General features: G+C 43.0%; 2 protein-coding genes across 6 annotated transcripts in view; both read right to left on the bottom strand.

Moving 5' to 3' along the window:
* dpysl3 (dihydropyrimidinase like 3) overlaps nucleotides 1-15,960 on the bottom strand; it is a 35,295-nt gene extending 19,335 nt beyond the window's left edge. Inside the window, exons 1-3 of one of the 2 annotated variants that reach the window (XM_031826921.1) lie at nucleotides 15,592-15,960; nucleotides 2,170-2,258; nucleotides 871-1,055 (exon numbers count right to left, since the gene is read on the bottom strand). In XM_031826921.1, the coding sequence (XP_031682781.1) occupies nucleotides 871-1,055; nucleotides 2,170-2,258; nucleotides 15,592-15,945 (628 nt within the window). In that variant the 5' untranslated portion in view covers nucleotides 15,946-15,960. Of the gene's footprint in view, nucleotides 1-870; nucleotides 1,056-2,169; nucleotides 2,259-10,245; nucleotides 10,428-15,591 lie in introns of those variants that run through there. The other variant, XM_031826922.1, reaches the window with a different exon arrangement.
* An 11,180-nt stretch (nucleotides 15,961-27,140) lies between these two features.
* jakmip2 (janus kinase and microtubule interacting protein 2) lies at nucleotides 27,141-64,424 on the bottom strand. Of its 4 annotated transcripts, none has more exons than XM_031826919.1 (22): nucleotides 63,818-64,424; nucleotides 48,742-48,964; nucleotides 47,744-48,241; nucleotides 44,492-44,737; nucleotides 42,834-42,932; nucleotides 42,408-42,554; nucleotides 41,866-42,012; nucleotides 41,422-41,478; nucleotides 41,160-41,282; nucleotides 40,611-40,739; nucleotides 40,275-40,358; nucleotides 38,327-38,389; nucleotides 37,981-38,079; nucleotides 35,665-35,766; nucleotides 35,495-35,548; nucleotides 35,307-35,372; nucleotides 35,120-35,188; nucleotides 34,722-34,799; nucleotides 34,220-34,423; nucleotides 31,132-31,197; nucleotides 29,682-29,758; nucleotides 27,141-29,205 (listed from the first exon to the last, which is right to left on the bottom strand). In XM_031826919.1, exons 2-21 carry the CDS (start codon nucleotides 48,868-48,870, stop codon nucleotides 29,708-29,710), a joined length of 2,511 nt encoding a protein of 836 aa, XP_031682779.1. In that variant the 5' UTR covers nucleotides 48,871-48,964; nucleotides 63,818-64,424; the 3' UTR covers nucleotides 27,141-29,205; nucleotides 29,682-29,707. The 4 variants fall into 4 exon arrangements, with proteins under 4 accessions (XP_031682779.1, XP_031682780.1, XP_020340193.2 ...); XM_031826920.1 differs by having other exon boundaries at nucleotides 44,528-44,737; XM_020484604.2 differs by lacking the exon at nucleotides 29,682-29,758.
* Nucleotides 64,425-72,089: the final 7,665 nt, after the last annotated feature.

Raw genomic sequence — 72,089 nt, 5'->3', positions numbered from 1 at the left:
CCAGATCCCTCTGAGTGTGATAATGCGATCTCGAGTCAACAGCAACCAAGAAAAGATATGTTGTTTACTATGTTGACTCTCTGACCGAGGCTTTATGGCTTGTAACTCTGTGTCACAGACGTGAATAGAGGGGTGAATAGGCTAATGGACTACATGAGTGAGCTGGAGGCAGTTCTTCCTTCACAGGGCCACAGACAACAGACAGTTCAGTACCAGTTGATCATAGTGAGTCATTCCTATCTACCAGCTGTTCCATCTGTGTGTTCGGCCCATTTTTGGGGGCTTGGGCTGGGATGCCTCACACACAGCTCGCCTATTTCCACGGGACTAGTGTTTCACTACGTACGCACACCCCCCCTAGCCCCTCCTCGTTCCCCCCCTCTCCCCACGGCCTTTGTGTGGTCCCCTGGACTGCTGCCCACACTAGCTGATGTAGGAGAGCTCAGAGACCCTCTACTCCCCCTTTATCTCGTGCTCTGGCTTTCTCTCTCTCTCTTTCTCTCTCTCTCTCTCTCTTCCTCCTCCTCCTCAATGGATAAAGCTGCCACATGGCTGCCCCCTCACAATCTACACTGTGTTTGTCTACAATCTCACACTGCCACAGGCGAGTAGCGTGGATTATAATCTTGCCTCAATTCTCAACTAAAATCAGATAATAACCACAGACATACAGTAAACAGTACGATTCAGGCTTTCTGTATGTAATTGGATGTAATTGATACAGGAGTCTTTCCATGTCATGAGGGTCGTTAACTACAACAATCCCTCCTATGGGGCCCCTGCAGTCTGTTACTGTGATACCCTCAGACCTCCCACCCACCTCCCCCAGTGAGAAACACATGATCCATGGCTCCCTTCCCTCCCGCTCACCGATCATGGTGGTTCCCCCAGCCAGGGCCGCCTTGGATCCCTGGGAGAAGTCATCTACGGTGGTGGTGCCCCGGTAGGGCATCTGGAAGTGTGTGTGGATGTCAATGCCACCGGGGATCACCATCTTTCCGTTGGCCTCGACGGTCTTGATCCCTCCTGGGACGATCAGGTTGTCTCCAATCTGCCTGGACGTTTAGAAGGGGAGAAAAGCCATGTCAGGGCAGGGGTATCATCGAGTTGACACAATGCTGTGCATTCATGATATGAACAGCTAAATAGCTAATGAATGAACTGAAATGAATATATTATCATGTCATAAGAAATGTAGTTTTGCTCACGGCTGACTGGTGTACAGTAAAGGTCATCCAATGGAAAGCTAACGGTGACCCAGCAACATTAGTAAACTATCAATCCTTACAGATTGGATGAAAGTCATTAGAGCGTGTCAAACAGCAGCTTGGAGGGCTGCCGTGCAGACAGACAGACAGACAGACAGACAGACGTGCAGACAGACAGACAGACAGACAGACAGACAGACAGACAGACAGACAGACAGACAGACAGACAGACAGACAGACAGACAGACAGACAGACAGACAGACAGACAGACAGACAGACAGACAGACAGACAGAGGGCAGTGCCGGTCTGTCTGTCCGTCTGCGCCAGTAGTAGCAGCCAGGTCAACGCTAGCCTGGTCAACGCTAGCCTGGTCAACGCTAGCCTGGTCAATGCTAGCCTGGTCAACGCTAGCCTGGTCAACGCTAGCCTGGTCAATGCTAGCCTGGTCAACGCTAGCCTGGTCAACGCTAGCCTGGTCAACGCTAGCCTGGTCAACGCTAGCCTGGTCAATGCTAGCCTGGTCAACGCTAGCCCGGTCAACGCTAGCCCGGTCAACGCTAGCCTGGTCAACGCTAGCCCGGTCAACGCTAGCCTGGCCTGCTTAATTGGTATGTAGCTCTAACCTTCCTGCGGGTGATTTAACTATCAGAGCTCCTCTTTGGGAGCACACAGGACAAAGGGTCTAATAGGCTGATCGAGTGGGAACAGGAAAGGGGGGGGAAAGAGTGCCCTTCCAAGAGCAGGGAGGAATGTACTCCCTTTGCCTTTCTTCTGGCCCAGCGCGCTGTGCACCACTATGCACTGTCTGGATCTGTATGGCACTTGAAATGACTGTCATTTGTGGTTGTGTTACCTACCTTAGTTAAATGCACTGACTGTAATTCACTCTGGATAAGAGCATCTGTAAAATGTAGATGTAAATGCATGGGAGGACGTGACAGTCAAGCATTGTGTCTTACTTAATGACGCCATCCTCCATGTAGATGTCAGCATAAAAGGACTGGTCATCATTGACAATCCTCCCGCCTTTGACCAGAAGCCTGTCGCTCTGGAGAGAGAGAAAGAAAGAAAGAAAGAAAGAGAGAGAGCGGGAGAAAGAAAGAGAGGAGAGAGAGAAAGAAAGGGGTGGGGTTGGAAGGGAGGGAGGGAGGGAGGGAGGGAGGGAGGGAGGGAGGGAGGGAGGAGGGAGGGAGGGAGGGAGGGAGGGAGGGAGGGAGGGAGGGAGGGAGGGAGGGAGGGAGGGAGGGAGGGAGGGAGGGAGGGAGGGAGGGAGGGAATGTTAGAAAGCCCAAAGCAATGGCATCAGTATTCTGTCAATTCCAGCAGACACTTCTTTTTTTGTGTTTTTGGGGGGGGGTTCTTGTTGTTGCGCAATCTCCCATCAGCAGCTGGGGTGAAACAAGAGCCATTTGTTTGGAATGTCTGACTCCCCTATCCACACAAGACAGGGCTACTGAGAATTGCCTGCCACTCACACAGATTACATAGTAACTACACAGTAACCTACATTTTACACATTGCTGGATGGGTGGATGGCCCAGTAGTCACATAGATGAGGTTGGACTAGATAGACAAGACTAGATAACATAGGCTGTGAGAAAGGGCGTTGTCGTCTAGCCCCTCAGCTGCTGCGACAGAGACAGCCACTAGACCACTGGCGAACCATCTCCATGGTAACCCTTTGCTACAGTAGGGTCACTCAGACAGGCTTGAGCGGCGGGCTGGCATGTCTGTTAGAGACACGCCTCACAGGGAACAGGGCATAATGCTGAGCGACAGCGAATGGCCCACGACTGCTCCCTGGCAGAGAGAGAGACAGAGAGACGCAGAGAGAGAGAGACAGAGAGAGACAGAGAGAGACGCAGAGAGAGAGAGACAGAGAAAGACAGAGAGACAGAGAGAGAGAGAGAGAGACGCAGAGAGAGAGACAGAGAGAGAGAGAGAGACAGAGACAGAGACAGAGAGAGAGACAGAGAGAGAGAGAGAGAGAGAGAGACAGAGAGAGAGAGAGAGAGAGAGAGAGAGAGAGAGAGAGAGAGATGCTGTAATGTTGACATTAGCGTTGAGGCCTCTCCTCTGGTCAGTCCATTAGATTCTAGAACTAGACCAGGACATAGATTGACCTCAACCAAAGTCAAATGGCTTTTTTTAACAGTATGAATAATGTATGTACGGTACCCATTATCCTTTCACACTGTGTAAAATACCTAGGTTCAGTTCACTGCCCCGTAAGGAAACAGAATCAGAGTGTTCCAATTGGAACGTGGTGTGATTTGTGATTCACCATCTTGGCCGTGGAGCCAAGATAGTAAACACACCCCTCCCTACGGCTTTAATTGAAGCCATACTGTACTGTATACACGTAGCCTTAGTGATATATCCCCGACACCTGCACAGTCTTCCAGACAGTGTGGTAGGGACGGGATGGAGGGTCTTCTGAGCCACACAGGTCGCCCCAGTCTGCCTGGAACCGGCAACACACTGTGTACAGCACAGAGGCAGACAGAAAGAGAGCACGTATACTGTATACAGGGTCACTTACAGAATGGCCCCCCCCACCACCTACACAATGCACAGCCCCTCCTAATCTATACCATACCACTACCTTCAGGGGTTTTGGAACTGAGTGTGCTTCAGATTGCTAGTATATAAGCAGATGGTACTGCGTAATAATATTCCACATTTCTCACACAATGCAGCTGGCTAGCCGCTACGAGGGGGAAGGCTGGATATCGTGGCTAGCTAAGGGGTGATGGTTTAGTGACCTTAGGGAAGTGAATGTATCTAACACCAGCCCTAAGATCATGAGGACGTCATCTCCCTTCAATGATCCCTATATGGTGTTTGATGCATGGTCCAGACCAGGCCTGGGCAACTCCTGATTGGTGTCACACTTTCCCCCCCTGCCCTAACCAACACAGCTGATTTCAACTAATTGCATTCTAAACTGAAGATCGTGATTAGTTGATTATTGGAGTCAGGTGTGTTAGCTGGGGCTGGGGCAAAAGTTGATCTAGATGGTCTACTGTGCTGCATAGGTCCCTGGGCTATACTGTGTTGCAGTAAAGACATACCCACATGCCCCGGGCCTGACTGCATGTTGTGTGCCTGAACACCCGCCCCCGTCTGTCACTGTCCTACCTCGGGCCTCAGTCCTGATATCACCAATCGGATCCAGGATCAAAACTGAATGCTCACTTTCATCATATCTGACTAACCGTCATCATACTCTACTGCTGTAATTATACCACCATCTACCACCATCTATGACCACACTGCCAAAATATTATACAGATATATTACTTCATTTATTGCTTCTTCAATCATACATCATAATTTGAGATCCTGTGGCAAAACCTCTTAACGGTCTAACTTAGCTACGTCTAAGCTCAGCCCTTCCACTCACAGGCCCAGAAACAGGCCCCAATAGGGCTTCATGTCAGATACCACAAGCAACAGATGTAGGATCTTAATTTGATCACCCTGTTGTAGGAGAAGTTGCAGGAAATGTAAAATATGTAGTGTATTTGAGGTTGCAAAAAGGCTTCTGAAGATTGTAACTTCCACTTAGAAATTTTAGACTTGATTTCCCCTTACAAAAAAATGTAAACCTGAAAACGCAGTCTCAAATAGCTGCCTGTCCCTTTTAATAGCCAGGCAACAACACACATTTCAGCAAATAAATGCCTGTTTCAAATAAATGCCGGGTGTAAATTAATTGTTTACGAGGTTACCATGAATTACCATGGATTGTTTAAGGTTTAATGTTTGATTTGTTAGTTTAAATAATTCAGTAATGACTCTAAAAAACTATAGCAATCATCTGTTTTTTTTATTGCCAGTAAGAAACTGCTAGCCATTGGCTGCCTACATCTGAGAACTACTAGCTAACTGGCAAGCACCAAAATAGTCAATAACTTCGGGAGTACTGACCCAGGAAATCTGCAGACACCCCTCTAGTGGCAAAAGTAAGAACTGCCGAAAATGCACAGTCAAAGAGGAGAATAATTATTGTCAAGGAAAAGTACAAAAAAAAAATTGAAATAGAGGCATACTAAGAAAAAAAGAAACATAACACAGTGTGTAAATGATAACACACTACAGGAAATTATTAACTGATTACAATTCTGGAAGTGAATGCTGGAATAAAACAATTAACTACGCAAATGAGCAAAAGCTGTGCATTAAGGAAATAGACACCCGACTCAAACAGAAGCCTGTCTCAAATAAGCGCCCGTTGTGTTAAGTGATTTAAGAAAATAGGCTATTAATTGAAGTTTTATGGTAAACCCTTACAAAAATGTCCATCATACTTCACATAATAATTCACATTTTCCGTTGCTGCAGGATTATTTTCCTGCTGTAGCAAACTGGGTCAAATTAAGATCCTACATATATAGGCCTTTGTCCACCATCTCAATGCTTCATTGAGATTGGATTAATGGAGCAGAATAAGTTCCTATATAAAAGAATAATAGAAATAAATGAGAGAAAGTTCAATGTTTTTGGAGGTCCTTTTCATCAAGGTTTGCCATTTTGTGAACATTGGTGTTTTTATGTGGTGGAACCTTGCTGTGGCTGGAAATGACTGAATGCACTGAAATGTTCATAGGCCAGTGGTCTCCGCTGTGTAAACAAGGGTATCTCCCAAGTGATTATAATGATCAGAGAATCCAGTGATTTCCCTGGGCTCAGTATGAAACCCCAAACCCTCAAATGCATAACTCTGTAGAAATCCCACTGAAAAGAACGACGGAAAAGAAAGATAGTCTTTGTTTTTGCAAGACATTCCTCACCCTTTGTTTACAACATAAATATATCAATTAAAAGAGCAAAACGATACAGACAATCTGCAGTTGGTTAAAACCCTTTGACAGAATCCCGTAGTTGCAGTAGTGTTCATATGAGACCAGCCAAAATCCTTGAGGTGTGACTGTACACCATTGGTCTACAGTGGTGGATTTGCAGATGGGTCATGACAGGAGCTGTAAAATGTTGTTCACTGTTAAACTTACCATGCAGAGCTTGAGGAAAGGGATGGAACCAACTGATATGAAAATCACACACACCTGTGTGGTCGCCGTATCATTACAGTACTACTAAAATCACACACACCTGTGTGGTCGCCGTATCATTACAGTACTACTAAAATCACACACACCTGTGTGGTCGCCGTATCATTACAGTACTACTAAAATCACACACACCTGTGTGGTCGCCGTATCATTACAGTACTACTAAAATCACACACACCTGTGTGGTCGCCGTATCATTACAGTACTACTAAAATCACACACACCTGTGTGGTCGCCGTATCATTACAGTACTACTAAAATCACACACACCTGTGTGGTCGCCGTATCGTTACAGTACTACTAAAATCACACACACCTGTGTGGTCGCCGTATCGTTACAGTACTACTAAAATCACACACACCTGTGTGGTCGCCGTATCGTTACAGTACTACTAAAATCACACACACCTGTGTGGTCGCCGTATCGTTACAGTACTACTAAAATCACACACACCTGTGTGGTCGCCGTATCGTTACAGTACTACTAAAATCACACACACCTGTGTGGTCGCCGTATCGTTACAGTACTACTAAAATCCCATTCCATGAAAAAAAGGTTCCAAGGAAATCAGAGGGGAAACTATATCCATACTATGTCTAAGGACATTTCTGGCATAACAGTATCTTCCTCACTGACTCTTTGTGCATTCACGTTTCTCCCCCCGTTACCTTTAACGTAGGCTACACATCATCTCAAACGTATCACTTTGCCCTCGACGGGTAACTGGGAGGAGTGTGTGTCGTGTACTTGGTCTGGTGCTGTCCACTTTGGTCGACGTCAAAGCCCCGCCTAATCACTTAGGCTGACCTTGACTAATGGTCATGTGCCATTGGGCCTACCCCCCCCCGCCTGTCAATCAACCAGGCTGCAGCCAGTCACAGTAAAGGAGAACCAAAAAGACCTTAATGGGTAGCGTGTCTATGTTTGCTGCCCAAATGGCACTGGATAAAAGGCCTCGGTCAGTGCTTATAAGGAATAGGGGGAGGGGTTTATGAACACATACAGCCTTAATGTAGAGCCTATCCACAGCACTGGCCTGGCGTGGCACACAGACAGATACTGTGTGTGTGTGTGTGTGTGTGTGTGTGTGTGTGTGTGTGTGTGTGTGTGTGTGTGTGTGTGTGTGTGTGTGTGTGTGTGTGTGTGTGTGTGTGTGTGTGTGTGTGTGTGTGTGTGTGTGTGTGTGTGTGTGCGTGCGTGCGTGCGTGTGTGTGTAGGGGGGGGGGTCACAGGATTTCATTAATAGTCTAAGCTTACACAATGTGGAACAATCGGAGGATTAGGGTCGTGAGACATGCTCGTGATAAAATCTCCTCATGAGGTCAAAAAGGCCCAAGTGGACAGTGGTTTGCTGCAATTTGACATTGGGAACAGCCAATAATAAGTCCTTGTACACGAGGTTGATACGCAAGCCAGAACATACTAAAGATAGTCTAAAGGAAGTATGCTGCATTGTGAAGGTTTGTGAAGGTTTTTCCACACTGACCAAATTGAGACGAGAACACATTACCGTCAGAGAAGCATTTGCAACAGGCCAGTTCTTGTGGACATCTGCAGAGTTCGACTGGGAACAATGCTGCCATGTGTTGTTGCTAACATGGAAAACACAGCAGCCAAAACACACAGAGCCAAGAGGATATTACAGAGGCATCCATTAACTGTGAGACCCTTATCTGTGAGGCGGGCAGGCAGGCAGGCGGGCGGGCAGGCGGGCGGGCAGGCCGAGACCAATGGAAGGGGAAAGCCTTCCTGCTGCATGCGAGCCAGTGCCTCTGCTTCCCTCAGCCGTGTTGCTTAGTGACAAAAATATTGACTTTTCGCTCAAAAGCACATGATTAATTTCTTTCTGCAGAAAAGTCAAAACAATAGGACATTTCAATCGAAATAAATTGCCTAGCCACCACATCACAGAGGCAGGTCTCCAGCAGTGTGATCTTGTGATAGGCCAAAGTACACTCAAATCTGGTTCCGATTGGGCCTGCCCACCATCTCCTTCCAAAATGGGAAAATGGCCTCATGTCAAGAGGCTAGAGCTAGGGAAACAAGGTTAACCGAGGTGCTATGTCTCTATGCAGGTTACCATGGAGAGTGGATGGCAATAGCTGGGTGGTTACTGCAGGATGTTTTGATTGCAGTCAGGCCCACTTTGCAGACAGTGTGGGGATGGAGGCGCCCTGTTTTGAGGTGCCGGTTCGGGGGAATCGTGTTTTTTTCTGGGTAAGGCCTGTCAGTCCTGCCCACATATACAGGTTCCAGCTGGAGGGGATTATTGATGACATGCACGGCACTACAGTGGGCTACTGTGAGGACATGGAAAAACCATAACCACACCTAGAAATCTGACATGGCCTCCGTTGTTCCCAGACATAGGGAAACAGCTGGAATGTAGGGGGTAGAAATAAACGAGGAAAATCATTCCCAATACAATATCTTTCTCAGATTGTCAGGCTATAGCCTACATGTAATTACACTGTAAAGAACTGTCTATTAATAATTGTTTAAAGGATATTAGATTCTCCATTATGTCAAGTTGGTGCTATCACACATTATTTTGGAGTCAGGTAAATATTGTACATATTGTACAATAGGGTAAAGGCATAGGTCTACAAGAAGGTAGATATGTAGAATTGATGATGAAGCATAAAATAATGCCCCCAGGGGCCTGTACAGCCTGAGGTCCTAGATTTAGCAGCAGGTGTATTACCTTTACAGGCCACACAAAGATGTTCAAAGCCCCCACAAAATAAAATATGTAAATATATACACATAGAAAACATGCACAAACGGTTCCTAAAACATTATCGTGAGTGCTGATGCTCTACATATGAGAGGACCGCTGCAAGCCAGGCGGCATCCACCCCCAATCAGTCAGTGATATCAGACGAGACAAAGGGCGTCTCTCCTGGAATAAAACATCACCCTTAGCCGCAACAATGAACACGCAGCCATTTCAGACATACCCAGAGCTGTGCAGCAGCATCAATCCCGTCAATCAGGTTGCTTGCACCGATTTAAACTCCCAACCCCTTTGAGCACCGCACCGCACCGGCGAATTCTGTTACATTATGTTCTAGTGATGCAGAATTCGAAATGACCCATTTTACAGGCGGGTTATCGCATCTGATCACACATGGGCGTGGGAGATTCTTTTTTCTCTCTCCCTGCACCAGTCCAGACGCTCAGATTGCCTACAGCTGGACAAAAAAATATGTATTTGACAGAATTTGTGTGTACAACGTGGTTTATTATGATACATAATTAAAGTTGTTCAATAATGAAAACGAATAGGCCATATATTTCCTCGATTCACACAGTAATAACTTATTTATTCCTTTGTATTCGTTTTTTCTTATCATGGGAGGCCGAGTTTTCAACATATTTGGCCCTGTAGGCTACAAAAAAAAGAATCCAAAACGCGATGTTATGTATTATTTATTTGGAAAAGAATATGATTTCCTACAGCATTTTCTCTCTTTCCTCAATCGTTCCAGTTGCCACAATTTAGTTTAAAAAAAACGAAAGTTCTAACAATTAGAGTCCAGTGTGAAGATGTGGGTTATTTGATTTATTTCATTATATATCTTGCACATGAGCCACATGCACTGCGCACGGGTACCATGCCATCCTCAACAAAGAAGATGCAAGTTACCTTTAAGAAAACGCCTTGTTCTGTCTCTCCGGCTGTCACTATTGTGGCCAATCATGCCACCTCATTCCGCACTACTTAGCACTCTATTTCATTTTCCAGCGGCTATGTTCAATAGACTATCATAATGGTTAGGAAAATATTCCAAGCGGATGAGAAAAGCCTGTATGCATCTGCCCATTAATTGCTATTGCCACAGCTCTGAATAGCGGTTACATTTTAAAAAAGGAAATACAAAACCAATGCACTGATTTGCATCAATCAAGCATGCAAGTTTCAAGAATAATTGAGGCAGATATTACTTTCTACTTACTGTGATCTTTGGAATATTCTTTTTGCCTTGATAAGAATGCCCAGACATGATTGCGACTGAAAACTGATTCCACCTCTGAACAAAGCCTTGAAATATTCCCCTCTGGATGCTTCTGCGGCTACAGCCTGGATGGGAAAACTAGGGAATGGTCGCCTCTCTCTGCAATGTAAAGTGCGCTTCGTAGTGAGCTAGAAAGTCTACTCTGATCATCCGGTGGACTCCTCCCTCAATACAGTCTAATTTGTAAAGCTGCAATGCTCAAATCATTCCACAAGAGGACGCTCAACAGCAGGTGTTGGCGACCACTATGAGCCCGCTACTTTATAGCTTTGTTGTGTAAACTCAATGGTGTGTTCAACGTGCTATGCATGCAGCGCTGATAGATCCCAGCAGGCCAACAATGCACTAGTTAATTCACGGCTGAATTGATCATAAGAACCGGTGCGGCCGTGGATAGCCAATGGGCAGAGCATGTAGGTACCACGCAGTAGACTAAGCCTATATACTGTATTCTCTGTGGAGCTGAGACAAGAGGGGCGTGGGCCTGACAGGTTAGACTACTGTACCAAATGAGCTAGAGGAGGGTGCAACTGAAGCTAAGAATGGGGCAGGCTGTCCTATCTGCTTCAGCTGTGTAGTCCTATTTCTAAGCTCAGCAAGTGACAAATCCACTTTTTTTTTATTTATTGGAAGTCGGTGTTTTCACTGTAAAGCAACTTATGTCAAGTTATCTTTTTCTCCAGACAAAATAAAGTAGAACGGCTCTCAAATAGGCCTACCATTTATGTTATTTTACTGGGAGTGGTCTAGCCTTCAGACACCATACAAACGGTTACCCATACACAATAGAATAGACGACTTCCGGAGTATCCACAATCCACCAATCATGTATGATTTAATGTAAAGGCAATGCATGAGTTTCTTCAGTGTCATGTGATAACTAGGAAACATGACAGGGTTGTACAGTGAGATGCAGTATTTCAGGGAGAGCTGATATCTGTGTCCATGATCTCGGTAATTATTGGGCTAGACTGGTCGACCTGTTATTATGAACAAAGAGGGTGGAGCTTGCTGGCGAGTAACAGCTGTCGGACCCACAGAGCCTGTCACTGTCCCCACCCTGCCATGTGTCTCTATTGTCTGGGCCTCAGTAGAGCAGACCCCCTTCCCTAATGCACTGATAATGAGGTTCTGTGAATCAAAAACAACACTGTGTGTGTGTGTGTGTGCGTGCGTGCATCTGTATGGTGTATGTATCTCAAAGTACCAATTGATTATCATGAATTTAAAAGGGGCTATGAGAGATGCTGTGTACATTAATCCAGTAAATATCCGTACAATATAAACAAGAAAACCGAGGAGGAAGTCATTTAGTGAGGAATGATAAGGTGCTTCCTAATAGCACACTGTTGACATGTCCTTTCATGGATGTGGACAGACCAGTTATTACTTCAGCATTTACTATCCCTGGAGAATGCATCAACAAAGCACTTCAAGTTGGCTGGATATTTCCTCTGCAAGCGCAGAAGGCCCACTGAATGAGACAGATGGAAATGTATGATATTCACATTAAAATCCAAATACAGTAATAGACAGTAATTCTTGTCTTTGATGTTCTAAAAGTAATGCACTAGAGCATACTCATAGGTACAGACAGGAAGCTGGGTATCATGTACAGGCCAGCCACAGAGGGGTGTGACAGACAGGAAGCTAGGTATCATGTATAGGCCAGCCACAGAGGGGCGTGACAGACAGGAAGCTGGGTATCATGTACAGGACAGTCACAGAGGGGTGTGGCAGACAGGAAGCTGTGTATCATGTACAGGACAGTCACAGAGGGGCATGACAGACAGGAAGCTGGGTATCATGTACAGGACAGTCACAGAGGGGTGTGGCAGACAGGAAGCTGGGTATCATGTACAGGCCAGCCACAGAGGGGTGTGACACACACCTTCCACCCTGTGGGCCAAAGGTGATTAAACCCCCTAACCCCTATCCCCCTATAGCCCCAACCCCCTGGGCCGAGCCCCTAACCCATTACCACCATGACAGGAATTTCATGGATGCTGGAAGAGTGTGGAGAGAAAGGCCATCCCTGGAGCATTACCCTGACGGGCAGAGGACAAAGAGAGGGCCCTCCCATGGTTTGGCCACCTCCCTGAATCGAAGACAAGGCAGGGCACGGAGACTCTCCATCCCTGGTTTGTTTGTATGAAGAGGTACCTACCGTTCCACTGAGACACAAGCCTTAGTGGTGTTGCTGCACAAATCAAGACTTTCAATGGAGTAGAGAAAGAGGATTAATTCCCAGTGTGCTCATGTAATGTTCAGGCGTGTCACAGGAGACTTAAGAGCTGCCCAAAAAAAATACAATTTTATGAAGATGGTTATAAATTCTTAAATATGCATTCTTAATAAATATTGTATTGTGAGGCTTCGTACTCTGGCCTCATGTGGTAGGGCATGATTATAACTTCATAATGAAACATTGATTATATATGGTACTGATAGGAGTGCACATTTGTGTGAAACAGAACCTGCATTCGCTAGACGTTTCAGCTGAAGTTCCGTTTGACATTCGCTTGCATGAGAGGGCAGAACAGAAAGAAGCTCCCAGGTTTGATTAGGCTGACATTAGTTGTCAGACTGATATGTCACCACCACAAGATGGGAGCAATACAGGACACAGTAGACTCAGATCAGACGGTCAGATCAGGGCTGCTGCATTGCAGTTCCACATCGGTCCACATGGGGACCCTAAGCAGCCACAAAAGGTATGTCAGAGTCATGGCTAGATGCAGCTGATTTATTTTTTATTTTTTACATTTTAGCTAACCCCGACTCTTTTCCTAACCTTAAACTAATTATCCTAACCTGCTACCTTTAATCTCCTGATTTGCTACGAAAAGTCCATTCTGACCGTAGCTGTATACCATCTAGTCAAAACCGCATATCAGTCTATGATGACACACACTAGTCCTCCCTGTGATGCCTGGATAGAAATGTCGCCTTGATTTATTATGCAACAGGAGACAATCTGCCATCACAGCACAAACTGGCAGAGAGTGAGAAGACACTTCACTGCGCTGAATCAGCGCCTCACGGAGTGCAGTTAGTGACCTTGGTTTTGCTTGGTCTGTCTCTTTACTTGTTCCGTGCTAAGTTTGGGTATGTGTCTAGGACTGACGGGCACAGCTATGACTATATAGTAATCATCCTCACTCAACCTAATGGATGTTCTCATCTCTGAGCCAAAGGGATTACGGTATAGCAGGGCAGGATACAGTGTCTAACCCCAAATGGCATCCTATTCCATAGTGCACTATAAAGGGAACAGGGTGCCATTTGGGAAACACACCGTGAATCATCACTTTGTGTGGCCCACAAGCTCACCTGAAGTCATTTCCAAATTGAAATATTCATTAAACCAACTTTATGATGGTTTAAAGGACAAGTGATGTTTATACTGTAATTTCCCACCAATTGCATTATAATAGGAATAAAAATGACTTCAGACACAGGATGGATTCATAACTCACATCACCTAGTCTATATTAACCACCTGAACTTCCTCGCGCAGCACGATACAAAAGAGAGACTGTTGTTGCTTGCTAGTATACCAGAAAGTGTCCATCCAGGTACACCTCCAACATCCATTCTAAGAATTAGTGCACAGATTCCAAAAATAACAGTGAGAAATATTCGAAACGCTTCAATGCTTTAATACGTTGTGTTCATTGCTCAAACCTCAAATAAACTCCACACCGATAAGTTCTGGAAGAAATGTAAGTGGAACATATGACATACATTTTTTTTTTAACTCACAGAATAATTCCTCAAAAATATCCTACTGGATTCCTTTTATATGCTCCTTATAACCTGCGAGGTCGATGTATGATCATTCAAATGCATTTGTTTTTATTTGAGACTAACAATCATAACATATGTGGCTGATATACGATTGATCGGACTTGGCAAAATGTGTTCATTTCTGTTTTGATTGGAGTGGCGTGAGTTGGCCACAAATCATAAGGCTGAGAAGTAAAGGGAGAAAGTACAAGTTGTTTGTTTAGTCCATGAGACTAAAGACTAACGCCAGGCTCAACGTGCGTTGGCAGCATGTAAGTGATCAATTGAGTAAAGCATTTCACATGACCAACTGCTCTGTGTCCCTTTGTGTGTGGCCAGAGTGAAGCAACCAAAGGATGAAAGGGTTCCTATGTCTCCCGCAGGTGATCCAGAACCACAGACCAATCTAATCAAATGCAACCAGATTTATACTGCAGCCTTCATCAAATTCCAGTATTTATAGCATTTCATTATCTTTCAGATACCTCTGCATCCCAAACATGTCCCATTGATACTGGTTGTTCCAAGTTCCCTTTTACAACTTTGTTAACTTTCCACAAGCCTGTTGAGAGGCAGAATCACACACGCACGTACACACACACACACACACACACACTTGTTCTTCCCACACACATATAAAATACTTTATTTGAATCCACAAATCACATTACAGTCGAGAAGGATTAAAACATTTCCTAGGTCATAGATATATGGGCACTTATGGATCCAGAAAGCACCTTTCTCCATACAGCAAGGCTGCCCATGACCGCTGACACAGAGCAGTAAGCTACCTCACTAGCTGCGTTGCGTATGTCCTACGCAGGCCTGCAATCTGAAGGCCACTTACTGTCAGCCTACAGTATGTACCTGGCCGAGACTCCCAAATATCAGCACAAGTTTGCGCTCATAACCAAGGCTGTTCAGGCATGACACACATGCAAATATTGTAACAGTACAACATTACCATCATGCAATTTATGTAAATGGATGACACGTGGAAGTTTGTCTACACCGTGTGATGTACAGTTTAAGCAGTTTAAACTGGATAACAAAAAACTATTTTGAAGAAAGCTAAGTAGATAGGCAATTAATAGTCAATCGCAAAAAAGAGGGAAGGAAACGTGATTGAATATTTCGCATAAACCTGTAATTGGTTGGATTGCGTATTGTGCTGTATTGATACCTTTAGTGTCAAACTGACTCTTTCTTACATCATTCAATATCCGGATGCACTTACAATGTAGTTGGCATAAACCCAACCAACCATTTTAGGAAGACAAGTTTCTCAAGGAGCCCTTTGATATGAGGAAGAACAATTTGTCAAATGTCTGTTGCCATGACACAACATGAATTGATCTGTATGCTCCTCTGAATTTAGAGTTGAGTGTCAGCTGCTGTGCGTCTCTTGTGTTGTACTGTATTTAGATCACAATTTTTTTTAACTGACGGGTACATTGATTACTGCAGACATCTGTGGCACGCAAGAGTAGAACTTACCTTTTCATCACCCAGGTTCTGTAGGACTTCCTTGCCTCTGGTACATTTTCTCTCTGTGCCAGAGTCTCTCATATCGTGCCAAATGACACTTTCTTTACATGGAGACCTCTCACTTGTAGGGCTCCTCGCCTCCTGCGCGGTCTCCGGTTTAGCAGTCCTAGGGGTTCTGTTCCCACGCTGACCGACGCTCAGAGCATCAAAATCAATGGTTTTGCTCTCGTATGCTCCCTCAACGTTGCAAAACATACCTCCGTATTTTTGTCGGGGTACCTGGTCGGCCGTTCCGGGACGGGCGAGATACACCGGTAAGTCATCATTCTCCTCCCTGTTCCAATTCTGCTTACGCTCGGCCATAATGCGCTGTAGTGAAAGGAAAGAAGGCGAAAGTAGTTCTGAAACTGTTCTAGTGTGTAGCTGCACAGAGCAGGAGGAGGCAGGGGGAGTAGGCGCGAGTCTCCAAACCAGAGGTGGCAGTGCTGCCCTGGGTCTCATGAAAACAAAGTGATACCTGCAGCAGGAGCTTTTTTTTCACCCCCTCGTGCTGTTCAGTCACACATTTGAGATGTTAGCTTACCACAGACGCACCAAACATCTTCAATGACTGCACCTGATATGGTTTTTGTCTAGGCAACTGTCATCTCCTCTAAATAGGCCTATATTGAATATCTTAAAACAAAATATCTTGCTTGTTATATAAAAACCGTAACTGGTTACTGGGTATTATTTTGTACGGGAGTAGCCTAAGATAAGCAATTTATTCAGGGACACTTGTTCAGGCAAGGGTTGTTTCTAATATTCACGTGTTTTGGCCACACCCATCTTTGGCGCTGTCCTTTCAGCACCACGCATGCTACCAGGCCAATAGCGCCTGTGGTTGTCGGAGCCTCATTGCTTTTATCTAGGTCTACACCACATGGCGGTTCAACTTTCAAACACACACTTTACCTCCATCACCCAGAAGAAAGGCACTATATCTTTAAGCTTCTCCTGAGCCTGCAGATGACAGCGTCACTGTTCTCAGACACTGGCCTGATTACTTAGCAGAAATTAGACAGACAGGGGCCTGCAGGAAGACAGATTCTAGCACGTCTCAAAGTGACAAAGTGCTGAGTGCTGAGACAAGCGCAGGCAACAACTGAAGGATCAGCTTCAAACCTCATTCAACTGGCTAAGTAGAAACACACAACCGTTGGTAATAGTCCCTGACACTCTCCCCAGCCGGGAGCCACACAGCAGTTTCTCACAAGGTCTGTTTGGGTGCTTTCAATTGGATTTGACCTACTTAGAAATACATTTACTGAGCCAACACAAAAAAAATACTTTCTGCTGGATACAGTGATGCCAAGCCGAGCTGTATAGCTGCATCCTCAAGTCCAACCTGGTCAGTCATTCCGTCTGTAAATCGAAAGCACTTCATATGTTACGTTTAGTATGTCATGTATTCGTTTTGTGGAAGTCCACCAACCATTTCGCACGATATGTTATGAGTTACAATCTATATTACGTGTATACGTTCCGATTTTGCAAAATGTACAATAGGTTCATCATTTGTACAAATTCTAGCTAACATCTCAGTCATTTAGCAGACGCTCTTATCCAGATTGATTTACAGGAGCAATTAGGATTAACGCCTTGCTCAGACAGATTTTTCACCTAGTCTGCTGAGGGATTTGAACAAGTGACCTTTAAGTTGCTGGCCCAGCAATCTGAACCACTAGGCTACCAGCAGCCTTAACTGTAGCTAGGCTAGGGGTTAGGTTAGGATACCAAGCAAGTTGTCCAACTGAATGGATTCACCAGAAAAGTGTCTTCTGAATTTAACCCAAACCCCCCTGAATGAGAGAGGTGCAGGGGGCTGCCTTAATCAACAACTACATCTTCGACACCCAGGGAACAGTGGGTTAACTGCCTTGCTCAGGGGAAGAATGACAGATTTTTGAATTGTCAGCTCAGGGATTTGATCCAGCAACCTTTACAGTTACTGGCCCAATGCTCTAACCACTAGTCAACCAGCTGCCCCAGCAGAGATGGTTGTCCTTCTGGAAGATTCTCCCATCTCCACAGAGGAACTCGAGAGCTCTATTAGAGTGACCATCGGATTCTTGGTCACCTCTCTGACGAAGGCCCTTCTCTGCCGATTGCTCAGTTTAGCCGGGTCGGACAGCTCTAGGAAGAGTCTTGGTGGTTCCAAACATCTTCCATTTAAGAATGATGGAGGCCACTGTGTTCTTGGGGACCTTCAATGCTGCAGACATTTTTTGGTACGCTTCCCCAGATGTGCGCCTCGACACAATCCTGTCTCGGAGCTCTACGGACAAGTCCTTCGACCTCATGGCTTGGTTCTTGCTCTGACATGCGCTGTCAACTGTGGGACCTTATATATTAAATAGACAGGTATGTGCCTTTCCAAATCATGTCCTATCAATTGAATTTAACCCAGGTGGACTCTAGTCAAGTTGTAGAAACATCTCAAGGATGGTCAATGGAAACAAAGATGCACCTAAGCCCAATTTCCAGTCTCATAGCAAAGGGTCTGAAAACTTACAGTAGCAGTCAAAAGTTTGGACACACCTACTCTTTCAAGGTTTTTTAAATGTATTTGTTTATATACAGTATATTTTCTACATTGTAGAATAACAGTGAAGACATCCAAACCATGAAATAACATATGTAGTCAGCTGCATACCACCCTGCATCCCACTGCTGGCTTGTTACTGAAGCTGGGTTGGTCCTGGTCAGTCTCTGGATGGGAGAACTGGTGGTGTTGGAGGGCTAGTAAGAGGCACCCTTTCTTTTGATCTAAAATATCCCAATGCCCCAGGGCAGTGATTGGAGACATTGTTATATGTACTGTAGGGTGCCGTCTTTCGGATGGGATGTTAAACAGGTGTCCTGACTCTCTGTGGTCACTAAAGATCCCATGGCACTAATCGTAAGATTAACACTGGTGTCCTGGCTAAATTCCCAATCTGGCCACCTAATCATCACCAGCTTTCAATTGGCTCATTCATCTGCTCTCATCTGTGACTATTCCCCCAGGTCGTTGCTGTAAATGAGAATGTGTTCTCAGTCAACTTACCTGGTAAAATAAGGATTCAATAAATGTAGTAACCATAAAAGTGTTAAACAAATCCAAATATATTTTATATTTGAGATTCTTCAAAGTAGCCACTCTTTGCCTTGATGACAGCTTTGCACACTCTTGACATTCTCTCAACCAGTTTCACGAGGTAGCCACCTGGAATGCATTTCAATTAACAGGTGTGCCTTGTTAAAAGTACATTTGTGGAATTTCTTTCCTTTTTAATGCGTTTGAGCCAATCAGCTGCCATGTCTTTGTGAGACGCATTCTGCAGCAATACACCATCCCATCTGGTTTGCACTTAGTGGGACTATCATTTGTTTTTCAACAGGACAATGACCCAACACACCTCGAGGCTGTGTAAAGGTCATTTGACCAAGAAGGGGCGTGATGGAGTGCTGCATCAGATGACCTGGTCCCCACAATCATCCGACCTCAACCCAATTGAGATGGTTTTGGATGAGTTGGACTGCAGAGGGAAGAAAAAGCAGCCAACAAGTGCTCAGCATATGTGGGAACTCCTTCAACACTGTTGGAAAAGCATTCCAGGTGAAGCTGGTTGAGAGAAGAGTGTGTAAAGCTGTCAAGGCAAAGTGGCTACTTTGAAGAATCTAAAATATATTTTTGATTTGTTTAACTTTTTTGGTAATGATTCCATATGTGTTTTTTCATAGTTGTGATGTCTTCACTATTATTCTACAATGTAGAAAATAGTAAAAATAAAGAAAAAGCCTTGAATGAGTAGGTGTGTCCACACTTTTGCCTGGGACTGTACGTAAATAAGGTATTAATTTGCAAACATTTCTTAATAACCTGCTTTCACTTTGCCATTATCGGTTATTCTGTGTAAATTGCTGAGGATTTTTATTTATTTAATCCATTTTAGAATAAGGCTGCAACATAACAAAATGTGGAAAAAGTCAAGGGGTCTGAATACTTTCTGGAGGTACTGTACATCAGAGTGTTGCTAAACCTACACCTGGCAACCAACTATAGGGTATAGTTGATTAGTTGATTAACTTTGCTTTGGTTACAACTCAATGCACATGATACTGTACCTAAATGTAATAGTCAGTAGAGGTTTTTCTCAGTCCCATTAGAAATGACACATGTGGCTGTGCGGCGGGAGTCACAATACAGTGACAAAACAAGGATGTGTGAGTGGAGAGACAACTCTGGGTCACCCTGGTTCTAGCCAAGTGAGATCAAACAGACTGTGAAATGATACCCTATTCCCTATGTAAGTGCACTACTTTTGACCAGAGCCCTTTGGGGCACGATATAGGAAATATGGTGCCATTTTGTGTTGCTTAGACATACTGTGTACAGTCACCAATCTCATGACATGAGAATGCTGAACAGGGAGCACATGACAACAGAGATAAGATGCTTCAAAGCCTTAGACAATTTCCACCGTTTAAACTCAATCCGACGTGTTTTTTCTCATTCAACTTCCAAATGCACAACAGTTTTCCTCGGCTCAGTTGCAAATTTGCCCACAATTCTTGGCAGTCTATTGTCAAACATTCTTAAAAATACAATTATCCACTGTACCAGTAAGTTTAGCGAAAAGATGACATTTAGCCCACCGACATGTACGAGTAACAGTGTTTTTCTGTCATATGCATGTAATTAAGGAATGAAGATTATAGAAAAAAAAGAAAAAAAACGATTTAAAAAAACGTATCCTCCTGTTCTGACCGCTAACTGTTTCCTCTCTCACTTAGCGTTATGTCATTCTGTTTCTGGGAGTTATAGTATAGTTGCTGTGATGTCATGGCTGCAGAGCTAATCGATCGAAATATTGGATATGCTGGATATTACGGGAACGTCAGAATGAATGACAAGAATGGTTCTGTCGGGATTATGTACAGTAGGTTGCTGAAGTCCCATTACAATGTGTAAGTCGAATAATAAATATTCCCGTCTGATGATTTATTCAGATGATTTATCAGACTTTTCCACATGAATCCTGAGATCACTTTTTGTCATTTCCACTTCTATGGATGAAGTATTTGAACGTCATACCTTTAAGCCAACACAGCCCTAAAACATGCAGAATTCCATTTGGCACGTATTCAAGGACACAGTGATGGCTACAAGATGCTATTGTATACTCAGTGAGGCTTTTAAGCATGAACACGTGCCCACATGGTAGCATATGGAATGTTATCAGCCATCATACTATTTAAAATGGATGAGGGGGCTTTGACATGAATGCCCCTAAAAAGGTAACAGGTCACATGTCTCCAGGGCCCTATGTGCATATTCGGTTAGGCATGGTACATCGATCCCTGATAATGCTTAGACGCAATGCACAGTCAATCCTCTTCATGCCTCTTGGCACCTAGATTTACATATGTCATTCAGCAGACGCTCTTTTCCGGAGTGACTTACAGTAGTAGGTGCGTTCAAGTTAATGCTAGTAGTAAAAGCCATTTCAAAAACAAAATATGCTCTTTGAAGAGGTAGGGTTTCTGACGTTTCCGGGAAGATGGGCTGGGACTCTGCTGTCATATCTTCAGGGAGAAGCTGGTTCTATCATTGGGTGCCAGGACAGTAGAGCTTTGACTGGGCTGAGGGGGAGCTGACCCCCCGTAGGGGTGGGATGTCCAAGAGACCAGAGGTGGCAGAACAGAGTGCTCAGGTTAGGATGTAGGGTTTGAGCAGAGCCTGAAGGTAGGGAGGGGCAGTTCCCCTTGTTGCTCCGTAGGCAACCACCATGGTCTTGTCGTGGATGCGAGCTTCGACTGGAAGCCAATGGAGTTTGCGGAGGAAAAATCTAATCCAATGAAATTGTATTGGTCACGTACACATATTTAGCAATGTTATTGCAGGTGTAGCGAAATGCTTGTGTTCCTAGCGCTAACAGTATCTAACAATTCACAAAAATACACAAAAATATAAAGTAAAATAATGGAGTTAAGAAATATAAATAATAGGATGAGCAATGTTGGAGTGGCATTGACACAAATATAGTAGAATTGAATACAGTATATACTGTACATATGAAATGAGTAAAGTAGTAGGTTAACATTATTAAAAGTGACTAGTGTCCAATTATTAAAGTGACCAGTGATTCCATGTGTCACGCCCTGACCTGAGAGAGCCTTTTTATGTCTCTAGTTTGGTTTGGACAGGGTGTGATTTGGGTGGGCATTCTATGTTTTGTTTTCTAGGTTTCTTTGTTTCTAAGTTCTGGCCTGGTATGGTTCTCAATCAGGGACAGCTGTCTATCGTTATCTCTGATTGGGAATCATACTTAGGTAGCCCTTTTTCCCTCCTTTGATTGTGGGTAGCTAACTTTGTTTGTGGCACTAATGCCCTGTAAGCTTCGCGGTTGTTGCGTTTGGTTGTTGTTGGCAACATTTTAAATGAAAAGGGAAATGTACGCTCACAACGTGGCACCTTGGTATTCTTCCAGCATCGACCGTGAAACCATGTCTATGTACAAAAATCTAATCTAATCAAATCAAAAGTTATTTGTCACATACACATGGTTAGCAGATGTTAATGCGAGTGTAGCGAAATGCTTGTGCTTCTAGTTCCGACAGTGCAGTAATATCTAACAAGCAATCAAAAAATTCCCTAACAACTACCTAATACACAGAAATCTATAGGGGTGAATGAGAATATATACATGTAAATATATGGATGAGCGATGGCCGAGCGGCATAGGCAAGGTGCGATAGATGGTAAAAATGCAGTATATACACATGTGATATGAGTAATGTAAGATATGTAAACATTATTAAAGCGTCATTATTTAGAGTGCATTATATAAAGTGACTAGGACAGCATCCTCTAAGGTACAGGGTTGAGTAACCGGGTGGTAGCCGGCTAGTAATGGCTTTTTAACAGTCTGATGGCCTTATGATAGAAGCTGTTTTTCAGTCTCTCTGTCCCAGCTTTGATGCACCTGTACTGACCTTTCCTTCTGGATAGTAATGGGGTGAACAGGCCGTGGCTCGGGTTGTTGATGTCCTTGATGATATTTTTGGCCTTCCTGTGACATTGGGTACTGTAGGTGTCCTGGAGGGCAGGCAGTGTACCCCCAGTTATGTGTTGGGCAGACCGCGCCACCTTCTGGAGAGTTCTGCGGTTGCGGGCAGTGCAGTTCTCGTACCAGGTGGTGATACAGCCCGACAGGATGCTCCCAATTGTGCATCTGTAAAAGTTTGTCAGGGTATTAGGGGCCAAACCAAATTTCTTCAGCCTCCTGAAGTTAAAGAGACGCTGTTGCGCCTTCTTCACCACACTGTGTGTGTGGGTGGGCCATTCCAGATCGTCCGTAAACACTCCAGCCAGCTGGTCTGTGCATGCTCTGAGGATGCGGCTAGGGATGCCATCTGGGCCAGCAGCCATGCGAGGGTTAACAAGTTTAAATGTCTTACTCACGTCAGCCACCGTGAATGAGAGCCCACAGTCCTTGGTAGCGGGCCGCGTCGATGGCACCGTGTTGCCCCCAAAGCCGGCAAAGAAGGTGTTTAGCTTGTCCGGGAGCAAAACGTGTGTCCGTGATGTGGCTTGTTTTCCCTTTGTAATCTGTGATTGTCTGTAGACCCTGCCACATACGTTACGTGTCTGAGCCGTTGAATTGCGACTCCACTTTGTCTCTGTACTGACATTTTGCCTGTTTGATTTCCTTATGGAGGGAATAACTACACTCGTTGTCTTCGACCATACTCCCAGTCACCTTGCCATGGTTAAATGCGGTGGTTCGCGCTTTCAGTTTTGCGCTAATGCTGCCATCTATCAACGGTTTCTGATTTGGGTAGGTTTGAATTGACACAGTGGGAACAACATCCCCTCTATACTTCCTGATGAACTCAGTCACCGTGTCAGTGTATATGTTGATGTTATTCTCAAAGGCTATGCTGAACATGTCCCAGTCCGCATGATCAAACAATCTTGAAGCATGGATTCCGATTGGTCAGACCAGCATTGAATAGACCTTAGCAGAGGTACTTCCTGTTTGAGTTTCTGTCTATAGGAAGGGATGAGCAAAATGGAGTCATGATCTGATTTGCCAAAGGCAGGGCGGAGGTAGCAGTGGTAGAGTATTTTAGAAGTACAGTCAATGTGTTGATAGAACTTCGGTAGCATTTTCTTCAAATTTGCTTTGTTAAAATCCCCAGCTACAATAAATGCGGCCTCAGGATATGTGGTTTCCATTTTGCACAAAGTCCAGTGTAGGGCTGTCGTGGTATGGGCTTGAGGGGGAATATTCACGGCTGTGACTATAACCGAAGATAATTCTCTTGCGGAGGTAATACGATCGGCATTTGATTGTATACTAGGTCGGGTGAACAAAAGGACTTGAGTTTCTGTACCTTATCACAATCACACCATGAGTAGTTAATCATGAAACATACATCCCTGCCTTTCTTTTTTTGTGAGAGTTCTTTATTCCTGTCTGCGAAATGTACTGAGAAACCAGCTTGCTGTATGGACGGGGACAGTATATCCGGAGAGAGCCATGATTCCGTGAAAAAGAGTATGTTACAGTCCCTGATGTCTCTCTGGAAGGAGATCCTCGCCCTGAGATCATCTGCTTTATTGTCCAGATACTGAACATTAGTGAGTAATATACTGGATGCTGTGCATGCCTCCTGAGTCGGACTAGAAATCCACTCCAAATACCTCTTGGAGCAGCCTCTGGGATAAGTTCAATTGCCCTAGGGGGTACGAACAAAGGATCCAATTCGGGAAAGTCGTATTCCTGGTGAGTTACCGCCACTCTGTATGTATATTTAATTGCCTTTCAATGGGGAATGGTAGTAGCTGCCAGGAGCACCAATTTGAGTAAAGAACTGCAACACTGCTGGGTTTTTCATGCTCAACAGTTTCCCGTGTGTATCAACAATGGTCCAGCAACCAAAGGACATCCAGCCGACTTTACACAATTGTGGAAAGCATTGGAGTCAACATGGGCCAGCAACCATGTGGAACGCTTTGGACACCTTGTAGAGTCCATTCCCCGACGAATTGAGCCTGTTCTGAAAGTGTTCCTAATGTTTAGTACACTCAGTGTATATTTCCACACTACAAGGTTAATGAGAATAATACTGTGAAGTTGTGAAAATGCCCCTTTAGTGTAAGAGCTGTTTGAAAAAAAAATTACAGCCTATTTTGGTGGGGTGGAGTTTTGGCCTGCCTGGTGTGATGGAGTGATGAATCACAATTCACCAACTGGCAGTCTAATGGACAAATCTGGGTTCGGCAGGTGCCAGGAGAACGCTTACCTACCCAATGCATAGTGCCAACTGTAAAGTTTGGTGGAGAAGGAATAATGGTCTGGGGCTGTTTTTCATGGTTTGGACTAGGCCCATTAGTTCAATGACAAAGACATTCTAGATGATTCTGTGCTTCCAACATTGTGGCGACAGTTTGTTTCAGCATGACAATGCCCCCAGTGCACAAAGTGAGGTACATACAGAAGTGTTTTTTCAAGATCGGTGTGGAAGAATGGCTTGCAGAGCCCTGACATTAACCCCATCGAACACCTTTGGGATAAATTGGAACGTTGACTGCAAGCCAAGCATAATCGCCCAACATCCGTGCCCGACCTTACTACTGCTGTTGTGACTGAATGGAAGCAAGTCCTCACAGCAATGTTCCAACTTCTAGTGGAAAGCCTTCCCAGAAGAGTGGAGGCTGTTATAGCAGCAAAGGGGGGGACCAACTCCATATTAATGCCCATGATTTTGAAATGAGATGCTCGACAATCAGGTGTCCACATACTCCTGGTCAAGTAGTGTATTTTTGACACAGTAAGGTACTTAATTGTTACACAGAAATGATTTGATATTGAGATTTTAAAAAACTACTGCATGTCTTTTAACAATGTTTTTCCATTTCTCCTGTCACAAGGGGATTTAAGATGAAATCGTCAACCCTGTTATGGTCAAACCTGTTAGATTATTTGGCACTTAATATGCTCTTACCCCAGTAATATTTGTATTTTAACCTCTTGAGATGGGAAAACGTTTATTTTTATGAAGTGGAAAATAATCCTCTCCGTGACAGAATGTTTTTTAACCAAACTGCACATCTCAAAAGTCACCAAATTATGGGAATAACCCACTGCAAGATCAAATGGGTGTTTGATTATTTGTGTCTAAGAAATATTTCAAATAGGACACACCCTTTACAGGAGGAGTGCATCAAAGTGCGTATTCATCCATTTCTCCCGTCCTACTTGACTCTCAGCTCCTCCCTCACCTGAAGGACTGGCTGGGGTGGGGATGACTGATGGATGTGCTGACACACCATCATAGCCTGGGCGGAGAACAATAAATACTGAGGCCATTCATTCATAGGGATGCTGCATAGAGTTGAGGCCAGCTGCATCCGTTTGTAACGGCAGAGCCTGCAGAGCTGCTGGGACTAAAATCGAGTTAGAATATTGGTAATGACATAAGAGACTCCCGGACACTGTTCTGGCCAGCAAACCGGGAGTTCAGTTTGGTCTGGAGATGACCTTTCTATAAAGCACATCCTTGTTCATTCCCAGCATGAGGTGCAGCTGACAAATACGTCTGTTTATACACAGCAATACGTTACCTGGGATTTCGTTACGAGCTGATAACAGCTCTGCAGAATTAAGCCATGCTGTTTTTTTTCCCTTCTGTCACTAATTTTGTCCCAGGAAAATACAGTATATTTGGGAATGGAAATATTGTTTTGGAAAAAATGTGTTTAACTATACCACCTCTGTCTCTGTGAATGACCTTTCTTTCATTGAGAGTACATGCTGAAAGGTAGATGGAGAGCGAGAGAGATTAAAGTTTACTCATTGGCAGATAGCCTCTGGCAGAGGTGTAGTCCGGAGCTCTCAGTGGTTCCATTCTATTCTGGCAGAGCTTGGGACAGAGTGGATAAGTGAAAAGACTGACTCTTAGCCTGGATTGACTTTGTTCTGTGTTGAGATGGCCAAGGTATAAACTCAGTGCCAAGGAGCTGAAACATCTCCTTTTTCTATTAGTGGGAGAACAGGGACCTTTACCTCTGCTTGGGTGAAATGCCAAAAAGCACTTGTTATTCCCATAATGTTACGTCCTCAGTAACCAAGTCAACTGGGTTTCATAACACAAACAGATGTCAATTGTTTACCTATTCAAAATGCAAAAGGGTCACAATACACAAAGAACATAATTCAAACAACACATGTACAGTACGTGAGGTTGATAATGTACAGCAAATAAAAATAAACAATTGTGTCCCTAACTTACAGGTAGGTCATGGCTACAGTATGAGGGAAATGTTTTGGAAACCCTTGCCAATTGATGGCCATGTGTAACATATGCAGAGCACATCACACACAGTAATATGAGTTAACGACCAGACCCTATTTTCCTTCCCCACCTCAGTCAGTGCCATAGGATTCCATTAGTCCTATTAGTGGAGCTGGAGCAAAAAATGAAATTTGGAAACAAGATGTCACCAAAACACAGACACTTAAAACTGAACTCCATTCACTTTTATTTTCATCATGTTCCCTTTTTTAAATATTTTTTTTATATACTTGAAAGAAGAGGAGGGGGTTAAATTCTCATTGGAAAACAGGAGGGTAAAGATTTACAAAACAATGTCCTCGGTGAACAGAAATGTACAACGTTACATAATCATATTAACGGGCCAAAAACATCATAATTAAAAAGAAAGTACAAATTGATGGGGACAGCGCATTTAAGGCAATTGCTAGTTAGCGGAGTTTGCTCCAAAATAGTGTCAATCATTCCCCCTACATTGTAACGTAACAGAAGTGGGCCACGTTCATGTATGTACAGGTATGTAATGGGATGCCTTAGGTTCCTAGGCCTCTGAATAGGGTCGGGAGGGGAAGCTAGCTCGGGTGGATGTGGGTGAGGCGGTTGGACGGGATAGGTAGTTAATATTGCAGCACCAGGACATAGTCAGGGTGAAAGGAGAGAAGCAGAACCAGGCAGGTATACATTGCATCAACTTTCTCCTATTTCAGTTTGGAGAAGGGGGGGGGGGGGGGGGGGTAGGAAGGTTAGAACTAACCCCTGTGGTGTCCATGGTGCTGAAAAAAGTGTTAGTGAAATAGAGCAAAGCAAACGACACGTCATTGCTGCAAGAGGTACTGTGCAGTATTCATGGTCACTTTGCTGAGATGACAATGACCATCATCAGACAGAAAGCTGTTTAGGATGTAGGTAGGTAACCAGGATGTAGAATTTACAGCTTGTTCTGTTCTTTTAAACGGAGTGTTAAACGTCATTCAGTATAAACCACGAAACTCCTGCTGGTGGGCTACAGTTGATTATCTTGAAAGAGCACAAAATAGAGGGAGTGTGACAGGGAAAAGGGGGGAGGAAAATATTATTATTCCAATTATTTGAAGTTCAGTACAATCGAGGAAATAGAGTTAATTTGCAGCTGTCGCCACAATAAACAGAGCAATTCATACGTTCTGGTACTTAGAAACTGCCGAGCAGCTCTACTGTAGAGGGGACAGCGTTCATATTCACAGAAGGAAGGAAAGAAACTACAGGAAATCATCAAGACACAATGTACATATCAACACATGTATATAGAGAGGGTCTTTTTTTCTCTGTGGAAATCTTGGTACATGGGGATCGACTGGGACCGTTGGTTTGTTCCGAAAGGAAAAGAAGTAGAACCAGAGATGTCCACTCTGTCTGCTGGTTTAAAACAAAGAAAGTGAAGGTCTCAAAACAGAAGCCCGGTCAGTGTGTGAGCACATAGTGGATCCTCTCTCTCCCATCCTTCTCTCTCGCTCTGCCGTCCCCTGATCTGCTTCCGACCAGAGGAGACACATTGTCCTGAGTGTCCCATGTCCTGCGTCTCCTGGTCAGAGAACAGTCAGTCAGTCACCATCAGATCAGTCAGTCACCATGCTCACAGGCCCTGAGTCAGGTCTCGTCGCTCCTGTGAAGGGGTGCGTTCGGGTTTATAAGAGGCAGAGGGGAGGGAGGGACTTTCCTTTCCTCTCTTGTCTGAAGTCTGGGTGTAGTCTGGGTGTAGTCTTGATGTAGTCTGGGTGTAGTCTGGGTGTAGTCTGGGTGTAGTTTGGGTGTAGTCGGACGGTGGTAGGTGGTGTAGCGTTCCCCTGCATGGCAGAGATAAGATCTCCCGGAATTTGGTTTCCACGATATCTGTGAGTGGGTTTGGTGTGTGTATGTATGTGTGTGTGTTTGGGGGCGCGCACGTGTGATGTGTGTGTGCCCCTGGTCTGCCTGTGTATGTGTGCTATATTTGTGTGTGTGTGTGTGTGTGTGTGTGTTTCCAGTATGTTTGTGTTAGCGTGTCCAGTGTATATGAGTTCCAGTTACCCCACTGAGTTTAGTGAAGTTCCATGTTCCAAGGACCAGGACAGTGCAGTGCAGCATACATGGTGTGTATCTCCAGAGTGAGGTCCCAAATCAAAGAGGTGTGAATTCCCAGCCATGTCCATTACCACTCACTATTACAACACGAGCCAAAAAGATGACTCGCTTCACCAAAAAATGAAAACCACTGCGGTCACAAACACAATCTCCAGGCTGCAAATAAAGAGAGAAAGAGAGAGAGAGACATAGAGAGACCGTATGAGATCAATGTAACAATGGCGGTAGCATTATCCAAAGGGAGAACTATGAAGCTGCAATGGAGCTGGTAGACCAAAATGAAGCTTGCATGCCAAGAACACAAAGTCACAGTCTGACAAAGGTAAGCACTAAATTAATGCTGTTATTCATAACTTTTAAGGAAGAATGGGTTGGCTCCCAGGGAATAATGGCTTCCAGTGTCATTAGGAAAATGATTATCTATATATAGCATGATTCCCTAAACAACGAAACTCTATGAATCACAACTGTGAAAAGACATGTTGGCCACACAACATAGATGATTCCACTCCTATGACTATCACAGGTCCTGATGGTCGCTAAGGGAGATGGAGAACAACAGGGGAAACAGACAAGAGTGCAGAGAGGAAGAAGGGAAGAATCTCTGTGTTTGTCGACCAGGACAGACTTACCTCTGCTGCAGGAGATGTCAACGACATCAAGGCCAAATGATAAAGGCAAGAGAAAAGAATAAGAACAGAAACAAAAACTGCAGAGAGAGAGAGAAAAAGAGAAAGAGAGAGATAGAGTGAGTCGGGAAAACAGAAGACGTGTTAGCCACAGGCAGGAACAAAGGAAGCTTTAGGAAGTTACAAAGACACTACTAAGTAGGGGGGAACTAGTCCGGATAATGGCTAGCCTTAGCCTCTATGGTGAAAAACAGAGCCTAGCTATAGCAGAACTATAGTAGAGCTTGGGTTACCTGGGAATGTCTGTGGACTAGAGCATAAAACACAATCTGCGTCTCTGAGTCGTGTACATTCTCAACAGTTTTTACCCCCAAGCCCTAAGACTCCTGAACAGGTAATCAAATGGCTACTAGGACTATTTGCATTGTGTGCCTCCCCCCTCTTTTTACGCTACTGCTACTCTCTGTTCATCATATATGCATAGTCACTTTAACCATATCTACATGTACATACTACCTCAATCAGCCTGACTAACCGGTGTCTGTATGTAGCCTCGCTACTTCTATAGCCTCTCTACTGTATGTAGCCTCGCTACTTCTATAGCCTCTCTACTGTATGTAGCCTCGCTACTTCTATAGCCTCTCTACTGTATGTAGCCTCGCTACTTCTATAGCCTCTCTACTGTATGTAGCCTCGCTACTTCTATAGCCTCTCTACTGTATGTAGCCTCGCTACTTCTATAGCCTCTCTACTGTATGTAGCCTCGCTACTTCTATAGCCTCTCTACTGTATGTAGCCTCGCTACTTCTATAGCCTCTCTACTGTATGTAGCCTCGCTACTTCTATAGCCTCTCTACTGTATGTAGCCCGTCTTTTTACTGTTGTTTTATGTCTTTACCTACCTATTGTTCACCTAATACCTTTTTTGCACTATTGGTTAGAGCCTGTAAGTAAGCATTTCACCTGTTGTATTAGGCGCACGTGACAATTGATTTGATTTGATATAACTTTAAAAGTCCTGGCATAACTGAACCCCTCATTTCCCTCAGTATTGTGCATCAAGGGAAGGAGAACTACAGGCCACGCCTCATTATGTTTGGCTCATTAACTAGTCAGTGAAGGGGGGTTCAGAGAGGTCTGCCTGATGCGTGACTATAAGGAAAGGGTTGTCTGAGTGTCAGTCAGGGTGAAAACCTTAGAGACAACCACACATTATATTACATCTTTTAACAGACCCCTTCAGGTCACAGAAGCATCACAGGGCCTGAGTCCCAAATGGTACTCTATTTTCTTTATAGTGCTCGACATCTGGTCAGGGCCCATTGGGCTCTGGTCAAAAGTAGTGCATTAGATAGGAAATTGGATGGCATTTGGGATGTAGTCAGTTTATAGCCGACGGGAGAGGAGAGAGCAAAACCTGTCTGACGGTAAATATCTCTGCCGGCCATCTTACCTTCTCCTCCAGATCCTTAATCTGTCTCCTCTGGATGTCTGTCTTATCCTCCAAGTCCCGGATTCTCTGAAAAGATTGTAAAGCAAATATTGTTGTTCCCTTAGCGAATATAAAAAATATATAAAAATATATTCAACAGTAACATTGCATGCTATAGCTCAACTGGATGCCAAACCAACACAAATATGCTCCATACATTTATATTTTACATAGATTTCTGAATCAGCACTGGGAGATGTAAATAAACGTTTGAGAATACATTAGGAAAACAGTCATGTACAGTTGTATGTTCAGTATTACAGTTTTGGTGTATCAGTGAAGATTATTTAGGTACATTTCGCATTTCATTGGAGCATCTGACTGTGGCATGGTTTATTGAAACAATAAATGTTTTCTGGGGAACCATGGGACTGGTGATGCTGACAGCTTTGCCCTTGGAGTGGCCTGGTAAGTGGTTCACCAGCTGGGTGCGTGTGAGAGGCTGGCACAGTGCTGCTACCCCTGGAGTGACTCAGTCAGTGTAAACTGTAAATAAATGGAGCATCGCCCTCTTCTGTAGCATTGAGGAACTGCAACAGCAGCATCATCTCCCAGCCTGCTTTGTGTGTTCATTCAAGTGAACATATGACGTGTTCTATTAAAAGTTTGAACTGCTTAGAGTATCAATATCAAGTCAATGTCAGGTGTGACTGTGGCACTCTGTTTTGAACAGACATTCGGGATCTGTGAAAGTCCTGTCATCCAGCTGTTCTTTATGGACATATTTTAGGCGGGTGCAGGTGTGAATCCCTCAAGTTAAATGATCAAAGGGAGTTTATGCTATATGTTGACTTATACAGGTACAGTGCCTTGCAAAAGTATTCATTGCCCTTGGAGTTTTTGAGGCAAGGAGGGCATTCAGCCGAGTGGCAACAAAGAGACCAAAGATAACCCCGAAGGAGCTGCAAAGCTCCACAACAGAGATTGCAAGTATCTGTCCATAGGACCACTTTAAGCCATACACTCCACAGCGCTGGGCTTTATGGAGGAGTGACTTAAATGAAATAAAAATAAGCAAACACATTCAGTGTTCGCCAAAAGGCATGTGGGAGACTCCCCAAACATATGTCAGATGAGACAAAAATTTAGCGTTTTGGCCATAAAGGAAAACGCTATGTCTGGCGCAAACCCAACACCTCTCATCACCCCGAGATGAGAGGCATCATGCTGTGGGGATGTTTTTCATCGGCAGGGACTGGAAAACTGGTCAGAATTTAAGGAATGATGCCTGGTGCAAAATACAGGGACGTTTTTGAGGGAAACCTGTTTCAGTCTTTCAGAGATTTGAGACTGGGACGGAGGTTCACCTTCCAGCAGGACAATGACCATAAGCTTACTGCTAAAGCAACACTTGAGTGGTTTAAGGGGAAACATTTAAATGTCTTGGAATGGCCTAGTCAAAGCCTAGATCTCAATCCAATTGAGAGTCTGTGGTATGACTTAAAGATTGCTGTACACCAGCGGAACCCATCCAAATTGAAAGAGCTGGAGCAGTTTTGCCTTGAAGAATGGGCAAAAATCCCAATGGCTATATGTGCCAAGCTTATAGAGAGATACGCCAAGAGACTTGCAGCTGTAATTGCTGCAAAAGGTGTCTCTACAAAGTATTGTCTTTGGGGGGTGAATAGTTATGCACACACAAGTTCCGTTTTTTTGTCTTATTCTTTGTTCGTTTCACAATAAAACATATTTTGCATCTTCAGGTAGGCGTGTTGTGTAAATCAAATGATAAAAACTCCCCCCAAAATCTATTTTAATTCCAGGTTGTAAGGCAACAAAATAGAAAAATGCCAAGGGGGGGGTGAATCCTTTTGGAAGTCACTGTATGAAGGTGCAACAGGCCAGGGTTCTCCTGGTGTAACCACACTCAGAAATGTGTTAGTCCACTGAGCTGGACATTAGCTCTGGGGACTAACACAAACTTTCAGGTCTACAGTGTCAGACAAGACTACTCACCGAGCAAACATATATTTGGGTCGTTCCACAAAATAAGTACCTTTTGTATCCCTCTGATATTTTAAGTGAAATTGTGCACCAATATCGAATTGTAAAAGCCAGTTATATTCAATGAAGTGCCCTTTAATATAGACCACAGGGAGAACTCAAGAAATCCGATTTTCTATAAGAATAAAGACTTCCTAAATTGCCAAAAATTCTGCATTTTGACATGTCCCTCCATGCAGCCTCTGTGACTTTTTGGAAGATTTAAACCAACTTATTAAACCCAACATTTCTCCAAGTTTCTCCAAGTAATTTCTGAAGATTATTATTCATTTAATGTGATTACTGATTCATTTTAAGAAAAATAAAACCCTATCCCTCCTTTTAAGGTCAACCCTGTTATGTGAACTGAACTCTCGTTTCTTTTTCACATATAAAAAAAATAATAAAAAAAACATTGTTTCTGGCCATTTTGAGCCTGTAATCGAACGCACAAATGCTGATGCTCCAGACACTCAACTAGTCTAAAGAAGGCCAGTTGTATTGCTTCTTTAATCAGAACAACAGTTTCAGCTGTGCTAACATAATTGCAAAAGGGTTGTCTAATGATCAACTAGCCTTTTAAAATGATAAACTTGGATTAGCTAACACAACGTGCCATTGGAACACAGGAGTGATGGTTGCTGATAATGGGCCTCTGTACGCCTATGTAGATATTCCATTAAAAATCATAATTTTCCAGCTACAATAGTCATTTACAACATTAACTATGTCTACACTGTATTTCTGATCAATTTGATGTTATTTTAATGGGCAAAAAAAAGTGCTTTTCTTTAAAAAATAAGGACATTTCTAAGCGACCCCAAACCTTTGAACGGTAGTGTAGCTCTCCAGTAGGTGCAACAAAACATTCAAGGGCCATTCTCTCAAAAGTGGGGTTACAAGTTTATCAACTTTCAAAGCAGAATACTTTCTCATTGCTCCTCAACTGCAGTGTATGTTACGTTTAATCTTTCTAGCTCGGGGGTCTCTAGTTTTATCCAACGTAGGAACACAGCATTTCAAACGTTGCTACATAGGAACGGACCCATATGATTGTATATTGTACCTGATGGGCCTGGTGGAGCAGCTCCATCCTCTCAGCCAAGACCTGACAGTCGAACTCTCGGCTCTTCCTCAGCATCTGCCTGCGTAACTTCTCCACGGACGTACGAAGCTCATCCTTCTGCATGTCACTGAGAGGCTCGCCGTATCCGATCACCTTATCCTGCTGCAGTGCATTGTACAGAGTAGCCTCCAGCTCCTGTATTTGCTGCGGGGGGGGGGGGGGGGTCAAGGGCGGTAGTTAGCTACAGTGACGATAATGATACCTGTAGATATTCATCATTTATAGTAAGTCGGTACTGGCTAGGGGAGGTGTGTATGGATTGCATGCACGAATGCACAAACGCATGCAAGCACACACACACACACAAACACACATTTATGTTACCCTCACAGTATGATCAAACCGCATATTAAATGTAATACCTTTGAGACCAATAAAAAAGTAAGCCTGTATTTAAAGGTAGGTGGCTGAATGAGTAGGAATGCATCTGGGGGGCACTCACCACGTAGGCCTGATCCAGGGCTGACTTCCTGTAATCCAGCTCCTCCTCCAAATAGCCTTTCTGCTTGCAGAACATCTCCTGCGGAGGACAGTTCTCTCCGGTCAGTGCTCTGATCTCAATACTGTGGCTGAAGAACTCCGCTACCAACCTCACCGGTCAATAATGTCACGCAACAGTTAGTGATAGGTAATGTCGTCTATACGCCTTCGAATTCGGGAAGTCTTTTTTTGTACTTATGTACGACGCGGGAATTACAGTTCTTCGAGCATCTCTTCCATCGTGTTGTGCACAGACATCTGGCACTTTCATTTCATGGAACCGAGTAAACACTTCTCAAGTCAAGCCCAGTCCGTGTGAAGTGACTGTGAGTGAGGGATGTGAACGGAGAAGGGACTCACCATCTCTAGCTCCAGATCCATCATCTTCTGGTGCAGCGCTGCCTCTGTGCCCTCGATCTGTTGTATCCACTAGGGGGAGACAAAGACAACAAAACGCAGATAAGAAACAATGCCATACAAAATGGCTATTCTATTGCTTACAAGTTACTCTGAACTAAGCATCAATATTTGTACTGTATTTGCATACCTTTTCAGCAAGAGAGAGGACAGTGCTAGCTTGAATAATGGCCACTTGCTCCTCATTTCGCAAGTTCTAAAAAAAAGAATAAAAAAAGAAAAAAGGTTAAACAATCCTGATTCTCCAGTCTTCACGCAATGGAGTGAATATTTACTTGCAAAAACGTCAGTAATAACATCCCTTCCAAGCAGGCTTACCCCGTTATCACCCAGAATGTCTAGCAGCTTGATCAGGTCAGGTATACAGACATCCTGGGGAAGGATCAAAATTAACAATCAGCATCGTATTTCACCTAAAAATTGCTTCGCAGAAAGACAAAATATGATGTCTTGTAACACTAATGAGATACTATTGAGACAGGTTATACCTTCACTCCTTCCTTCATGCAGTAGATCTGCAGGGCGCTGACACCCTCGGAGAACGGATGCATGCGGAGATGATTAAACGGAGGGGATTTCCGCTCACGCTCCTACAGGAGGAACATGTCATTTACTTCATCCGTTAACAGCATTGGTTAAATTGATTGAATGGTTGGACAAAGAAGGGACATTTCCTGCTGTTTTATTCTCTGTCCAGTAGATGGCAGCACTGTTATTTTGGGGGCTTATTGCTGTATCTGCACTGCAGCACAGAATGCACAAAGCCCTGTGTTCTGAGCCTGTCTGAGCCTGGCCATGGGGGGAAGGGGAGGAATACAGAGATCCCAGAGACAAGACTGATATTAGTGCTGAGAGATTAGTACTTTTTGAGGTCGGTTCGGTTTCAGTTCGATTATTTTTTAAACTATCACGGCTTTCGATTTCGATTTTTTTATTTATTGGGGGGGGGGGGGGGGGGGGGGGCATTAAATGCACTATGCATTATTTGGGTTGAATGCTGTAACAACATAGAATGAAATAATTACTAAAAGTCCCATGATGGTAGTGACTGCCCATGACTGCTTATCACTTATTTACCATTTATTCACATTGTGTTTCTTACATTTGTTTTAGGCCTATTTGACGACTAACATTTAATTCCATCATCTCGTCTCCAAAGAGCTGCTGCCTTTGCTGTCTGACAAAATCACTATTTTAGTAGTTCTTCAAATTAAATAAGACATACTTGATTGACTGCTGAATACCAACTATGAATCGTAGATCATGTATTTTCAGATAAAGATACCTCACAAAGCAACTGCTCTCCATCCCTCTTAATCGCACATTCTTCTGTCTGTTCTCTCAGTCTCAGACAGGACAAGGAGTCGCGCAATTGATTATGATCAATGTAATTCAATTGGAGGAAAAACCTATCTGAAAACCCCACCTCAAACTTGTATCTCAAACAGACTGTTTAAAAAAATTCTTGCTATTTCCTCATAGAGCATGATGTCATACTCCTGAGGAGGATGAGGTGGCCAATCAGTGGTCTACTCTCGTGAATATTTTTAATAACCGGTATTCGCCCATTCTGTTGTTGGGGTACGCCCACATCATTCCAACACAAAAAGGCTGCTTTGTAACATACTTAATTAAAAAAAATTTTTTTGGAAGGAAGACTGTTTCACTCATGATGTAAGTAATCATAGGTCATATTTCATAGAGATCTGGAAACACTGGACAGTTAAATAAAAAAATTATTGTTATAAATATAATGTATATTCCTAAAACATGAATTGAAAATGATACTGTTGCTACTTCCTGTTGTCATGGATTTTTCATTTACAGTCCAGTGTCAAAATACTGGTTTTAAATGTCCAAATTCATAATAGTCTGAAATAGGTCATGAAACATAAAAATTACTCCGTAAACATACGTGTCACACTTGTGCTCAGAGTACTTGCATTTTTTTTTCTAAATTAGTACCTTATTAACTGCACATGCACCAGCATTTTCCAAGCATTCTCAAATTGATTAGCATGTTTTATTGTAATCAATAGTGCACGCAAATTAATCGCATAGATATTGTATTGAAATCAATGGAACTGGGACAATAACCACAGTGACATGTACCATTTGTGCTCTTCTAAAAGACAAACCACAACAAACTTGTGTAAATTACATATACCTGACAATAGATGAGAACCTATAGTAGCCATGTATCAACTAATCTGTTTACGGTTGATGGCCAATACGAAAAGGAAATGCAACACTTTTTTGACTGGATCATTTCAACGAATCGTCACCTCACATCCGTGTATTTGTTTGTGGTCAGTGACTTTTAGACAGAGTTATTTATTGCTCTGATATTATTGATTTATCTGAGTTTTCTAAGTCATGCGACGGACAGGCGTGTATAATAAAACCGACAGTACCAAACCAAAGATATCGTAGCATCAATGTAGCATCATCTCGATGACTAAACTTATATTAAAATCACTAATCTGAGGTAAAAAAAGGATGTGCAATTCCACTAAATGTTATGTTTTGAAAATGCAAGCGCGTGTAAGTAAGATGGTAACACAAATTGTCCACGTTAGGTAAATAAGCAATTAAAAAATATATATATATGGACAAATATAACAATTCAATTTAAGATGACAGTATATGTTGCCCACTCACAAACTATTCCACCAATGACATCTATTTCTCACTCATTTAACCATTTAGAGTAAAAAAATGCATTGAAACACAATTTAACCAGGCACTCTAGACTAGAGCTTCCATAGTGTCTGTGCAGCAGCCTGAACGTTCGACGTCCTCACCTCTAGTTCCAGTATTCTGAATTCCAGGAGCTCATTCTGGTCCTTGGAGTCTTGCAGCTCCTGTTGCTGTCGACTACATTTTCCATCCAACTTCTCCACCTGCAGAAGACCAGAGGGATAGTATGAAGGTCAGAGCCTACCAGTAGCATGGACTTCCATACCCTATACAATATCAAGTGGTGCATGGTGAATGTTCAGATACAAAATGACTACCGTGTATCACCCTTCCTGCTAGCAGACATTGGTGGAGGACAAAGTGAGTTGACTTTAAAATACAAAAGTAAATAATGATGCATAGTGGAATGCAATATTACTATCATATCAATGATATCATAGCAGGACAGACCTTATCCAGCAGCTCCTGATTCCTCCTGAAGAACAGCTGTTTCTCCTCTACCCACTTGGAGTCCTGCGAGAGGAGAACCAGGTTTCAATGAGGGAAAAATGTTCTTCTCTTGCAGATGTACTTAACTTGATCACTCTGTTGTCGAAAAGCCGCAGGAAATGTAAACCTGTAGTGTTTTCGAGTTTTAAGAAGTCTTGTAATTCCCACTTTATCATTTCTGACTTGATTTGCCCATATAATTATAACACACAAAATAATTCAAATGTCCTGTGGCTGCTGTGAGAAACTGGTCAAATTAAGATAGTACATCTATACTTGCAGCCATATAATTAGAATGAGTGTACCAATGAGTTTCCCAGTCAAATTGCCATGGTCAGAGGTTCTATGCCAATTCTACTCATTCTATTTCTATGGTTACAACATACTAAAATGCTATACAAAATCTAACATATCACGCAGATAGATATCACAGCTATCCCATCATGGCATTTAAGTTTGTTAACTTAACTGACCCACACTGTATTAAATACTAGGGTCAATCACAACCCAAACTCAAAATTGTTCTTCTCTGTTGTGCGGCAACAGAATCAAAACCATTCATTGACTTTTCCTCTGTCCCCAAGACTAATCACTATTGACAGTCCAACTCTGGAGTTGTAATTACATTTTCACAGCCCCGTTACATTTGGTACTCCTAGTATGTAAATAATTGCATAATAACTATAGTCACATTCAGTACAAGCCATCCATGTGCAGTTAGAGACTGGGACATTGTATATAGCCTTCCTCTATGTCGTAGGATGTATCCCAAATGGCACCCCATAGTGTACTTCTTTTGACCAGACATAGCCCTATGGACCCTGGTCAAAAGAAGTACAGGAGGGTTGCGTCACTTGAGTGGGTTGAGTCACAGACGTGAACTTCCTGTCTTCAATGCAGTGGAGGAGAACTTTGTGGGCTATACTCGACTTTGTCTCAGGGTGGTAAGTTGGTGGTATGTTGATATCCCTCTAGTGGTGTGGAGGCTGTGCTTTGGCAAAGTGGGTGGGGTTATATCCTGCCTGGTTGGCCCTGTCCGTGGGTATCGTTGGACAGGGCCACAGTGTCCCCCGACCCACACGTGTCTCCGTCTCCGGTATCTATGCTGCAATAGTCTATGTGCTGTGGGGTTAGGGTCAGTCTGTTATATTTGGTGTAATTCTCTTGTCTTACCTGGTGTCCTGTGTGAGTTGAAGTATGCTCCCTCTAATTCTCTCTCTCCCCTTCCAGAGGACCTGAGCCCTAGGATCATGCCTCAGGACTACCTGGCCTGATGACTCCTGGCTGTCCACAGTCCACCTGGCCGTGCTACTGCTCCAGTTTCAACTGTTCTACCTGCGGCTAGGGAACGCTGACCTGTTCACCGGACGTGCTACCTTGTCCTGGACCTCTCTCTCTACTCTACGACTCTCTCTCTCTACTGCACCTGCTGTCTCGACCTCTGAATGCTTGGCTATGAAAAGCCAACTGACATTTACTCCTGAGGTACTGACCTGCACCCTCTACAACCACTGATTATTATTTGACCCTGCTGGTCATCTACGAGCGTTTGAACATCTTGAAGAACAATCTGGCCATAAATGGCCATGTATTCTTATAATCTCCACCCTGCACAGCCAGAAGAGGACTGGCACCACTCAGAGCCTGGTCCCTCTCTAGGTTTATTCCTAGGTTCCTGCCTTTCTAGGGAGTTTTTCCTAGCCACTGTGCTTCTACATCTGCATTGCTTGCTGTTTGGGGTTTTAGGCTGGATTTCTGTATAGCACTTTGTGACATCTGCTGATGTAAAATGGCCTTTATAAATACATTTCATTGATTGATTGATTGTATAGTATATAATATGAAATAAGGGTGCCCTTTGGAATGCAGCCCATGTCTTAGTGTTGGTCTGTGGGATGATGTCATTTACCTGTCCTTTGTGGGCAAGCTCCTTCTCCAGGTCTTCTATCTTGGCCTTGTACCTGAGAACGTCTGCATGGAGCTGCTCCTGAGCCTGTGACCCACAACATATCCACATTAACATCAACCATTTGATACAGCCGTATGTGACGGATGCTGTTGTTATAGAACACATGGGCAGTGATAGTTGTAGTGGAATATATAGTCTGTATGCAGTCTTATACACAATTTGACTGAATACAGAAACAAATCTGGCATGACTGCATCCCTATTGCCCCAGATAATGCAAAAATACAATCGTATGCGGGTGACATTTAACTGAAAATGAATGGCAGGTCTACTGTACCTTAGCTTCCATCTCAGCGTCTAGAAGGCCCCCTTGATGTTCCTGTAGCAGGGCGTATGCCCTCTGTAAGGCCTGGTATTCTCTGGTCAGCTGCCTGAAGCGCAGCTCCGACTCCTCGTTAGCCAGTCCCTGTGTTGATGGACGGACCCCAGGGTTAGAGAGAAGACATTGGGAACAGGAGAGTGTGAGAGGAATGCCAGGATGAGAAATGATAGATAAGAGAGATTAGAAACACATTGGTTCAGAAAGACAGAAGTGAAAGTGCATGACGTGGCAGGTAGCCTAGTGGTTAAGACCATTGGGCCGCTAACCGAAAGGTCTCTGTTTCGAATCCCCGAGCCGACTAGGTGAAAAATCTGTCAACGTGCCTTTGAGCAAGGCACTTAAACCTAATTGCTCCTGTAAGTTGTGCTGGATAAGAGCGTCTGCTAAACTACTAAATATTGCATGGATGCTGCTGATGCAAATGTTATTGATCACTTATCGTAAATAAAGTTCCCTCTCCACCCAGGTTCTGTGTCTATTTCCTGTGACGTGAACAGGTCTCACCTCATCCAGGTCTTCATCGGGAGTGGCTGGGGTGCGGTCCATGCGAAACGAAGCCACGGAGGACGTCTCCGAGTCCATGGATTCCTCATCGTATCCAAAGAAGGTGTCCACTACAATGTGCCTCTGTGTAGGAAGAGATCATAGGATTGTTTGGAAATCTGAGATTTCCCAAGGCAGATGACTGTATTATGGTATCGATCTTGTTTATTTGTTCTCTCCTATGAGGAGAAACACATTAGCGATCAAACGTGGCTTCCTCTACCTTTATTTGCCTGTTGCTTCGTTTATGCCTCTTCTTCCGCAGGAGCTTTTCCCTGTCCTGAGAGACACAGAGTATATCAGAACGACCAACAAACAAACATACAACATTAGCAACCATGGATGTGTTTCATTTGACCATTTGTATCTGGCAAAGAACAAAATACTGCGTGTACACCAGTTCTCTTAATGCTTCATTTAGATTGTAAAGCAATTGTCTCTTGTGACAGACTGCTAATATACAGTAAATGTTATCTGGCCAGTACACACACCATTTGGTTCTGGGTACCACCGAGATTAGTAAATCAACACCTTTGATCGTTTTAGAAGTGCAAGTCTATTTGACTAAATGTATTTGCACAATTTTTACATTGAAAAAAAAAAGTGAACATCCCCAAAATAAACCTATTGTTGGTGGTGAAGTCATATTTCTAAAAAGACAACTCACTCTTGTCAGCTCGTCGATGATGCTCTGCTGCTCCAGTACCTGCAGCTTAAGGAACTCAATCTCCTGGTCGTCGTGTGCCTGGTCCAGATCATTCAGAGACTTACAGTTGGATTTCTTCAGTGGTGGGTGGGAGCTGATCTTCTCCTTCTACACACACAGAGTGGAACCAGTTGTACGGGAGTTAGAACCTTCTCTATCTCTCAGTATGTGCTCATCATGAATAATGAATATGTGTGGTGGTTAGGGTACCGAGGCCCAAGCCACAATGTAATGCACTTCTAAATCTACAAGACTAATGCAGACTTGAATGCTTTGGTTCCATTTACTTTACTTTGACAAGGACTGTAATCATAGCCAATGTGTTGCAGACAGTCTTTGTTAACACTGAGCTATTGAGGCATGCTATGCTTGTACTAAACTATTGGAGCCCTGGTTGTGTTGAGATCTGTGTGATGATGACACTCGACATATAAATAGAATTACTAGAGTGGGAATTCCCCATTTAAGTCAATGGTCTGTAATTCTATTTCTATGCCACTCACCATCTCCAGGTTCTCTTTGGCCAGGCTTTTGAGTTTCTCTTCCATGCGCTGCAGGGTCTGGCTGAGGTCATCGTTCCTCTTGTTCAGGATCTTGTTCTTTTCCAGCATGGGCTTGCACTGCTTCTCCGACTCCCGCACACGCTTTAGCTGAGAGAGAGGGGGGGGGGGATAGAGAGGGAGAGAGAGAGATGGCAGTGACGATAGAATAGAAGGGGAGGCAAGAGAGGAGGAGGCATAAAGAGTTCAGCTCAGTCCAGTGTGTCAACTTGGCAGGGGACTCCATACTTGTAATTGTAATCCCTTAGCAGGTAAATTCATTGCATGTTTAAGGAATCCAGATTAAGACGTATTGTTATTGTTCAGTGATAGGGGATTACGATGTGATTCTCTGCCAGGCATGGAGAGTTCAGAGTGACCAGGTCATACCAGTTCATTCCTCTCATCCACTAGCAGTGAGTTGCGGTCCTCCAGCTTGCGGATGGTGGAGTTGAGGTCAGCCATGCGTCTCTGGTTCCTGCGCATGTCCTAGGTTGTTCAAACCGAACGCACTGTTAGCTCACTGGTATCTTGCAACACACTACATTCACTCTTGGATGCAGTTTTTTGACCCAGCGACACAACAGTACAAAGTTAGACTGCGTTCTATAATATAATCAGTGAACACATTGATTACACATTGAATCATAAGATGTTTGTGGCATTTCTTCAGGGGAATTAAGTTTGATCATTTTGTACGTTTCTGGGACATTTATTTTCAGAGTTCACTTATTGGGTAATTCTTTCTATTCATCAAGTCACATCTCTCTAGAAATATTGGCCAAAAACAGTTGTTTTCGGTCATGCAGTGATTTTCAAGCAGACCACTAACCCAGAATGTGAGACTGCATTGAAACCTCACAGACTTATTGACTGACCAGCAGTCTTCAGAAACAATGCTCTTCAGAGCCCTTCCTTCAGTTCTTTGTTCAGTACCAGACAGAAGCTTGTTTTATTCTAGCAGGTAGGCCTCTAAATACTTGTTTGTTGTGGTTTTCATTTGACAAAATATCTAGTACTACTGTTTTTGTCATGTTTTATTGCTCTCATAGAAAGTAATTCCTTGAGCACTACACATGTAGCATTAAAAAAAGTGATATTTGCACATGAAGAAATTAAGGGATGCATTTGCCCTACATTTAGAATTTTGTTGGTGGGGCACTATGGAGTAGACGTCTTCGCGGGTCCAAAAAGTTGGACCTGTTCCGAAATGGACCTGGGGCTTTCCCACCCGAATCCGATATTCATATTGTTTTTTAAAATATATATAGAGACCCATTCCGAACGGACCAGAGTAGAACTAGAGCCGTCCTGAACTGACCTAATCAGATCCAGATCCGGTCCGATCCGAGTGAGGGAAGCAGCATAAAGGTCATTTTTCTAAAGCTACTTTAAGCTACCAGAGCTGATAAAGTGGGAGGAGGGAGAGAGTGAGGTCCCGCTCTAGCATGCGGGGGAAGGGCCGTACTGTGAGTGAGGGAAGGGATGAGGGAGGAAGAGATGAGAGACAGCAACCAACTAAGCCGACTCGCACTATAGTAAACTAGTAGTTGCCATAAATAGGTTATTTACCATGATATATGATTACGTAATATCTGTCTTGACAGCATCGACCCAGGTGAAGCTAGTTAAGCTAGCTAACGTTAGCTAGCTAGGCTAACTGAGGCTGCAGTGCATGCACTGTGGCACTTGTGGTATTGTATGAGCGATACAACTTTCATGTAGAGAACGGCCACACCCAAACTGCATTTGTTTGACACTGTGTGAAAGCAGTTTGATCATTGTCCTGCAATGTGCAAAGACCATGTCGCTCTGTATGGATGAGGTGATCGGCGTGATTCGAATTGCAGGCTAATTTAATCCCGTCCTTAAAAGTATATTTCTGACCACTTATTCATGTCATTCTTGTCAAGCTTTTTCCACATAAGCTGCGTAAACTAGTATAGGCCTACAGTATTTTTACCGCTCATTATCGGTTAATTGTCCCATTCATTTCCATTTGCTTTTGGATTGGCTTCATTATTACATTTCTATAATCTGTTTAGTACCATTTCCAAGTTCCCCTCTGCCTTTCTATGTCGTACCGGGCTGCCACAGTGCTCCGCCCCGTCCCCAGCCCGCCCGGGGATCTCTCTCTTGGGGCTGCCCAGGTTGCACTCTGCCTCCTTGACCAGGAACAGCTGGTCATCCAGGGCATCCTTTTGCATCTGCATCTTCTGCTGCAAGCCAATGGCATTCTCCAGCTCCTTCTCCAGAGAGAAGATGGTGCGCTCTTTGGATTTGATCTCATCCACCTGAAGGAGGGCATAGCAAACAGGAAACTCCGAGAGTGGTTAATGAGACACAGAGAGAGGGACAGGAAGGATGGATGGACAGACTGACCGTCTCGTCTTAATGATTGAGACAGACAGACAGACAGACAGACAGACAGACAGACAGACAGACAGACAGACAGACAGACAGACAGACAGACAGACAGACAGACAGACAGACAGACAGACAGACAGACAGACAGACAGACAGACAGACAGACAGACAGACAGACAGACAGACAGACAGACAGACAGACAGACCGACATGTGCACAGTTCCTTACAAAAGAGCAGGGGTGAAAGTAGATTTAATGTATTCATGGTACGGGACAACCTATGTGTTCACGCACTTGCGGCTGACCGGAGGTGATGATTAATCACGGTGTACTAACCTACAGTTTTCTTGTCATCTTTGTTTTAATTATTGTGATATGCTCATGTTTTAGCGGTACGCTGTACCAGCACAATTTTTTGTCAGGTACTCCATACCGGACCGTATTGGCTTACTTTGACCCCTGCAAAAGAGTAGCATGTGAAAGAATGATGTATCATATCGTGTAACATATGTCATTTGATGATGACCATCACAATTAGCAAGAAAAGGTCAATGGATCATTCCACGAAATGAGTGCCTTTTGCATCCCTGATATTTGAAGTAGAAATTGTGCACCAATATTGACTTGTAAAGCCTTTTTGTATTAAATTAAGTACCTTTCAATATAGACCACATGGAGAATTCAATAAATCAATCAAATTCAGCATATTGACATGGCCCTCCATCAACCATGCGTCACTTATAGGAAGATTTTAAACCACTTAAATACAAACCTACTCAAAGTTTTCACCATCATTGTAAAGCCCTGGTTATTTTGTTGCTTTGTCAAAGTCATTTCTGAAGATCATTATTTATTTAATGTGATTAGTGATTCATTTACACTACCGTTCAAAAGTTTGGGGTCCCTTAGAAATGTCCTTGTTTCTGAAAGAAAAGCACATGTTTTGTCCATTAAAATCACTTCAAATTGATCAGTAATACAGTGCAGACATTGTTAATGTTGTAAATGACTATTTTAGCTGGAAACGACTGATTTTTAATGGAATATCTACATAGGCGTACAGAGGCCCATTATCAGGTGCGGCAGGGTAGGCTAGTGGTTAGAGCGTTGGACTAATAAACAAGAAAGAAAGGTTGCAAGTTCAAATCCCCGAGCTGACAAGGTTGTTCTGCTCCTGAACAGGCAGTTTAACCCACTGTTCCTAGGCTGTCATTGAAAATAAGAATTTGTTCTTAACTGACTTGCCTAGTTAAATAAAAGTAACAAATCAGCAACCATTGTTCCTATGTTAGCTAATCCAATTTTAGCATTTTAAAAGGCTAATTGGTCATTAGAAAACCCTTTTGAAATTATGTTAGCACAGCTGAAAACTGTTGTCCTAATTAAAGAAGCAATAAAACTGGCCTTTAGACTAGTTGAGTATCTGGAGCATCAGCATTTGTGGGTTCGATTACAGGCTCAAAGTGGCCAGAAACAAAGACTTTCTTCTGAAACTCGTCAGTCTATTCTTGTTCTGAAAAATGAAGGCTATCCCATGTGAGAAATTGCCAAGAAACTGAAGATCTCGAACAACGCTGTGTAGTACTCCCTTCACAGAACAGCGCAAACTGGCTCGAACCAGAATAGAAAGAGGAGTGGGAAGCCCCGGTGCACAACTGAGCAAGAGGACAAGTACATTAGAGTGTCTGGTTTGAGAAACAGACGCCCCACATGTCCTCAACTGGCAGCTTCATTAAATAGTACCCAGGATGCTGGCCTTCGTTCCTCTGTCCAGTGTCTCTGTTCTTTTGCCCATCTTAATATTTAATTTTTATTGGCCAGTCTGAGATATGGCTTTTTCTTTGCAACTCTGCCTGCAAAAGGGTTTTCTAATGATCAATTAGCCTTTTAAAATGATAAACTTGGATTAGCTAACACAACATGCCATTGGAACACATAAGTGATGGTTGCTGATAATGGGCCTCTGTACGGCTATGTAGATATTCCATAAAAAATCTGCCGCTTCTAGCTACAATAGCAATTTACAACATTAACAATGTCTACACTGTATTTCTGATCAATTTGATGTCATTTTAATGGACAAAAAAAGGTGCTTTTCTTTTCAAAAACAAAGGCATTTCTAAGTGACCCCAAACTTTTGAACGGTAGTGTACATCTATCCCTCATTTTAATGTCCACCCTGTTACATGAACTTAACTCCCCATTTAAAATGGTGAAACTATTCCTTTTAAAATTATTTTTGAAATAACAAACATTAAACATATAATAGTCAAATCATAAAGTAAAAGTAGATGAGCTTGTTCTACTCTTTTTGGCAATTTGATGGTGTTTTATGGTGGGAAACTAAGCGGGTCAAGCATAACACATCCACCCTGTTACCCATAGATATGTTTTTAAAAATTCATTTTTGGGGGGTGAAGCTTGCAATAAATTGCCACTCCCTGTTGCACACAACAAGTTTCCATTCCCCCTGTAACAAGGGGATGTATGGCTGATTTAAGAAGAAATGGTCAACCCTGTAACTTTATTTGGCACTTACTGTAATAAGCACTTAGTATAAACCATTTTTTATTTAACCTCTTGAGATGGGAAAACTTGTTTTTGATGAAGTTGAACATGTGCTCTTCATGATAGAATATAACAATTTGGCACCAAATTGGTGGAACGACCCCAATGTTCTGCAGACTTGCATAATTGGTATGACGTAATCCATAGAGACATCACTCCATCACAAAAGACCGAGACTCTACTAAACTACTCTATATGCTGCTCAGAACATCTCTGACAGATCATTTTCCTGGGCCAACTATCTGTATGGAGCAATGAGATGTATAGACCAGCTACGGCTACGTCTGGTATTCAGCAAGACATGTATCCACAATCAGACCCTCTGCTCTACCCTCTACCCATCCTCCAGTCAAGACAGTTGTTACCAGTCTGCGGATGTCCTTCTCGCTGTCCCACTTGATCTTGGAGATCTGTTCCTGATGCATCTGATGCTCGGAGCGCAGATCCCCGGCCTTCATCTTATCCGCCTGAATCATGGTGCTGAGTGCCTCGTCCGTCTGCTTTTTGTTCTGCTTGAGCTCCGAGATCTCTTGCAGCAGCTTGACCCTCTCCACGTCGAAAAAGCGTCGTGCCTCCTCCTTGGCCTCTAGGGTCAGCGCCGTGCGCACCTTCTCTCCGCTGCCGTCCCGCATGGCGCTCAGCGCCGCCTTGAGCCGCTGGTTCTCCTGGTCCTTCATCTTGGCCACCCGGGCCTGCTCCTGCTCGTGCTGGCGGACCAGGTTCTCCCTGAGTGCCTGGAGCTCTTTTTGCTTCTCCTCATGCCATTTGGCTCGCTGCTCTGTCAGCGTGGCCGTGTGCCGGTGCTGCTCCTGCTCCCGGATCCGCTTGCACTCTTGCACCTTCTCACGCTCCAACTTACTCACCTAGGCCCCGGGAAGAGAGGGAGAGGAGACAAAGAGAACTGGGTCAACATCATAAAAGCAGCAAGGTTAGAGAGATACTACAGACAGCCTGAGGCCATTCTCTTCATCTAGCACCTATTACGTAGATAAAAATATGTAATTACGGTGTCATATATAATTCAAAACAACAGATAATGGCAGATAGGACAAAGCAGAGATTTCGATCTGCCATCGTAGAGCAGGTGAATGTACAACAACAGCAATAGCCTACATCTACTGTGTGCCAACTGTGAAGGGGGTATACCTCAGCCAGACCAGGTCAATATATAACTCAAAACATCACTGTACATCTAGGTAAAACCTTGTAAAATGTTGAAAGCGAGCTGTATGTCAAAGGTGGTGTGTAGTGACCATAAGTAAGACGTTCAATGCCACACCTCATCTGCAGTTGAAACCCACTGTGACAGGTGCATTTGAGAAGGAATGATTTACCTGCAACGTAGTGTTACAAAATGGCCTACCTTGCATTTCTCTTGATGCAGTTCTATTTGAATGTCAGTCAGTTTGGACCTGAGATCTTCGTTAGCCGCCTGTAGGGCAGAGATGAGCGCTTCGGGCTTCTCGCCCTTGGTACGGCCCTTCTTCGCCATTGAGTCAAATACTACAGCTCCTCCAATGCTTTCATAGAGACTTCCCGAGGTTTCCAGTTCTTCCTCTTCCTCATTATCTTACTAGACAGTAGAGCTGTGTGTGGGGAGGAATAAAACATTTTTTTGGGACAATTGTAATTGAAGGATATGGAGCTCAACTCAACTTAACTGTTTACAAACATTGATTATTCAAGTATAATTGTAAAGCAGTTAATTGCATGATGCTGGCAATGTACAGTACAGTATTGGCAGTAGCCACTGGTCAAGAGTGGCTCATTGACTTAGACAGGTCAGGCAGCTGCACAGTGAGTCAACATTGACCAGGTTTCCATCCTCACAGATGACCACAAAGGGACATTGTCAGCCAGTGGTTTTCTATGCCAAATGTTCCAACCTGTTAGACTGATGCAGACCAGCGCACATAATTGAACATCAGCATGTGGAAGAACCGGTAGGCTACATCCACAACGCGTTATACATAAGGTATATGAGGTACATAAGGCAACTTGATGCGACGGGTCTAAAGGAATTGTATTTAAAGAACATAGTTTGTTTGATCTGAGCGGTCTAGTTTTATATCGTCTCATGTCGTCGGCTGGAGTTTCCAAGATTCAACATGTCAAATCTTTAGCTATGGATCTTCATTTGATCACTCTTTTGTTGCTGAGAATTTTCCTGCAGAAAATGCAAACTTGTAGTGTATTGGAGGTTTTTAAAAGGCTTCTAAAGTTTGTAATTTCCACTTTAAAATGTCAGTCTTGATTTGCCCCTATGTTAATTGTATCAAACCCAACAACAAAAAATCCATTAATTATTATCCACATAATAATTAACATTTCCTGTTGCTACAGGATTATTTTCCTGCCGTGGCAAACTGGCTCAAATAAATATCCTACCCTGTAGATTACTGATATTTATCTGACAAGTCACAAAGTGTACCCTGTTTCTGGTGTATATATTTCTTAACACTTGTTTGCTACAACACCTTGCTACAACAAGTGGCAACTTTGTTTTAAAGTTTCATCACTTCATTGAAAAGAGGCGCCGTTACCGTGGAAACGGTCTCAACTGAACGTCTCTTCTCCTTGATCTGAATGCCCCGTCTTTAGTCAGCTGTTATGCAACACAACATTCTAAAACGGGCAAGTTTTTATCTCGCCTCATCTCATGACAGCTGTTGTATCTGAACTGACTTTAGAGGTGAACATTCTGAAAAGTCGCTGTCGAAACAACATTGTTCGTCTAACTGTACAAATCATGTGGTACTCATGGCAATTTGATGTATGGCACTCTGCATGTGTTATACATGTTGTTTGATGAGAAAATGGGTGTTGGTGTTGGGTGTGAGAGTAGAGAGTGGGGGAGAGGAAGGGCAGCTGTATATACACTGGTAGTGATGCATAAAGTAGGGCACAGCATGGGGCTGTGTGCTTGCATAAGGAGATATATCCTAACGTAAAAGAAACACCTGAAACTAGATTCCCTACATACTGGTCTTGACGAGGAGAGAGAGAGAGAAAAGTTGGGGGAGGTTCTCTTCAGACTCTCTCTTTTTTTTAAAGGAAAGTGGAGAAACACTCTCTTCATATTTTTGGATGCTATGTTGACAGACAAATTAGACACAGTGGGAGAGAGGTGAAGGGAAGTCACATTGAGAAAAGAGCACACAGAGATTGAACCCCGGTCCCCAAGGGGAGTCATATTTGTGCATGGAGCCAGGAGTGTTACCACTGGACCACTGTAGCACATAGCAGAAGTCTCTTACGAAGACTGTATAACCCATGCGCTATAGTCACACACCGTGCCATAACCCCTTTGCATAATTTCCTTATAATCAGAGACAGAGGCCTAATGATGATTCAAATATTACACTAAGATTTCAGATGAAAATTACAAGGTCTCTTCCTCGTGCGCTTATCAGTCCACTAGTGCTAGGCTTTTCAATCGCTGGTGAGTGTTGCTCATTGCTTCTGACCAAAGGACCATGGCTGTTTTATTGAATTACTGTTGATATTATTTGCAGAGTGTGAATGTGCAGACAGCAAGAGACCATGTCTCATCCACTGTTCAAAATCAAAGCCATATAGCCTATTCTCTGGAGTCTTTACGACCGTACCAAATGGGTCTGTTCTGGAACATTTGATCCTAAAAGAAAAAGGAGGACATGGATAACTGTGGTTCCATGCCACATCAGAATGTCAAAAGGCGTAACGCAACCTAATAACGTGCCCGAAAGTCATCCTAGTTGTTGTCTGAAAACATTATGGAATCCTAACTTCTAAATACAACGTATTAAACATTGTTCATTGTGGGCTAATCAGCTGTTACAAGCACCGATGCATGCGAGACAGATTCAAAGCACTAGCTTTGTTCAAAGCACTTCTGGTCAAGGGCAGGAAAGCGTACACGAGTAGGCCTACTACTCACCGAGAGTGTAGTAAAATCAGTTGAAAATAATTAGAGAATTAGGTATGTATGAAACGCAAAACTAATGTAAGGGAAGTCAATGAAATGGTATTGAAATGAATGCTGACAGACACTGTTACAAGGTCCACTAGTATTGTGGCTGGGTGAACACATACAGATACTTTTTCAGTGAAGGGCTGTCTGGCTCCAATGTCCTCCGTTACACTCTGTTGCAAACTCCAGATTTAACGTGCATTATTAACATTTAGTGGAATTACTGAGTTGAAAATCATTCATAGGATTTTAGGTAACAATCAATAGCTCAATAATGTAGGGCTGGACGATACTGACAAAATATAAAATCACAATATTTTTCAAATCTTTGACGGTATGACAGTATTTGACGGTATTTGATGTTTTTAGAATAAATGTGCTAAATATGATTCATGAATAGTGCATGACCTTAGGGTGGAAACAAATACTGTACATCCTAAATGTATTTAATGGGGCTTTCATTCTTATGATTGTTCTACACATCTTGCTCCTGGATTCCACCATGTGGAACAAACCAATTATCTGTCGGCATTTATAAAATTACCCTCGAAACTTCCTGTTTCCATCACAGCTGTCGTGATTTTTTCTTATATGATTTTCGCATAAAAACTGTGGTTAGTAACCATGTATTTTCAACGGATTCAATGGCAGTTCTTACTAAAGCCACAGGGTGATTCTGGCACCCGAACTGCCACACAAGTAAGTTTCATTACAAAAAAGTATATGTGCACACTTTCAGCGCCAGCGCTGCCTCACAGGCACTAGTGATGAGCATTCAGATTTTTTTCAATGAGGCGGATCTTTTGGTTCTGTTCATCTAAAAGAGCCATTCACTTGGCTCCCAAATGGCTCTTTGTTCAGTAGAGCATAGAAATTGATGAAAAACGATGAAAAATGTACAGTTCTGTGAAAATATATTTGCTCCCTTTCTGATTTTCTCTACTTTTGCATATATATTTTAACTGAATGTTTTCAATTGTCGTGTTACTTGTTCATTCAGGTTTCCTTTATCTAATATTAGGTTGAACATATGATAACATTCAGCATCAAAAATATTTTTCCTAATTTTGTTGTGATTAAATTGAGATTGTGTCACTGGCCTACACACAATACCCAATAATGTCAAAGTGGAATGATGTTTTTAGAAATGTTTACAAATTAATTAAAAACGATGCGCTGAAATGTATTGAGTCTAACTATTCAACCCCTTTGTTATGGCAAGCCTATATTCAGGAGTGAAAAATTGCTTAACAAATAATATGTTTTTGAATGACTTCCTCTGTACCTCACACATACAATTATCTGCAAGGTCATTCAGTCGAGCAGTGAATTTCAAACACAGATTCAACCACAAAGAGCAGGGAGGTTTCCCAAACAGACATTGAATAATATACATTTGAGCATGGTGAAGATATTAATTACACTTTGGATGGTGTATCAATACACCCAGTCACTCTCCATATTTTCAAGCATAGTGGTGGCTGCATCATGTTATAGGTATGCTTGTATTCGTTAAGGACTGGGGAGTTTTTCAGGATAAAAAAGAAATGGAATGGAACTAAGCACAGGCAAAATCCTAGAGTAATACCTGGCTCAGTCTGCTTTCCACCAGACACTTGGGGATTAGTTCACCTTTCAGCAGGACAATAACCAAAAACACAAGGCCAAATCTACACTGGAGTTGCTTATCAAGAAGACAGTGAATGTTCCTGAGTGGACGAGTTACAATTTGGACTTAAATCTACTTGAAACTTGAAAAATCTATGGCAAGAACTGAAAATGGTTGTCTAGCAAAAATCAACAACCAATTTGACAAAGCTTGAAGAATTTTGAAAAGAATAATGGTCAAACATTGCACAATTCAGGTGTGGAAAACTCTTAGAGACATACCCAGAAAGACTCACAGCTGTAATCGCTGCTAAGGTTGCTCCAACGAAGTATTGACTCGGGGTGTGAATACTTATGTAAATTAGATATTTCTGTATTTTATATTCACTACATTTGCAAACATTTATAAAAAACTAATTTTCACTTTGTCATCATGTGGTATTTTGTGATGATGGGTGAGATACATTTTGAATTCAGGCTGTAACACAACAATATGTGGAATAAGTCAAAGGGGCATGAATACATTCTGAAGGCACTGTAATTGTATGTGTGGGGTACAGAGATATGGTAGTCATTCAGAAAAAGTAACGGGTTATGAATACTTTCCAAAGGAAATGTATCTGTAAGGTCCCTCAGTGGTGTGGATGTATAACTTTTGGAGGATTTGAGGGCCTATGCCAAAACGTTTCAACCTCCGGAGGGGGAAGACCTTCTGTATAACTGTTACCGTGTGAGAGGACCATTTGAAGTCATTTGTGATTTGGACACTGAAGAGCTTGAAGCTCTTGACCAGCTCCAACTGTTTTACACTACACTACACATGAGGGCTAATGCTGCATTAACCCAGTAACTAACCATGCTAGAGGAATGCTGCGGTAGACTACAATCGGTCAGAACCAGGTGGCAACAGTTAAACGAATATGTAGACTCATAAATCAGATTATTGTCCTATTTCATATTTGGTGATGGGACATAATCCCAGCTCACACTTCAGGAAAAAAATAATATTATTGGGTCATACCCAGTATGTGTGTCCCACATGCTGTGTTTACAAAGCATGTGACTAATTACATTTGATAGACTATTGGCATCAGTTCCCTTCCTGACATGTGACACAGTGAATGTGTGAGCATTAGGCTTGGGCGGTATGCAGATTTTCATATTGTCATACCGTCCTTCTCTCATCCCGGGATTTACAGTATTACCGGCATAGCACACAAGGGGATGCTAAAACGCAAGAAAAGCCAATTGGGCATCTATTACCAGAATGCTAACAAAGGTAGCACAAACTAATAGCAAAATCATATGGACACTTTTAGCTAAATGCTAACAAATGAAAAGGAACAAAGTAATTGCAAAGACAGGCAAATCCAGCTCATAAAGTTATACAAGCATAGCTAGTAGCTACAGAATGTAATTTTCGGTGAGTGTGGACATTTACAAACGAGAGAATTTGTGCAACTGATCAAAGCGTCCCGCATGCTGATGAATTGTTTTGTATTATTACGATGTGTTATTAATAAAGTAGTTAAGTCTCTGATTGGTTCGGTTACAAAAACAGTTACAGGTATTACAGTGTAGTAACTACGTATAAGGGCCACTATATATAACTGCATAGTTTCCTAAGGACCTGAAGTGAGGCAACCATCTCTGTCGGCGTGTTACCAACACCAAGGGTGTTACCATAGGTTACAATGGTGTAACAATCAGAAACAATATAGTGTAACAGTAACAAAACAAAACATTCAAAAAGAAAGGGCACAAAAAAAAGAGAGAAAAAAATAGTTTCCAAATAGTTGCCCAACTCTCTGCACAGATACACACCTCACATTTCACCAATAAGCTTACATATCGGCATCCCCTCACTCCCTTTACACTGAGTTAAGGTTGACATTTCGAGGGCCAAGCCTCATCATCTCTGCCCCTCTCTAACAGGTCAATGAAATCTCTAGGCAAATGCTCCAGCATCAGCTGCCACACTTAGTATAAATGTTTTCATTTCCTTTCATCCTGCTAAAACCTTGCAGTGTCCCGGACACATTTTGCATAACCGAGGCATTCAAACAAGGCTGCAATGAAAGCTAATAGGACTGTAGAGGCTGTGTTGGCATCAAAACCCGGGTTGTAAACTACGTTTCTATTCGAGCGTTGACATAGCAATGGACCAAAAGTTCTCGAGCAAAGATTTTAAAAAACGGACCCCTCTGGCATTATGCGACCCATTGTGTGCCGTACAGCATCTTCCCACCAGGGGTAGCGTTTATCTCGCAGATTTAAAACATGCTTAACCTTATACACTTGTAAGAAACCTTCATTATTCACGATTTTCGTTTCAATTAGCATTAGTTTTAATATTATTATGGCCAATATTAAACACATTTTTCACGAGTAGGGTGCTACTAGCAATGTGGTCATCAATAACACAAACACTGAATCAATCAATAATGAATTACATGAGACTTTGATGTGTAGAATCTTAAAAGAATACCACTGTGCCAAACTCTGATCAAACCTGTCACCTGCTGACAAAGAGCTTTCATTTTTTGCTCTCAAGTTTGCTGTGTTATTAAGGTTTTGAAATACCTTTGCCGTGCCAACCTATTCCCTAGAGCTGTGTGTTCAATACGTGTGCTATCTGTTAAAGTTGTTTGCAAAGTACACGCTCTACCCCAAATTGAGAGGCGGCATTCCTGCGTGCCTCTCTTTCTGCTCTTGATTGTGCACAGGTGAAGAAAATGAACAAAACTCCCTAAAATACAGCATGTCACCAAACTGCAATTCACATTCTGAATTATATGGAATGTTTTTGGTTTATTGGCATTCCTGTAAACAGGTACTGACAGGAGGCATGAGCCACCTCCCTCAGGCTACTCCCTGCCATCACCTCCTCATAAGCAGCCTGTAGCTATTCGGGGGTGTAACGGTGCTGTTTCTTGGGCTGTTGTTGGGTATTTCCCTTTCCAGGCATTTCCTGTCATAATACAGTTAAATTAGTTATGTGTGTGTATGTGTTCATGCAACATCATTCATAAAGATAGTGCCAAGGAGATGGACTAACAAATGTGAATATCATTTTCATGTAATCCGACATAACGTTATTACACATTTCATGGAAGGAGCAGGTGTTCATGTACACTCAGTGTATGTGATGGAGTGAGAGGACAGAGGTGAGTTGTTGTTACAACTGTGGTTAGTTGTTATATACATTTTTTTTACATGAATATTGTTGCGTTATTTACTAAACGTTAAGTAGTTTATAAAAGTATTTATCTCGCGCTATTGGAAGTTATAATATGAACCCTAATCATTATCATGCTTTGTTCATTAACATTATATAAATGAACATTATATTCCTTCATCTCTCTCTTTGAACAGAATCACAATCCATCCCCTCTCAAAATAAAGTTCCCTACTTTGTGTAACTCATATATTTAACAATATATATTTATTTATCAAGACAATCAATGGTGAGTAAAAAAGTGAAATACTTGTGAGCTCGTCAATAGTTAATTCAATCAACTGCACATTTGTCGCGTCATCGCTGCGAGCCATCACGACTCTCGAAAGCCGTGGCGGCCACAGTTCACTTCAGAAGATAACTTTCGCGCCGCTCTAAAACGCCCTATTCAAATTCGACACAAACCTTCAAGTAGGTATGTAATGAGACATTATATAAACTCTTTATAGTGTTTTATTGACATTTTAGAGGCGATAAGTTGAACAAATTGGGTGAAAAAGGCTGTATCCCCCACACAGCATATATTCCCCTTTCACTATCACTCAGTAGCCTTCGCTTCCCCCTTCGCCAATGCCTTCTTCGATCATGCAGAGACGGGCAGCCTGCAGGTCTCGTTATTGATTTTACTGGAAAGGGGAGAAATTGTGCTTCGCAATGGAATTAATATTACAGTTGACCTGGAAGTATTACATTTGTATGTTTATGTGTATGTATGTGCCAATTCCTGTTCTGTATTTTAAACACATTGGGGATGTTGTCTGTGTAGGAGTTTGCACAGGACTTCTCTGATCCTGTAACAAGAGAATGTGGTGTTGCATGATGAGATCCATGCTGCCCATCTCAAGGTCCCTCTCCCAGAGTCTTAATACATTATCTATATTGTATTTTCCCAAGTATGAATTGACTCATAAAAGTAAGTGATTTAACACTTTGAGTCTGTGAATTGGAGGAAGCATTTATCAACTGGACCCGTCAACGACCCATCTAGAGGTAATTTAATGTCACTCCGAAATAAAATGTAGAACTTGCAAGAAACCGTAAAAGTGCATTTGCGGGATACCAAACGTAGCTTGGATTTGTGTAAAACACATCAGTACTTTGTTTGAGTATAGGTCTCCAGTAACTGATTCCTCTGCTGAGCCATGAGTCGAAGATACTGTTGTTAAATCCTGGAGGGAATGCTCTATTGCTTCTATCAGTGATGAGGATATACCTTTCCTACCAGTGAGGGTTCATCAGCTCCAGCCACATTTGGACTGTACAGTAGGTCACAGGGTTATTCAAAATGTTTGATGGTATTTGTTTACTATTACGAGTAAGAACACTTAACAACGCCATCGGTGCACAGCCCCATGCTTCTGGAGACTGTGTCCCACCCCTGAGATAGTCTTGCATCCATTCAAAAATGGATGCAAGGTATGGCATGCCCAATTGAAGTTCAGCATATTGGGCAGAGCTAACCCGCCTGTGTCTTTGGTTAGTTGTAGCGTCCTCATTTTAAGTCTAGCTCTTTTACCACGCCAAACGATTTAGAGAGGTCCGTCTCTACACTCTCATTTTTTCTAGTCCTCTTATTTCATTAATCAAATCTCAGGGCCAGTTAGAGTGCAAGTAGTTAGGCTCAAACAAGCAGTAAGAGAATAGGTCTATCTCCTCGTAGCACACTCTGGCATTAACACATCTTCCCCACTGGATTTAAGGCTGGAGCAGAACTCCAAGACATAAGGCAAGTAATGAGAAATGAGAAAGGGGAGAAGGCAGTGAGGTTCCCGCAGCAGGAGTGGCCTGTTTCCCAGCTCTGATGCATGGTGAGCGTTGAACACAACATCATTAAGCACACTGGCATCATGACCCACTTAACTCTCCACTGAGACGTCAAATCTGTGTCGCTACCGGATTCTGCAGATGATGCATTGTAGCCGCCCGCCACAGTCATGAATAAAGACTTCTGGTGTTCGAGTAGCATTTGACCAATTTTCGCTTTTGATAGAAAATATAGGCCGTGTATTACGCTGTGTTTAAGTACTCATGTCATGTTTGTATGGTACATTCCTAAGCACCACTGCTGTTTAATACCACTTTGTTTGTGATAGTAATTCCTAATTGAAGAGTTTCCAAAACACTATATATACATTTTCCGAAATGTTAGCAAATCCGATTTTTTTTTATGGGAATTGCGTTTTTTTTCTCACACGTCTAACCATGCATTGTTAAATCACAGACATGTTTGTTTGAAATCTATCACTTGACGGTTTCTTTTCAGAGACAAATAATCACGTTTTCTTTCCTAAACGAGATATATCCGCATCACTCTCATAGAAAAAAGTAGTACCGCAAGGTTTTACACAGTCAAACGTGACAAATAATTACCTTTGTATTAAAGAACTGTACAAATGATACATTTGTGACATTGATATACTATATATATAAATATACATTTGAAGTCGGAAGTTTACATACACCTTAGCCAACTAGATTTAAACTTAGTTTTTCACAATTCCTGACATTTAATCCTAGGAAAAACTCACTGTCTTAGGTCAGTTAGGATCACCACTTTATTTTAAGGATGTGAAAAGTCAGAATAATAGTAGAGAGAATGATTTATTTCAGCTTTTATTTCTTTCATCACATTCCCAGCGGGTCAGAAGTTAACATGCACTCAATTAGTATTTGGTAGCATTGCATCAAATGTTTCGGGTAGCCTTCCACAAGCTTCCCACAATAAGTTGGGTGAATTTTGGCCCATTCCTGAGCTGGTGTCACTGAGCTGGTGTCACTGAGTCAGGTTAGTAGGCCCCCTTACTCGCACAAATTTTTTCAGTTCTGCCCACAAATCTTCTATAGAATTGAGGTCAGTGCTTTGTGCTGGCCACTCCAATACCTTGACTTTGTTGTCCTAAAGCCATTTTGCAACGACTTTGGAAGTATGCTTGGGGTCATTGTCCATTTGGAAGACCCATTTGCGACCAAGCTTTAACTTCCTGACTGATGTATTGAGATGTTGCTTCAATACATCCACATAATTTTCCTACGTCATGATGCCATCTATTTTGTGAAGTGGACCAGTCCCTCCTGCAGCAAAGCACCCCCACAACATGATGCTGCCACCCCCGTGCTTCACGGCTGGCTTTTTTATGGCGGTTTTGGAGCAGTGGCTTCTTCCTTGCTGAGCGGCCTTTCAGGTTATGTCGATATTGGACTCGTTTTACTGTGAATATAGATACTTTTGTACCTGTTTCCTCCAGCACCTTCACAACGTCCCTCGCTGTTGTTATGGGAATGATTTGCACTTTGACAGAATGCATTTCCTTCCTGAGTGGTATGACGGCTGTGTGGTACCATGGTGTTCATATTTGCGTACTATTGTTTGTACAGATGAACGTGGTACCTTCAGGCGTTTGGAAATTGCTCCCAAGGATGAACCAGACTTGTGGAGGTCTGCTATTTTTTTCTGAGGTCTTGGCTGATTTCTTTTGATTTTCACATGGTGTCAATCAAAGAGGCACTGAGTTTGAAGGTGAATTATAAGTGAAATAATCTGTCTGTAAACAATTGTTGGAAAAATTACTTGCACAAAATGGATGTCCTAACCGACTTGCCAAAACTATAGTTTGTTAACAAGAAATTTGTGGAGTGGTTGAAAAACTAGTTTGAATGACTCCAACCTAAGTGTATGTAAACTTAAGACTTCAACTGTATATATAACCTTCCAGAAGGACAACCATCTCTGCAGCACTCCACCAATCAGGCCTTTATAGTAGAGTGGTCAGACGGAAGCCACTCCTTAGTAAAAAGCACATGAAAGCCTGCTTGGAGTTTGCCAAAAAGCACCTAAAGGATTCTCAGACTATGAGAAACAAGATTCTCTGGTCTGATGAAAGCAAGATTGAACTCTTTGGCCTGAATGCCAAGCGTCACGTCTGGAGGAAAGCTGACACCATCCCTACGCTGAAGGATGGTGGTGGCAGCATCATGCTTTGGGGATTTTTTTTCAGCGGTAGAGACTTTAAGACTAGTCAGGATCAAGGGAAAGATGAACGGAGCAAAGTACAGAAAGATCCTTGAAGAAAAACTGCTCCAAAGCCCTCAAGACCTCAAACTGGGGGCGAAGGTTCACCTTCCAACAGGACAACGACCCTAAGCACAAAGCCAAGACAACACAGGAGTGGCATTGGGAAAAGTATCTGAATGTCCATGAGTGGCCCAGCCAGAGCCCAGACTTGAACCTGATTGAACATCTCTGGAGAGACTAGGGATGTGGCGGTCACGAACTTTCGCCATCCGGTGATTGCAAGATAATAACGGCCAGTCTCACGGTAATTGGCTGGTAATTAACATAAACACATTTACCATCTCCTGGCTTCCACAAATAACCTACAAGCCACTGATGCAGACCTTTGGAAGGCCAGCATCCCGGAGTTGCCTCTTCACTGTTGACATTGAGACTGGTGTTTTGTGGGTATTATATAATGAAGCTGCCAGTTGAGGACTTGTGAGGCGTCTGTTTCTCAAACTAGACACTCTAATGTACTTGTCCTCTTGCTCAGTTGTGCACCGGGGCCTCCCACTCCTCTTTCTATTCTGGTTAGAGCCAGTTTACGCTGTTCTATGAAGGGAGTAGTACACAGCATTGTACAAGATCCTCAGTTTCTTGGCAATTTCTCGCATGGAATAGCCTTCATTTCTCAGAACACGAATAGCCTGACGAGTTTCAGAAGAAAGTACTTTGTTTCTGGCCATTTTGAGCCTGTAATCAAACCCACAAATGCTGACGCTCCAGATACTCAACTAGTCTAAAGTAGGCCAGTTTTATTGCTTCTTTAATCAGGACAGTTTTCAGCTGTGCTAACATAATTTCAAAAGGGTTTTCTAATGATCAATTAGCCTTTTAAAATGATAAACTTGAATTAGCTAACACAACGTGCAATTGGAACACAGGAGTGATGGTTGCCGATAATGGGCCTCTCTGTATGCCTATGTAGATATTCCATAAAATAATCTGCCGTTTCCAGTTACAATAGTAATTTACAACATTAACCATGTCTATATTGTATTTCTGATCAATTTGATGTTCTTTTAATGGACAAGAAATTAGTGTTTCTTTCAAGAACAAGGACATTTCTAAGTGACCCCAAACTTGAACTGTAGTGAATATATATATATATATATATTATATATATATATGGGGTGGCAGTGTAGCCTAGTGGTTAGAGCATTGGACTAGTAACCGAAAGGTTGCAAGTTCAAATCCCCGAGCTGACAAGGTACAAAATCTGTCGTTCTGCCCTTGAACAGGCAGTTAACCCACTGTTCCTAGGCTGTCATTGAAAATAAGAATTTGTTCTTAACTGACTTGCCTAGTAAAATAAAGGTTAAAAAAAATATATATATATATATATATTTATCATCAATACAGTAATATGAGATCTGGGCTCTGGTCAAAAGTAGTGCACTATATAGGGAATAGGGGTGCCATTTGGGACAAGTCCTAACTCTAACCAAACGCTAAAGCATGAGGCTAGATTTATGATGGATTGAATTTATGCAGTCTGTTAAACATACAGGATACGCACACTCCATTCAAGCTAAACAATGGATATATGGCATTTTGCAACAAACCCCATTTTAATACACATCTAAAAGTCTATTCGTAAAAAAAATCTTAGAACAATAATATGTTACACACACATACATATAGCCATGAGCAATCATTTCTGATGAAAAACCACAACTGTGAATAATTGGTGGATGTAGCGTTTCGGAAATAAACTCTTCAAATTCTACTCTTATACCAAAGACTACCCTTTAGGTAGGAGCTGCAAATGTATGTCTGTCTGTTCGCAAGGCATTGGCACGTGTCCAATTTCACCTTCTGCTCACAACAACTCAAACTACTTTATTTCCATTCTGACATAAACAATGACAAGTGATAAAAAAATATACATGCCACATAGTATACTATACATCATATTGATATGACCATTCTATTCACATACAGTACATTTCAATGCATGAAATTGCAGCTTGTTTTGCAAGGCTCACTGCATTTGCCAATGCATATATTTTTCAGATTGCATGCTGCTGGAATATAATACATTTCCCAATGCCAAGCCTAAAAAAGTTGGATTTCAGTTCGCTCCAAATTGCCCCTGTCGTGTTATGCCCATGTCATTTCCTGATAAATAATACATTTTGGGACACATTTCTAAACAGAATCCAGGTTATGCAATCTTTGCAGATGGTGCAGTTGGGCCACTCTTGTGTGCACCAAATGACCCCCTATTCCCTTTTTGCGCCCTGGTCAAAAGTAGTGCATTATATAAGGAATATGGTGCCATTTGGAATACAAGCCTCTGACTCCAGTGCTGGCTGTGCCAGAGGACCTGGGGTTTAATCACTGGGGTTTAACATTATCCTTCCTGTCTGATTATTTGGGCTGGACAGCACTTGTCATTGGATTACCACTGTGCCCCCCTCTCCTTTTACATCATTATTGTTAGTATTCACTGTACTCAACATACTATTTCCACGTGAACTATTAGATCCATATGAACTATTAAGATCTCTCTGACAAGGATTGATGAGAAAGCAGACCTTTGCTCTGAGGGTCGGCTGGTCTAGACTGGGCCTGTATTAACATCTAATCCCCAAACTATCAGCCATCCACAACAATGACCACAACATCCCAATGGTTGTGATCCCACAACAAACTGCTCTTCAGATATTGAGGCCTTAGGCCTATTACACAATGATATGAAAAAGGATGTTGTGCCCAGTATTGGATAACCTAGTGGATGGATTGTGATATATCTAGGCCTCCGTGCATGCATACAAACACTGTAGTACGCCTAACATGTCATATGGTTGTGTTGTATGTACATAGTTATTACAAATGTCTTCAATCAGATTGGTTTCATTTTTGAGAACACAATTCCAGATCTTGTTAGATCTTGTTTTTGTGGTAACTATTGTTCTTATGGCTATGAATACAATGGGCCTTGCCCTATGTGTTGTCATATAAATATCACACACAACAATAAGCATACCAGATGGGACAGGTAGCCTAAATTAAGGAGACAACAGCACCGTAGCACTAGCGAAAAAAGAGCAATGCAAGTCGGTTTACCCACGGCACTTCAACAACTGATGATGATTTATCCAACGTGTCATTAGCAGATGTCAGTTACAGTAACTAACAGAAAGACAGATGTTGCCAATTCATCGTGTGAATTCATAGTTTAAAATGGCCCTGGCCATAATATGCCTAAGCACCCACCAGCAATTTCCTCTCCATCTTTGAAAGGCTGCATGCTTTCTTATGCGCAGGCCAATACTGTAACTTCCGACAGTTAGATACAGCTACACGCTCATTTAAAAATGCCTACATAACAATTACCCTACGCATGAACTACGAAAAGCATAAAATTACATATAAACTCACCCATTTATAGATCCACTGCAATGTCCTGACATAAGATTGATAATAACGACAGTAATAACACACATATGGCGCTTGCGCTTCATGAGAATTCCTATCAACCTGCTGCAAAAGCAGATACCTCTCTCCTATCGCTCTATTAGTCATACCTTGTCAAACAGTTTAAAAAACATATGAAACAAATAGAAACAGAGAATTCTTACCGTGTAATTAATCTCCATAATGTATTAAGGCCTAAGGTTTTTAAAACCGTATCCATGGCCTTGGGTTTTTTTTCTCCGCTACTGCTCAGCATCAGCAGCCGACATACAATGAGAGCGCTGATGCTACGAGACCCCGCCCTCCGTCCCTTGCAGAGAAAATGAGCTCTCGTGTCAGTCTTCAGTACCGGGAACTGCGGTCTCTGCTGCTCCACCTTGTATGCGCCGCCGTCCTGTGCGCTACGGCTATACACGAAGAGAAAGCTATTGCCCTCTATTTCTTTCTTATTTTCAGCTCTCTGTCCCCGTTCAAGGAAACGGTGTCAACCGCTCAGACAAAGGAATGATAAGCCCACAGTGTCGTTCGTTGAAGTGTAGGCAGCCGTCACTGTCGTTTTCAGGCACAAGGAAAATGAACGATATACATATCTAGGCTAGGATATACCTTAGCTGGGGAGATTCCCTAAAAATACGCCACTTCGATACAACTACGTCTTTTTCGTATCAGTTTATGAGAACTTATGCAGCAGGTTAGCATAATGAACGTAGCAGGTTAGGATAATTCGGTTAAGGTTATGAAAAGGTTTAGGGTTAACGAAAATGCTCTCCTAACCCAAACTGTTACAAATAGTCATTTTGAAGTGGCGTGTTTTTAAGGAGTCAGGTTGTGACGACTGTGTGGGCGGAGTGTACCTCCGACAACATCAGTTGTTGTCAGTCAATACGGGGCAACAGTCAGAACAAAAGTTTTATTAAAAAGTATGGATTTCAGCAAATAAAAGCACATCGCTACAGAGGACAAACATAGGTACTGTACGTTCAATGGTTTTAAAGTAACTGTCTAGGGTTTCCAGAATTCTATTAAATATGACCTATAATTAAAACAATTTGAGTGTATTAGTTGTCGGATAATCATGAAAAGTGAATACTGATGAGTGAGAAAGTTACAGAGGCACAAATATCATAACCCCAAAACATGCTAACCTCTCACCATTACCAATAACAGGGGAGGTTAGTATTTTTGGAGATATGACGAAGTCATTGCGTGCTAGGAATATGGGACCAAATGCTAAACATTTGATTACTTTAATACATATATAAGTGAATTTGGCCAAATCCTTATGACAACTTCAAATGTGGGGACTAGATACATAAAATGCTTTTATTTCTAAACGGTAAAACAGATATCTATGAAAATAACCTCAAATAAAAGGTGACATTATGTACTGTAGCCTCATATCAAACATTTGATCTCAAATTCAAAATGCTGGAGTATACAGTGCATTTGGAAAGTATTCAGACCACATTTTGTTACGTTACAACCTTATTCTAAAATGGATTCAATAATTGTTTCCCCTCCTCAATCTACACATAGTACCCCATAATGACAAAGTGAAAACAGGTTTGTTGAAATGTTTTCACATTTAATAAATATAAAAAACAGAAATACCTTATTTACATAAGTATTCAGAACCCTTTGCTATGAGACTCGAAATTGAGCTCAGGTGCATCCTGTTTCCATTGGTCATCCTTGAGTTGTTTCTACAACTTGATTGGAGTCCACCGGTGGGAAATTCAATTGATGAGACATAATTTGGAAAGGCACCTAGCGTCTGGCCACTCTACCATAAAGGCCTGATTGGTGGAGGGCTGCAGAGATGGTTGTCCTTCTGGAGGTTCTCCCATCTCCACAGAGGGACTCTGTGCGCTGTCAGAGTGACCATTGGGTTCTTGGTCACCTCCCTGACCAAGGCCCTTCTCCCCCGATTGCTCAGTTTGGCTGCGTGGCCTGCTCTAGGAAGAGTCTTTGCTGCAGAAATGTTTTGGTACCCTTCCCCAGATCTGTGCCTCTTCACAATCCTGTCCCGGAGCTCCACGGACAATTCCTTTCGACTTCATGGCTTGTTTTTTCCTCTGACATGCACTGTCAACTGTGGGACCTTATATGCAGTAGACAGGTGTGTGCCTTCCAATCAATTTGTCACATCTGCTCCTACAACACCCCCTACTGCTCATCCTGTGTCTCCTTGACCCGCCGCCTCCCCCAGTGCTCTTTCCCTCTCTCTGTATGTGTGTGTGTGATTGTGTGGACGGAGACATGTGTGCCGGAGTCAGAGCAGATCCCCACCAGCTGCAACCTGTTCCATAATCAAGATCTCTACTAATACTCAGCCCTGCCACTTCCACGTTGACAGATTGTAATTTCTGCCCACTCTGACTTTGGTCCCTGTCCCCAGTCCCACGTCTCGTCATCCTGCTACTCTGTCCTGGATTCACCACTCTAATACTCTCTTGGATTCCCCTCCGGACCTGCTTACCCTGTCTCAACCCCTCTCACTCCAGCCTCAGCCTCACACCTGGTTTCCAGCAACCCGCCCAAGCTTCCCCTGACCTGCACTCCATCTCCCCCTGTGTGTCAATAAATACCTTTCTTACTTCATCCCAGTCTCCTCGTCTGAGTCTGCTCTTGGGTTCCCCTGTTCCACTCCGTGTAACATTACAATCTGGCCAGAGAGATGAACCCAGCAGTCTCTGCTACTCTCCACCAAACCCTTGTCGGCCAAGGCGCCCTGCTCGAGCAACATGACCCAGCCCTGAAGACCCTTCTGGAGCACATCAAGGAGTTTTCACAGAGCCTGTCTGACCCTTCGCCCAGAGCTCACAACCAGATCCAAATACTTATCCTCCGCTCTGGGAGCAGTTTGTTTTGACTCCCGGGCGTTAGTATGACAACTTCGGAATTTGCAGAGCCTTTTTGGTACAATGTTCACTAGTATTTGATCAACATCCCTACTCTTATGCTAGCGAATGGGCCAAGATTTCCTTTCTGATTGGCTACCTCCATGGAGCAGCGCTTTCCTGGGCCACGGCGGTGTGCGAGAGACAGTCCGCATCTGCTTCTCCAACTCCGGATTTACGGAGGAGATGAAGAAAGTCTTCGATCACCCGGTCTGCGGTAAGGATGCCGCTAAATGACTCCGGTCCCTCCGTCAAGGCCCCATAGTGTTGCTGAGATGGCATGTGAGTTTTGCAACCTCGCCGCTGAGAGCGGCCGGAATGAGGAGGCCCTTCAAGAAGCATTCCGGAACGCGCTCAATGAGACCCTCAAGGACGAGTTGGTGTCCAGGGATGGGCCTGATGGACTTGATGAACTCATCTCCCTCGCTATCCTCATTGACAAACGTCTCCGTGAGCTTTAGAGGAAGAGAGTAGGTAGGGTTGCATGTCCCATGACGTCGTCCCCAAAGTGACTGTACGTACATACCCCAACCAGAAGACATGGATTACAGGCACCATCCACACTGAGCTAAAGGCTAGAGCTGCCGCTTTCAAGGAGCGGGACTCCAACCCGGAAGCTTATAAGAAATCCTGCTTTGCCCTCCGACAAAACCATCAAACAGCAAAACGTCAATACAGGATACTACACCGGCTCTGATGTACGTCGGAAGGGGCTGGGTTTGCAAACCATTACAGACTACAAAGGGAAGCACAGCCGAGAGCTGCCCAGTGACACGAGCCTACCAGATGAGCTAAACTACTTCTATGCTCGCTTCGAGGTGAATAACACTGACACATGCATGAGAGCACCAGCTGTTCCAGAAGACTGTGTGATCACGCTCTCCGCAGCCAATGTGAGTAAGACCTTTAAACATGTCAACATACCCAAGGCCGCAGGGCCAGATGGATTACCAGGATGTGTACTGCGAGCATGTGCTGACCAACAGGCAAGTGTCTTCACTGACATTTTCAACCTCTAGTTAGTAATACCAACATGTTTTAAGCGGACCACCATATTCCCTGTGCGCAAGTAAACTAAGGTAACCTGCCTAAATGACTACCGACCCGTAGCACTCACGTCTGTAGCCATGAAGTGCTTTGAAAGTCTGGTCCTTGCTCACATCAACACCACCATCCCAGAAACCCTAGACCCACTCCAATTTGAATACCGCCCCAACAGATCCACAGATGATGCAATTTCCATTGCACTCAAACCTGCCATTTCCCACCTGGACAAAATGAACACCTATGTGAGAATGTTATTCATTGACTACAGCTCAGCGTTCAACACCATAGTGCCCTAAAAGCTCATCAATAAGCTGTCACTTGGACTAAACACCTCCCTCTGCAACTGGATCCTGGAATTCATGACGGGCCGCCCCCAGGTGGGAAGGGTAGGTAACAGCACATCGGCCACTCTGATCCTTAAATTAGGGGCCCCTCAGGGGTGCGTGCTCAGACCCCTCCTGTACTCCCTGTTCACTCATGACTGCACGGCCAGGCACAACTCCAACACCATCATTAAATTTGCCAATGATATAACAATGGTAGTCCTGATCACCGACAACGACGAGACAGCCTATAGGGAGGGGGTCAGAGACCTGGCTGTGTGGTGCCAGGACAACAACCTCTCCCTCAACATGATCAAGACAAAGAAGATGATTGTGGACTATAGGAAAAAGAGGACCAAGCACGCCCCCATTCTCATTGGTGTCCATATCATCAACAAACTAACATGGTCCAAGCACACCAAGACAGTCGTGAAGAGGGCAGGACAAAACCTATTCCCCCTCAGGAGACTGAAAAGATTTGGCATGGGTCCTCAGATCCTCTAAACGTTCTACAGCTGCACCATGATTGCATCACTGCCTGGTATGGCAACAACTTGGCCTACGACCGCAAGGCACTTCAGAGGGTAGTGCGAACGGCCCAGTACTTCACTGGGGCCAAGCTTCCTGCCATCCAGGACCTCTATATCAGCCGGTGTAAAAATTGTCAAAGACTCCAGCCACCCTAGTCATAGACTGTTCTCTCTGCTACCGCATGGCAAGCGGTATCTGAGTGCCAAGTCTAGGTCCAAGAGGCTTCTAAACACATTCTACCCCCAAGCCATAAGACTCCTGAACATCTAGTCCCAGGTTACCCAGACTATTTGCAGTGCCTCCCCCTCTCAACCCCTCTCACCCCCTCTTTACACCACTGTGACTCTCTGTTGTCATCTATGCATAGTAATTTTAATAACTCTACCTACATGTACATACTACCTCAAATAACCAGTGCCCCCGCACATTGATTTTGTATCGGTACCCCCCTGCATATAGTCTCGCTATTGTTATTTCACGGCTGTTCTTTAATTACTTGTTACTTTTATCTCTTATTCTTGTCTGTATTTTTCTTAAACTGAGTTGTTGGCTAGGGGCTCGTAAGTAAGCATTTCACTGTAAGGTCTACACCTGTTGTATTCGGCTCATGTGACTAATACAATTTGATTTGATTTGATCTCGCTCTCCCTCCCTCTCTCCAGGGGGTAAAGTTAACACCCTCCACCTTCCAAATGCAGGTAGATTTTGGCATTGGCAGGTAAGCCTCAATCCTGCAGGCAAAAACACATGATTTGAGTTGCATTACCACGGTAACCACCCGCCGTTAAAGTGGCAGCTGAAAATTTTTGTCTCATCTGTGATATTTTGGTTAAAAGACTTGTCTCAAAAAAATGAAATTAAACAATATAGGCTACTGCTATCTAATGGTGTTCCTACACATTTTGCGTAACCGAGACATTCAAACAAGGCTGTAATTAAAACAAATGGGACTGTAGCGACTGTGTTGGCATCAAAATTGATTGACATGGTTTGCTTTGATTGACATGGTAAAATACCAATAGTATTCGAGAAAATAAGAAAACTGACCCCTCTGACGCTATTCGTATCAGGCAAACTCATTGTGTGCCGTATAGCATCTTCCCACCAGGGGTAGCGGTTATCTCTCGCAGATTTAAAACATGCTTAACCTTATACACTTGTAAGAAACCTTCATTATTCATGATTTTCGTTTCAATGAGCATTAGTTTTAATATTATTATGGCCAATATTAAACACATGTGGTCATCAATAACACAAACACTGAATCAATCAATAATGAATTGCATGAGACTTGATGTGTAGAATCTTAAAAGAATACCACTGTGCCAAACTCTGATCTGTATTTACACAAGCAAACCCGTCACCTGCTGACAAAGAGCTTTAATTTTTTTGCTCTCACATTTGCAGTGTTAACATTTTGAAATACCTATTCACTAGAGCTGTGTATTCAATAATTGTGAAATCTCATGTGTAAAATAACCCATTTCAATAATGCATTTCCTAGATTCTCACGTGTGCTATCTATTAATGCTGTTTGCAAATTACATGCTCTAACCCAAATTGAGATGTGACATTCCTGCGTGCCTCTCTTTCTGCTCTTGATTGTGCACAGGTGAAGAAAATGAACGAAACACCCTAAAATACAGCATGTCACCAAACTGCAATAGTTGTGAATCATATGGAATGTTTTTGGTTTATTGGCATCCCTGTGAACAGGTACTGACAGGAGGCATGAGCCACCTCCCTCAGGCTACTCCCAGCCATCACATTCTCATAAGCAGCCTGTAGCTATTCGGGGGTGTAACGGTGCTGTTTCTTGGGCTGTTGTTGGGTATTTCCCTTTCCAGGCATTTCCTGTCATAATACAGTTAAATTAGTTATTGCACACTCTTGGCATTCTCTCAGCCAGCATCATGAGGAATGCTTTTCCAACAGTCTTGAAAGAGTTGCCATATATGCTGAGCACTTGTTGGCTGCTTTTCCTTCACTCTGCGGTCCAACTTATCCCAAACCATTTCAATTGGGTTGAGGTCAGGGTTGAGGTCAGGTGATTGTGGAGGCCAGGTCATCTCCATCATTCTCCATCATTCGCTTTATGGATCAGTCCCATAAAGCGCAAACCAGATGGGATGGTGTATCGCTGCAGAATGCTGTGGTAGCCAAGCTGATTAAATGTGCCTTGAATTCTAAATAAATCACAGACAGTGTCACCAGCAAAGCACCTCCACACCATTATACCTCATCCTCCATGCTTCAAAGTGGGAACCAAAGGTGGAGATCATCCATTCACCAACTCTGTGTCTCACAAAGACACGAAGGTTGGAACCAAAAATCTCAAATTTGGACTCAGACCAAAGGACAGATTTCCACCGGTCTAATGTCCATTGCTCATTGCTCATTGCTTGGCCCAAGCAAGTCTCTTCTTATTATGGGTGTCCTTTATTAGTGGTTTCTTTGCAGCAATTCGACCTTGAATGCCTGATTCACGCAGTCTCCTCTGAACAGTTGATGTTGAAATGTGTCTGTTACTTGAACTGTAAAGCATTTATTTGGGCTGCAATCTGAGGTGCAGTTAACTCTAATGAACCTGTCTTCTGCAGCGGAGGTAACTCTGGGTCTTCCTTTCCTGTTGCGGTCCTCATGAGAGCCAGTTTCATCATGGTGCATAAATAAAAATTACAAATAAAATATATGTTATATTTGAGATTCTGCCTTGATGACAGCTTTGCACACTCTTGTCATTCTCTTAACTAGGTTCATGAGGTATTCACCTGGAATGAATTTCAGTTAACAGGTGTGCCTTGTTAAAAGTTAATTTGTGGAATTTCTTTCCTTCTTAATGCATTTGAGCTAATCAGTTGTGTTGTGACAAGGTTGGGGTTATACAGAAGATAGCCCTATTCGGTAAAATACACGACAGCCCGCGTGGAGTTTGCCAAAAGGCACCTAAATGACTCTCAGACCATGAGAAACAAGATGCTCTGGTCTGATGAAACCAAGATTGAACTCTTTGGCCTGAATGTCAAGTATCATGTCTGGAGGAAACCTGGTGGCAATGATGGTGGTGGCACCATCATGCTGTCGGGATTTTTTTGAAGCGGCAGGGACTGGGAGATGAGTCAGGATCAAGGGAAAGATGAATGGAGCAAAGTACAGAGAGATCCTTGATGGAAACCTGCTGTCACGTCTGCTCCTGCTCCTCCCCTCCGGCATATGACGTCGCCAGAGTACTAACCACCGGTCATGGGATTCATCATTATGCACACTCCCAAAAAATGAAAAACATGTTTTTGCTTTGTCATTATGGGGTATTGCGTGTAGATTGAGGGGGAAATCAATGTAATACATTTTAGAATAAGGCTGTAACGTAACAAAATGTGGAAAAAGTCAACGGGTCTAAATGCTTTCCGAATGCACTGTATACACTCACAGACAGACGGCAAGACCATTGTGCCCAATGGAGGTCAAAATCATTTTGATGTGATCGACTTCAAATATGCCTGGTCATGAAGGACCCCCGGTCACAGATATGTAACATTTTGGACGATTCAACTTTTTTAACACTTCACAACCACCCCTATGACCTATAATTAAGTCACTTCCTTTAATCGCAGGAAGCTGAAATTCTGTGCCCT

The sequence above is a fragment of the Oncorhynchus kisutch genome, linkage group LG6 (genome assembly GCF_002021735.2).
Source record: "Oncorhynchus kisutch isolate 150728-3 linkage group LG6, Okis_V2, whole genome shotgun sequence".
Classification (NCBI taxonomy): domain Eukaryota; kingdom Metazoa; phylum Chordata; class Actinopteri; order Salmoniformes; family Salmonidae; genus Oncorhynchus; species Oncorhynchus kisutch.
The sequence above is the reverse complement of the archived record's forward strand: the minus strand, read 5'-3'. Positions and strand labels throughout refer to the sequence as shown.

Coding starts and splice junctions, on each gene's coding strand:
- jakmip2 (XM_020484604.2), bottom strand. CDS start 48,870: ATGGCGAAGAAGGGCCGTACCAAGGGCGAGAAGCCCGAAGCGCTCATC. Junction 44,738..47,743: donor AGAAGGACATCCGCAGACTG/GTAACAACTGTC, acceptor GCCCTCCTTCAG/GTGGATGAGATCAAATCCAA. Junction 29,206..31,131: donor TTAAGGATCTGGAGGAGAAG/GTAAGATGGCCG, acceptor CTTTATTTGCAG/CCTGGAGATTGTGTTTGTGA.